Below are 70,521 nucleotides of genomic sequence, written 5' to 3'. Positions count from 1 at the left end.
GCTCTATCTAGACACACAAGATTCACCATCAAAACTGAGAAATGAACATAAAAAAGGAAAGCTCAAGTAAACTACTCAAATAAACAGTTAAACATGGTCTAGACACAGGTTTGTCACTCCATAATTCAGTTTAGAAGCTTTCAAATGATCTTGTATTCATGTTAAGTTTGATTTAAGATGAGTTTACTCATATAATTAATTGTAAAAGACATGACATCCATATCGAAGAAGCTCAAAATAACCCCAGCAATATTTACTATATTCTCCATTTGAATGATTATTGTTTCCCAGTTAATGTGACTATTATGCTCTTCTAATGAAGATAAAACAAGTAGCAATGATGAGCACTCATTAAAAATTAAAAGCAACACTTTAATTGGATACAGGCAACAGTAGACCTCAGCATCTACTTTACAAATCGTATGGTTTATTAATTAGATGAGTTGTAGCTAGATTTAAAAAATAAATAATTTGCACTGAATACTAACTGCTAAAAGTGAATTAAATCCCAAGGAACTATGGATAACAAAAATATCTTTGTACAACATTTTAAACATTGCTACAGAATGAGGAGATCAGGGTGAAGACTGTCAGTCCTTTCCTTCCTAAGCCATCAGTCAAATAAGAGGATTATGTTGTATCATTAGCTCAATAATTTTGTAAAACCAAGTTTTTGGAGATGGCATGCAATTCATCTTTTCATTTATGACATTAGTCTACTAAATACCTGATTAGAGGCTAATAATCTTGCACTGCAGAGATAACACATAGCACCAATTTGGGTGGACAATGGCCCCACATCCCAACTAGAACAATGCATGCTGAATAATTAAAGAAGGAGACAGTTTGCCTTTGTTTTGAGTAAGAAAATGTGAGCACTGTTTTCCATTACAATAAACCTACTATTTATTGTTGTGCAGATGTATTTCACCTGTAAGACACATTGTGAAGACTGTTTAAGATTTAAACTATCTTGAGGTTTAAGACTACCATTGCGGCTAGCTTGGTGGGATGCAATCTTGCTAGATTATTTTGTCCAAAAAATAATACAGTGAACATTAAAAAAGCTAGTGCATCACAGTACTCTAACATTTAGCTCATTATCACATGCCTGGTTTAAGATAATGGTATAAGAGAAAAGGGAAACATCAAAAGATCATTTTAAATCTTATACTTGCAAAATAGAAGGAACTGAAACTTGAATTAGTTACATCTATGTGGGATTATTTTTCTTTGTTATTCTGTATTTTATAGCATACATAGCCAGTGGTAACCCAGAGTGATGACTCTCAATAGGATCTAGTTCTAGTTACTAGTGTCTCAGGTTCAGCTCTCATACACTATTAATTGGTGTATCACATCTCTCTTGTCCAACTCCAGCCTTGAACCAAACCAAACTCTTTTGGCTTACTTTGCTTTTGGGGCCTTTCTGTTTCTGTCAAGTGAATGTTGGTTTTGACTATGTAAAACAACTTGTTTGGAGTCAAATTAAACGTTGGAGTTTCTTCTACGTGCAGAAGCTCTGAAGACCTGAAGATCTGATCTATTTTATGGTATGTAAACTTTTTAAACTGTACTGTTTTTGCATGAAGCTCTGTAGTCACACTGTTTACCTTCTAATCGTGTCATTATGTCCCATAGTCTTTAAAATTTTGACAATATACAGACATGACATACCATGAAATAGTTACATCTGAAAATCAACACTTGTCTCTTTATCAAATAGCTCAATATTTTCAGGCCTGCATTTTACATACAGACAGTTCATATTTAAAAAAAAAAAAAAAAAATTCTCAGTTGTTTTTGAGATAAAATTAGAGTATCTCAGAGCACTATTGAAATAATCTTAAATGCTTTGTGTGTAAATTAGAAATGCTAAAAGATTCCTCTGTAACTACACACTCCTGAAGAAAAGACACAATCACCTTGGTTTATGTAAATAAATACAGAATAAATATGGAAGAACTTTTATCTCTACTTTTATGATAGTTGTGTGTAGTATTTGCTTTCCATTTAAAAAAAAATACAAAATGCTTCTGCCAAAGTTTGCATAAAAGTTTTTTTTCTACATTGCTTTGCTTGGTCTACCTCGTTTTCAAGGTCTTTTCTAATCTTTCTACTGTGCAAATGTAATTGATGCCATTTAGCTACAATCAATTAATGTAAACCTTATTATTACAATGACAGGCTTTTGAAATGCATCCCTGCCTTGTTGATGGAATTAGGTCATCCATTTTAATTATTAAAATCCCCCTTGAGGCCAAATTATCACAAGATACTAGGTTCGTTGTGCAACTATACCCGAGACGGTTGGGTGGAAAAGTAGGTGTAAATTAAATATGGGATAAAAAGTACAGTTCCTCTAATTCAGCGTTAATTAAAAGTGACAAACATTTCAGTTTACTAAGTACAGGTGTATTAATATGTTAATGTGCTAATGAGGGAGGACCTTCTAAAATGTAAAATTTTTAATGCCTTTTTCAGGTAAATAACCTACTAATACAAGATACTGTGTAATATTCTGGGGTGTTTTAGAGACCAAACTCTTAGAAACATAAAAGTTAGAGAAACATTTTTAAGGGTTCTTCAAGGGTTCATTGGATAGTTAATGGTTCTTAGCTTCCAAAAATTATCTTCCTCCTAGGAAGCCTGGTCTGAAAGGATCTGTTGTATCGTTCTACATACAACTTTTAATGGTTACTCCAGAAAGACGACTTACAACTTAGGTTACATCTGCTAAATTTATTCAAAATCATTCAATTGTGTGTTCATAGGACAGCATGGTGGTGTTTACATAAAACGGGTAGCATTGCGAACTCACAGCACCAGGGTCCCTGATTCGATCCTAAGCTTGGGTTACTGTCTGTGCACAGTTCTTCTCCTGTTTACATGAGATTGCTCCTGGTTTCTGGTTTCCTCCCACTGTATATAAAAATACAGATAGGTGGATTGGTTATTGTGTATGTGTGTGAATGGTGCCCTGTGATGGACTGGTGTCCCATCTGGGGTGAATTCTCCTGCCTTGTGACCAGTCTTTCTGGAACTGGCTCTGAACCGACCGCAGCCCTAAAATAGTAATAAAGTTGTTACTGAAGATGAATGAATGAATGAATGAATGTATCTTAATTGTAATGTGTACTTAATATGTACTTTATGTGTACTTCTTCATTGTATCAACTTCCACTTTTCTCCTCTGTGTCTCATAGAGTGGAAAATAATATATTTCTCAAATATGAAGCGTGGAAAGTCCCGTGGCTCTAAGGAGGATGGGAAAGGTAAGAGATAAATGTTTCACTTCATTCCATCAGTCATAAAAGGATGCTTCTTTGGTCTTATTTTCATTTCATGTTACAAATGCAAGTAAACTAAAAAGTTAATATCAAAAAAGTGATTATTACAATAACCCATGGATGACTGTTGGTATTCTAAGATGAGCCAGCCATCCTGGAGACAGAGGACTTGGACAGAAGGTTTGGCAAAGGACCAGACCCTGACACCATTTCCCTAGCCTCTGTCACTGCTGTAACAACTAATGTTTCTAACAAAAGGTGAGCATGCATCTAAACACAAAATATTATACATTGCATTAAGATGGTGAAGTGTAACAAATATGCACATTATTTATTTTAATTTTATTTCAGATCAAAGCCTGACATCAAAATTGAACCTAGTGCTGGAAGACTGATGGATTTCCAAGTATGTTAAATAGCATACATATCTATCAATAATACTTTTCCCAATTACACCAACTGTAGACATAAATTCAATTCACAAGGTGGATTAAATGATTTAAGATTAAAAAACAAATGTATCAGTAAATGTCAACCGAAATTGAATTTCACCATATCCACTGAATTATCTTGAGTAAAACTGAACTGTAGGACTCCTTAAATATTAAATCCTTAATCTTTAAAATCATGCATGAAAATTTCACCTATGTAGGTCAGTGTTACAGTTATTGAGGCCCGACAACTAGTGGGCTTGAACATGGATCCAGTGGTTTGTGTTGAAATTGGCGATGAGAAGAAGTACACTTCAATGAAAGAATCGACCAACTGCCCTTACTACAATGAGGTAATATTGACCACCATGGATATGAACATATTTTTGAGGGACCTTGCTAAATCCCTCACTGTAGGGTTCTACATACAACATTTACAGGTTCCTGTAAAGGTTGTTGACATACTAAAATACTGTATCACACTAATATATTTACGTGCTTTCATTTCAATAGAATAACTCAACATTTTCAATTTACACAATTTTGATGATTGTTTGTGCCCTCACATTTTTTAGTACTTTGTCTTCGAGTTCCATGTTCCTCCCGATGTTATGTTTGACAAGATCCTGAGGGTGTCAGTAAGTTCTCTTTTAAAGCTACACAAGATAATTCTTAATCATCCTTTTTCAGCTATAGAAAGAGCGCCTTTCTTCACCATAATATATATTCTTTATAGGTAATCCACTCTAAAAATCTTCTGCGAAGTGGAACAATGGTTGGTGCCTTCAAGATGGATGTAGGAACAGTTTATTCACAGCCTGGTAACAAGCAAATACCTCTTCCATTCTACCTAAGCTGAATATTTTATTCTACAGTGAGAGTAAAAGCATTTCTCATAGTGTACCTGTTGCAGCTGCACAATCTTTGCAAGAGAAGAGTCGGCTAGAAAGTTAGTAAAAGGTTCCCTCTTTCACAGACCACCAGTTCTACCACAAATGGGCTGTTTTATGTGATCCTGATGACATTACTGCAGGGTGTAAAGGCTATGTCAAATGTGACATTGCTGTAGTTACAAAAGGTGACAACATCAAAACTCCACACAAGGCCAATGAAACTGATGAGGATGACATTGAGGGGTATAAAGAAAATCTACTCTATCATGCAAAAATTGCCTTCATTAGTTAAAACAAAATGATATTTAAGTTATATGTTATTCTTTGTTATAGGAATCTTCTGTTGCCAGAAGGTGTTCCAGCTGACCGTCAATGGGCCAGATTCTATGTGAAAATCTACAGAGCTGAAGGCTTGCCTAAGATGAACACCAGCATTATGGCCAATGTGAAAAAGGCGTTTATTGGTGAGAATAAAGACCTGGTAGACCCATACGTTCAGGTGCTATTTGCTGGACAAAAGGTGAGATTTTTTAGCTGGTTAACATTCATTTGTCAACACTCACACTTTAGTATGGCATTTTAAATATAGCCTCTTTCTTATGATGTGTAGGGAAAAACTTCTATCCAGAAAAGCTGCTATGAACCTATCTGGAATGAGCAGATCATTTTCACTGAACAATTTCCACCACTGTGCAAACGCATAAAGGTTCAAATTCGTGATGCAGACAAAGTGAATGATGTGGCTATTGGAACACATTTCATTGACCTACGAAAGATCTCAAATGATGGCGATAAAGGTCAATATTAGGTCATATTTTGTTGCTATATTTTAATATTGTAGCCTTTTATATAATGTAATATCAGATTTAAATTTATGGATTCATCCTTTCTTACCAGGCTTTCTCCCAACTCTGGGGCCGGCCTGGGTGAACATGTATGGTTCAACGCGGAGTTACACCCTCATGGACGAGTATCAGGATCTGAATGAGGGACTTGGAGAGGGAGTTTCCTTTCGGGCCCGGCTGCTGATCAGCCTGGCTGTGGAGATTCTGGACACATCCTCTCCAGAGATAACAAGCTCTCCTGAGGTCCAAGTGGAAGGAGTACCCAACATTTCGGAGGTAAGTGATCCAAAGATAGGAAAGGTCATTACTGGGCAATTACTGTGATTTATTAATGCTCTTATTTTTAATTAATATTCCACATTATTCATTTAGAACATTCTTTGTTAGTGAGACTATCTTCACCATAGTAGGATAGAGACGCTTTGCTTAAGTGTTAACATTTATATAGATTAAGCATTTAATTACATTTTTACAGTAATAGTATAATTTTTACATATAGTAATAGTATAACTCAAGACAAAACTTTATATCATATGTGCTGCTGCTCTTTAAGTCAAAGGTGGTTGCTTTTGAACCTGAATGAAGATCATATTGGTTGATACTGTCTGGTTTTCAGAAAATTGCTAGAAAGAATTAGGTTTATTTTAAATATATTGCAATATAATTACAATATAATAGAATGTAACTATAATTCTGTGCACACACTAGCTTTATTAAGCCTAGATATGAATAGATGTTTTCATAGGTTTGGGTATGGCATATCCAAATTGTATCTATTTAAGTGTATACTTTTATTATATGTTCAGTTTTCTGTAAAATAGTACAGAAAAATTATGGGAAGTTAAAAAATACCAGAAGAACAGGTATATTTATGTGTTCTGTCTCTGTGTCCCTAAATCTAGAATGCAACTGGAAAAATTGAGGAATTTTTTTTGTTTGGAGCATTTTTAGAAGCAACTATGATTGACAGAAAGATTGGTGACAAACCCATTAACTTTGAAGTTACAATAGGTAACATGAAAAATCAACATTTACCATCCTATATTTATCCAAAGAAGCTGAAGGCCTAACATTAATAAATTGTCAACTTTATACTAGGAAATTATGGTAGTGATGTTGATATCCCTACCAAACCAAGAACAAAGAAATCAAAGAAAGGGGATGGTGATGAAGAGTCCGAACTTATCCAAGCCTCAAGTGATGAAGAGGTGGCTGATGATGGAGAACTGTCATCAGTGTCCACCACTCCACCAATGAAACCAGTTATCACTGACAGGTATGTGAACATCTCTATCGAAGTCAACATTGCAGTTACTGTTATTGTTGGTCATTTTCAATTCATCCCACAGGAACTACTTTCACCTTCCATATTTTGAGAGAAAGCCCTGTATTTATATTAAGAGCTGGTGGCAAGACCAGAGAAGAAGACTATATAATGCCAACATAATAGACCACATTGCAGATAAGTTGGTAGGTGACATATTTTAAATATTCTAATACATTTTTGATGAATAGATGTCCAAAACGGATTCTGATATTGTTTTATTACCTTAAAGGAAGAAGGACTGAATGATGTTCAGGAGATAATTAAAACGGAGAAAGCTTTTCCTGAGCGTAGGCTCAGAGGAGTTCTAGAAGAACTGAGCAATGGCTGCAGGTTTGAAAAGTTTACCCCATACCTTCTAGAGCTGGGTTCCCCAAATCTTGTCCTGGATGGCTGGAGTAGAAAACAGAAATTTCTACTCCAAAGGGAAGTTTGTCTCTACAGAAATTTCTCTCTACAAAGGGCTGATTCAGTGCACTAGGTAAATACTGTACCAGACTTAGAACAGTACATTAGAGCAGGGAAAGCAGCGAACTATGCCAGCCATCCATGACTATTTGGCCAGCCTGGTTTAACAAAACACACTGCATCAAATAAGTTTCTCATTATTCAATGGTGTTATTATATACACTCAAGAACTAAAACAACTTCTCTTTTAGCAACTTTCTAACACTGGCAAACAAGGACCAAAGCCAGACAGGGCTCACAAAATTGGATCGAGAAAAGCTGAAATTATGCATGTGGGAGCTGGTATGGTTCTCAAAGAAGCCACAAAATTCACAAGCTTCAAATATAGTTAAGATGTTGTATGTTGTGATTTTTTTTAATAAACTGTTGAATCATGTATTTAGGAAACTATGGGCCAACAAGCAAAATCGATGCGATCTCAGGTGAAAAAAAAAACTGTCAAGGATAAAGTCAAATTGGCACAAAACTTCCTCCAGAAATTGAGATTCTTGTCTGATGAGGTAATGTTGACAAACTACTACAAATAGTTCCTTGACCTATTTGCCTATGCTATTTGATAGTCTAAAAATGGAAACCAATACAATATGTAAAATTGGATTTATTGCAGCCTCAACACAGTGTTCCAGATGTTTACATATGGATGTTCAGCAATGGAAAACGCATTGCATATGCTAGAGTGCCCTCCAAAGACCTCCTTTTCTCTAATGTGGAGGAGGAGATTGGGAAAGACTGTGCAAAAGTCAAGACCATTTTCTTCAAGGTGAGATTAAATCCAGTAAAGCACTAATTTCCTACATACTCAAAAACTCAGACTAGATTGTGAATGAAACATCCTATTACCCTTTCTAAAATTATTTATTATTTATTTATTATATTCTAAATATTTCTCTATCGATTTCTCTAGCTCCCAGGTAAAAAAAGCTTTGGACCAGCAGGCTGGACTGTCCAAGCCAAGACTGAAATGTACCTCTGGCTGGGTTTAAACAAGCAGCGCAAAGACTTCCTGAGTGGACTACCAAATGGATTTGAGGAGAACAAGGCTGTCAAAGGCCCAGGAATGCACTCATCTCCACCAATCAGCTTGATCTACACTAGTAAACAGAATTTATTTGGCTAACAACATAAATGAAAAGTTAAGTCAGATGTAATTGCATCTATAATCTAACTATTTGAAATTGCTTCTAACAGTGAAGCAAGTCTTCCAGCTGAGAGTACACATGTACCAGGCAAGGAGCCTGTTTGCTGCAGATAGCACAGGTCTTTCAGACCCCTTTGCTAGAGTCTTTTTTTCAACTCACAGCCAGGTCACAGAGGTAAGTGTTTCCTCTTTATAATACAACTTTTTTTTTTTACCTTCAACTTAAACAATTAGCCCATTCACCCAATTCAAATAAAATCATGTGGTTCCCTTCTGTCAGATTGTGAACGAGACCCTCTGCCCCACATGGGATCAACTTCTAGTATTTGATAATGTTGAATTGTATGGTGAGGCTAGTGAGCTGAGGGATGACCCTCCTATTATTGTCATCGAGATCTATGACCAAGACAGTATGGTAAGCAATAAATGCTTTAACATTTTGGTAGCATGCTCTAAAGCAAGTCAGTGCTGACAATGCACATTTTGATCTAATTGTAGGGCAAAGCTGATTTTATGGGAAGGACATTTGCAAAGCCAACAACTAAAATGTCAGATGAGCATTATGGGCCACCAAGATTCCCTCCTCAGCTAGAGTACTACCAGGTGTACCGTGGAAACTGCACCGCTGGTGAAATGCTTGCAGCTTTTGAACTCCTGCAGGTGATAAAACTATAGTGATATATACATATATATACATATATGTATAGTGATATATATATATATATATATATATATATATATATATATATATATATATAATTTTTAAAATTGTATTAATGCAATTGAAGGTAATTCAAATAAAATAAAATTTTCTACAAATATTTTAGATTGGGCCAGGTGGAAAGGCTGATCTCCCCCCCATAGATGGACCCACAGATATGGACCGTGGTCCAATTCTTCCTGTTCCCATTGGTATTAGGCCAGTCCTGAGCAAATACCGCATTGAGGTGAAAAGCTCTCTTCTACATGCAAACCTAAGTGATGCTAAAAATACAGTATATTTCAAAGTCAAAGCATTAATAATGAGTTAGTTTTTCTCCAGGTTTTATTCTGGGGCCTGAGGGACCTGAAGCGAGTAAACCTTTCCCAAGTTGACAGACCACGTGTGGACATAGAATGCGCTGGAAAGGGGATACAGTCAGCTCTCATTCCTAACTACAACAAAAATCCCAATTTTAGCACACTGGTCAAATGGTTTGAAGTGGTGGGTTTCAACTGACATGTGAATTCCAAAACTGTATAAAACTGTTATTTAAAGATGATTGCTTACATGATGGAGAGATGGTACTCCAGTCCTGGAAGCCAGTGTCCTAAAAAAGAAAAAAAAGTTTATTATTTCCTATTCCCAACACACCTGATCCCAACTCATTAGCTAATCAACAAGCCCTCTGTACGTTGGATCAAATGTGTTAGAAGGAGGTCAAACTTGTGCACTTGTCTCTAGCACTAAAGTTGAGGATCCCTCTCTACATCATTCCAATTTATAAATAACATACAATACTACAACCAGAAGAATAACAACATTATGATTTACTAGGACCTGCCAGAGAATGAGCTTCTTCATCCTCCTCTGAATATTCGAGTTGTGGACTGCAGAGCTTTTGGCCGTTATACGCTGGTTGGCTCCCATGCAGTCACCACATTGCGCAAATTCATCTACAGAGCACCAGACAAGAGTGTCAACAGCTGGTCTGCTATGGGTGGGTACACGATCAATGTTTGAATAATTATATTGTAAAATACTTGACTAAAGTGGAGTATACTACAGTCTAGACCATGACCTTTCCCTGTAACAAAAAAAAATAAAAGCAATCTAATCCTATTAAAAGGAAAGCTGGTAAGAAACACTTTCCACTTTGATACAGAGAAATGGCAATCAAAAAATTGGAACAATTAGCATTCTGTTTCACAGAGTATATTAAAGTGTGTGAAAGTACTACATATTTCAAAGTAAAAAAAAAAAAGAAAAGAAGAAATACTCTCTGGCATTCTGTATTTGACCAACAGAGGAAATTGTGATCCACACTGAACCCGAACCTACAGTGAAAAAGATGGAGACAATGGTCAAACTTGACTCAGTATGTACCACAAACATGTACTTTTGCTTTTAATTTTCCCAAACATGCCTTTTCTGAAAGCAGGACGCTTTTACCTTGCAAAATTGCAATAATTTTTGTTTTGCCCCAATAGGCGTCCGATGCAGTTGTTAAGGTTGATATGGTAAGTATGTACCACTTTATATGTGGTAGGTTTCTGGTCTTGCTCAGACAACATGCCTTGCCATATTGTTCTATAAAGACATCCAGACACTGAAAAAAACTTGAAAGAACTTGATTAAAATATTCCCAATGTCAATTGATAATTCCAAGTCTGAACTATAAAAACTTAAAACTTTAAACTGGACTTCAGAGCAATGAAATTGTTCATTTCCTTCTTCTCCAATGGTTTGATCAAGTAAAACGGTCAAGTAAATCGTAAAGCGTTCAGCATAGTCTCCTCTTAATCATAGCCTGATGATGACAAGGAAGGAAAGGGAAAGAAGAAGAAGAAGAAAGGGGAAGAGGTTGAGGAAGAACAGCTAGATGAAAGCATGCTAGATTGGTGGTCCAAATACTTTGCATCAATCGAAACACTCATGGAGGTAAGAGACAAATTTTATACTCTTAAAACAGAATTGTAGAAGATCTAAGTAGTGTCTTTAGAAACATAATTAACATTAATTTATAGTTAGAATGTTAATATAAGTAACATGTTTCTTATTATGAAGAACATAAAAGCACAAGAGGCTGAAAAGGCAGAGGCAGAGGACAGAGAGGACATGGATGCAGATGGGGCAGGTAAAGACAGCAATATGACTCATGCCACAGATAGCCAAAAAAAAATAACTCCAAAATTAACTCTGAAAACTACAGAGAAGTGAGGGGGTAAATGTAGTCATTATGTGACATCATTAATAGATCATACTCTAGGTATGATACTACAGGTTCTGTTATGTGCCTATATAAATTCTCCCATTTGAACTGCTAAAATGTTGTTTTTTATTCTAATGTTAATTTTAATGTAAATTGCTCTTTTAAACACAAATATAAAATGTGTGTAGCATGTTAATTTATAGATGACTAGTTCTACCAGTATTCCAAATACATTTGAATAAAATTGTAGTTAATACTTAAAAATAGCTAAGTACAATGCTCCAATTATAGCCTTTTATTTTCAGAAGTTTGTAATTTGTTTGAGCATGTGCATGCTAGTAAATTGTCTATGTCTCATTGAGGAAAATATATAAAGTATGGCAACTTGCATTAAGAATTCATGTCTTACATGTGTGCACCCCTGGACTCCTTTCCCTTGCTCACCTATGAACAGATATCAAACCTGACTCTAATGTGAAAGGAAACAAGAAGAGAAAAGGAAAAGGCAAGGATAAGAACAAAACAGCACCAGGAGAGGGCTTAGCTGACAGGAAAAGGCCTAAAATTGAGGAACTGAAGGTAAATATTGCTATAAGTTTTTGTTGTTTTGTTTTACTTTATTTTGCTAGACACAAAAAATGAGACCACAGAAAGATTATTTTGGTGACAGTGATGAGTAATTTGCTCTCATGTTTATCATTAAATAGTTGTGGACAGTATATTTGGGGGTTTTTTCCAACAGGTATTCAACAGAGAGCTAGAGAGTGAATTTGATCACTTTGAAGACTGGCTCCACACTTTTAATCTTTATCGAGGAAAGAGTGGTGATGATGATGATGAAAATGTAATGGATGAGGACAGACTTGTTGGCAAATTCAAAGTAAGCCCCTCAATCAAATAATAGGAAATAATCTTTGCTGCATTTCTACTAAATCGATCTAACTGTCAGGAGTTTGGTTTTTGTGTTTTGTTTTCTTATTGCAGGGCTCCTTGTGTATGTACAAAGTGTCAGATGAGCTGTATAGAGAAATGGGAATTGATCCCAACATGGGCACTTTCCAGAACATTCCACACAATGACCCAATCAATGTTTTAGTTCGAGTCTATGTCATAAGGGTATGTACAGCCAGATATAAGAGTACATATGTATGTTAAGATGTCTTAATGTATATGTGAAATCCTAACTGATACTAAATTTGTCACAGGCTACTGATCTGCACCCTGCAGATATAAACGGGAAAGCAGATCCATACGTTTCAATTAAACTGGGAAAGTCAGAGGTCAAAGACAAAGAAAACTACATCTCTAAACAACTTAATCCTATCTTTGGAAAGTATGTTTATAGGAAGTTAATGCTGATAGAGAAGAAACAAGCTTCTTAAAAAAAAAAAAAATTCATTAATAAGTGTTTGTACATATGGCTAGATTTAAAAAAAATATGCTGGAAAATATGCTATTAACTAAAATCCATTTCCCTAATTCTCCTAGATCATTTGACATTGATGCTACATTCCCTATGGATTCCACCCTCACTGTGTCCATCTATGACTGGGATTTGGTTGGCACTGATGACTTGATTGGGGAGACAAAAATTGATTTGGAGAACCGTTATTACAGCAAGCACAGGGCTACATGTGGTATTGCTTCAAGCTATGCAATGTATGTGCTTTTCTGACAGGAAATATATATATATATGAATTAATTTGCAGTCTAGCCTAGCATTGTACATGTTACAGGGATAATATTTAGTCAGTCATCCAACAAAACTCTATGGTTGTGTATTTTTTTCTTGTCTCATTTTATCCATTTGTGTTTGACAGCCATGGTTACAATGTTTGGAGAGACCCAATGAAGCCAACACAAATCCTAGCAAAACTTTGCAAGGATGGCAAATTAGATCCACCCCAGTATGGCCCTGGAGGAAGAGTGAAGGTGGCAAACAGAGTTTATACAGGCCCAACTGAAATTATGGATGAAAATGGTATGCACCTATTTTACAAAATAATCAGATTTTAAGGTAAGGTTGTCTGCCTTCATGTAACATGAAATTTCCTATATTCAAATACATATATTTGATTCTATTTTAACCCTTAATAACCGCTAGGGGTGATGAATATCACCTAGATACTTTGAGTATACACACATGTGTGCTGAGACCTTCACATGCAGTCTTTCAGCACATGCATGCTGTGAGACAGTGATGTATGACATAGTTTTTGCCTAAATACGACTCTTGTACTGCCATCTTTCCCTTTCTTCTTCTTAGCTCATAGACATCAAACCTAATGTATACATTATAGAGCTGTGTAACATATTGTGACTACAGTGAGAGGTACAAGTACCCTGTTCTCCAACTCTCACAATAGGTGCCTACAAGCTCCTATCATCTCATTATAATCTCTTTTGTTTCATTTGCATACTTTAGTTGGGGTGAGTCTAATTTGCATGCTTTTGGGTTTCCTCATAACCTTGCAAGCCTTGCCACTAACCAAGCAGCCTGCAAGTTGGCTTTAAATTGTTCTGTATGGCTTAGATTTTCCACATCACCTGCCATCTAGTGACCTGTGGGTTCAGAGGTATAACCTCGTCATATCACTTCCTTCACTAGTGAGATTAAGTTAACTGGAATCCACTAACATTCACCCTGGAACCCTGGTTGCCCTCATCTCAGCAAGAGGTGCTTGAGGTCTAGCTTCCTGGGGACACAAGGCCTTTCTCCCAAAAATGGCCTGCTTGAGAGCAATGCTCTATCAGGGAGTCAACACAGACTCTCCTTTTACTGGCTAGGTAGTATTGTGGTGGTACAGGGGCACATAGTGTGTGTTGAGCCTTGGTTTGAGATCAGAACATATCAACCAGCTGGAACTGAGGGCAGTCTTTGCCAAGCACTGGTCCCTTATAAACAACACTGTGGCAAACAGATACATTCACCAGGGAAGCACAAGAGCTGATGGTTGATTCAACTTAAGGTGTTTGTACCCATGGTTAGCGCAATGACAGGCACTCAAGACAGCGCATACACCCAGGAAAGTGGGATCTGCACTCAGAAGTGGTGTTCCAGATATGGGAACAGTTTGGCAAAAACCTCTCCTGATCCCAGATCTACTCATTGTTGACTGTGATTCTCCCTGTGAAAGAATGACTGGCTTCAACTTCTACTATATGACCAAGTCTCCATCTATGCTAAAGGTGTATAGAAGCCATTACAGTGCATAAACATAAATATAGTACAACATTTCTAAATTCCAATCAGTCCTATGGTGGTTTTTCATTACATTGTGGCATATGTTATCCAGGTGAAATTCACAGCCATAGGCAGGGTGGGAGATGAAATAGAAGGCTAGTTACATACATAACTGTGGTTCTATAAACACAAGGTATCCTCCAGGGATTTTTTGTCATTTGGGAACCAGTGCCGATCCAACAGGGGCTTGGTGAGGAGGTTTCAGGGAAAGACATCACTTTGTGACTTTGTTGGCAGCTATCCAGTATGCATAAAACAGTGCATAACAGGTGTTTTATCCAATTCTGTGTAAACAGAGACAGCATAAACAAAGGAAATAAATCATTTCAGGATATTGACTTTGTGGTCTTATATCTAGACATCTAGAAATGTAAAAGTGGGCAACACATCAACCATATGACTAGTCGTAGATGTAATCAGGTTCAATTGAGCAGAAGTAATACCTGACGCAGCCGTTGAAAATAAGAACAATCGCTAAACCAGTCAATTAGAAAATTTGCTCTGCATCCAGTTGCGATGCCCATTCATCAAACTGTGAAATGATGAAATCTCAAACCAAGTGAGTCAAAGTGTCTTCTTACATGTTAATCATGGTTCTTAGGTCCCAATTAAGACAAACATGTGAAAATACTATTTACTGTTGCATAATGAGAATCATTTCTGACAGGGCTCAAAAAACAGACAGATGAGCACCTTGCTCTAGCAGTTCTTAATCACTGGGAGGACATTCCACGAGTGGGCTGCAAACTTATCCATGAGCATGTAGAAACAAGACCTCTCCTAAACCCTGATAAACCCGGGATTGAGCAGGTCAGTGGTCTATCTCTGAAAATCTAACTCAGTGATAATTACAATGCCTGAAATTGTGTAACTAAACTACAACAATGGTTCTGTAAATAAATCGCATCAGAATATTAACACTTGGTTGACTTAACCTAATTCTCAAAGTAAATTGTCATTAAGTCTTAATCAAACCATTCTATTTGACCTATTTTTTGTGTAGGGGAGAATTGAAATGTGGGTGGACATGTTCCCAAAAGACATGCCTGCACCTGGACCCCCTCTTGATATTTCACCACGCAAAGCAAAGAAGTAGGGTCCTTTCATAAACACTATTTTGGCTCATATAATCCACATGTAAAAGTTATAAATGAATGTCAGCTGATACATGACTGAAACTTTTAAGTGTTATTTTCTTAATGGCAGGTTTGAACTCAGGGTAATCATCTGGAATACAGATGAGGTTGTCCTGGAAGACGATGATATATTCACAGGGGAAAAGTCCAGTGATATTTTTGTGAGAGGGTAAAATGCCTTTGTTGTTAATTATGATCACCACATAACATGACTGTTTTTGCTAGTTATGTCCATGTCAAGTTCAACTTTTTTTGTGCTTCTCAGATGGCTTAAAGGACAACAAGAAGACAAACAAGACACAGATGTCCATTACCACTCCCTAACAGGGGAAGGAAATTTCAACTGGCGCTTCATTTACCCCTTTGACTATTTAATGGCTGAAGAGAAAATTGTCATCTCAAAGAAGGAATCCATGTTTTCCTGGGACGAGACCGAGTACAAGATCCCTGCCCGTCTGAACCTGCAAGTTTGGGATGCAGACCATTTCTCTGCAGATGACTTCCTGGGTGAGATATTCAATTGCTTTGTAAATTCACTTTCTGACTAATGTATGCACATTTTTAAGACTCAATGTCATGTCTTTACATGAGTACTTTGGTTCTCATTCAGGTGCAATTGAACTAGACCTAAACAGATTTCCTCGTGGTGCAAAAACTGCAAAACAGTGCACCCTCGACATGATTCTTAATGAACAAGACATGCCAATGGTCAACATCTTCAAGCAGAAAAGAATCAAGGGCTGGTGGCCATTTATAGCCAGGGATGAAAATGATGAGATGGAAATCACGGTACATGAAGACAACACAATTCATAAACTACAACTATCACTCATTAAATGTAAACAGCACATACTTGATGACTTTATCCATCTTTTAGGGGAAAGTAGAGGCAGAGCTCCACCTCCTGACAAGCGAAGAAGCTGAAAAAAGTCCTGTTGGTGAAGGACGGAATGAGCCAGAGCCTCTAGAGAAACCCAAGTAAGAGCTGATAAAACTATCAAAAATGCAGACTTCTGTCTCTTTTTTATGATTAATACAACAATACAGCAATTAATGTTATTGAGAAAGGATGAGGATGAGGTTTTCTTGTATAGAGGATTTCATGTGTATTTTGACTGTTATAGGAAATCAGAAACCAGTACATGGCATCTCAAAGTGGTTTTGTGTTACTTTTCTGGGAAATAGAATAGCACAGAACAAAGACATGTTGTAGCTGATTAACATAAACATTTTAAACCTTTCTAACTACAAGAACTCCACTGCACAGGGACAACATTTTCTCAGTCTATGCACAGTACATGAAGCCTTATAAAACATAAAGCATACGCTCTAGACACATATGTCTTCTACATTTAAGATCCGCTGCCTGAGTACAGGCCAGTACAGGGCCTGAACTGTAGGAGGTGTTTCTCTTTCTGCGAGGACTCCCAAAATAAACATTTGTGATTAAATTTGTGCTCTAAATGCATGGAAACACTATTCACAGACACAGAAGGAAATTCCCCTCAATAAGCAAAAAATTGGTGTAAGTAAAAGATCACGGTAAACAATTATACAAATATTACTTTTAAATAGACATAAAAATAGAAAATGTAATCTTTTTAACACGGGAAACGGATACAAGTTACTTCAGAGACACTTAAGAAATGATCGTTTCTGCATCCAAAGTCCGGATTTGTTCCAACTTCCTTTGTATGGTAAGTAGTGCTCTAAGAATAATGGTTATAGTGTAACTATAACCATTGTATGAAAATTGACATTTTGCTGATTTTATGTCCCATATCAAATATGCCACAAATGCTTTGAATATTTTCTCTTAAATATCTGCTATCATTAATGTAACATAGTATACTATTGCTGTGAACATATTGCATTAATCAGTTTTATTATACTCTAGATACATGTAGATGAGTTTGATGCCAAAACTGTACTATCAAAAAAATTACCTAAATTAAAAGTTAACAAGCATTCATGCAAATAGAGGAAAAGGACCATGCCAAATATGACCTATATTGCTAAATAGCACTTGCGTTATACTACCACATTTTACTAAAACAATTGATTTTTTCACTGTGTTTCTTTTCTTAAGTATGTTTCCTAACAGTCCTTAACATTTGCTGATTAACCTTTTTGTTTTACAGTCGCCCTGACACAACGTTCCTGTGGTTCATCAGTCCACTCAAAGCAATCCGATATCTCGTCTGCAACAACTACAAATGGTTGATCATCAAAATAGTGGTGGCTTTGCTGTTGTTAGCAATGCTGGGCTTATTCCTTTACAGCATGCCTGGGTATATGGTGAAAAAGCTACTTGGTGCCTAAATGGCCGTTCTATTATTTATAACAACTAATTTTACACTGGCATCATCTTAGATGCAGTAGCTTCAGTCTTTTTAAGAAGCAGTGATATACAAACTCTCTTTGAAATAACAAAAGCATGTTTGCATACTGTTTGATCAAAACCATATTTCCACGCTTCAGTAATAGTAACAAAATTGACATTTATTACATTTATGTGATTGCATTTAAGAGATTTTCTTTGCTTTGGCATAGGTTTCGCTAATAAGATGAGGAAAATGGTAAAATACTTTTATATGTATGGTATGTGTATTTGAGAATTGGTGTCCCCAAGACATGTATCTCTAGTGCAATGTTTAGTAAGTGTTTTTGGCAAATGTATGCAGTGACTATCTCAAAAGATTTCAGATACTGAGGAAGATTTAAAAGCAACTCAAAGAAGCACTTTAAAAGACTACTCTATCATCATAAAGTAAACATGCTGATATTAAAAAATAATACATATAAACTGTTAAGGGACATACTACTTAAACTCAAATTAAGTTGCGCTTTCCATATTTAAAGTTTTCAAGTGTTTTAATGCTCAAAATTCTAGGTCTAGGTCAAGGGCTGTATGGAAAGTGGGTGCAACATACAGGACAGGACTTTAATTTACATATAAACAAATATAGCTTGAATTATCATATAATTCTTAGAATAGTGCATGGTTTGAAGGGAATGTGAGAGGTAATCAGTTTCACATTTTCTCCTTGTAACAGCTGTAAGAAATCACAGGTCTGCATTATAGCCCAGGTTTTACAGAAAACATGTAAAATGATAAGAATTGATGTTTTGTTAAATTGTTAGACACAAACAACAGCAGGCCATCAGTGTGACTGCAAATTATATTATCTTTGTGGAATAATAGTAAATACACAGTTTCTTAGCTATTACTTGTTTGCACCATTTGGGTAATGACTCCACATTAGCACCCCATCTTGATTGTTTATAGTTCAATTAAATTTGTATTTCCTCAATGTAAGGTAATACTGTGCTTTGTGTGACCAACATAAATAAATAAACTCTACCCATGTACTGATTTCTGGACCTTTTCTTCAAAGACCAAATGTTTGTCTTACAGAAACAAGCACTTATTTTTGCAGCAGTCCATTCTGCAATATTAGAGTGAACCACATGTTAACATATGCTAATCTTATCTGTAATTATACACTGATATATGAATCTAACCAGGCCAGGTCAAGCTTTGCATGGGCTACAAAGCGCATGCCCTACAAAGTAAAATGATAGTAGAGACATTGGTCATGGAATACTCTGAACAATACATAATTCATAACAATTCACAACACCTTATGATTAGCTTTACTTGCAGACTATACGCAACTTTACATTGTATCCAAAGTATCCAAGTGCACTTAACCATGTTTAGGAAAATGCGACAGTCCCTAGGTAGTCATGTGCTGAATGGAGTCTGGTGTAGCTATTGGAAATCACTATTGACGTCAAATGCATTGACATGCATATTTGTCCTTCAAAACATCCAGTTACTACGAATAGGCCAACAAGCACATGGATTTTAACCAACCTATAGAGCTTGCTTTTATATTATACTCTATTCCAGACCTTAGGTGTGACAAAAGGAAAACATTATCTACTGGTTATACCTAAACTGCAATAGTGGCCCTGCCTCAGCTGTGGGCTCAGGATGGGCTATATTGCTTCAGGAGTTCAGAAAGATATGCCTAAAAGATTTAGAACTTTAAACATCATTTAAACAGCATTAAAACAGGCAAGACTTTGCAGTCAATGCAGAACATAACAGGCAGCCAATTAAGCTTGAATAAGACTGGGGTAGCATTCTCTGACTTTCCTGGTAACAGTGTGGATTGTAACATGCTGGTACAGTCCAGAGATCCAATCTTTAGATAAACTACTATCAAAGGTAATATAACGGTCCATAACTGTAGTTTTTGGTTTTACAAAATAGTCATCAAGCTCTAAAGTGAGCAATCTTACTGCAGGGAGACACCATACCAAATATCAGTATTTCTGTTTTAACAGATTTTTATAGAAGGTCAGTTCAGCAATTCTGCTAAATCTGGCTGAATGAATGAATATAATTGTGTATCATTAGGGCAGAACCCAAGACTGCGTTGGTGAATATGTGTTGCACACCGAGGACCATATACACGCTGCTGCAATTTAAGTAGAAATTAGAAAGAAAGGTTTATGAACAAACGTTAGGTTGGCTTGTCAAAACAAATTAACCGGCCACATGCAGTAAATTAAGAAAAGAGAATGATTATAGACCATTTGAGTTTTTGTTTGCTATCAGTTTGAAAAGCAGGTATGTGGTGTGGGTCAAGAGATTTTTTGCTAACATTATTACAGCTTGCTTATTAAAGAACTAGCAAAATAAAAGTGCTATAAGAGACACTATATAAAACAGTTAAGCTTCTCAAAATGGTTCATGATTACTCATAATTTTAGTCAAAATTTGTTACAAACATAACGCTCATGTTGCTCTTTTGTCTCAACAGCCGTCCAGACACTACATTCCTGTGGTTCATTACTCCACTAAAAGCAATCCGCTATTTTATCTGCAATCAGTACAAGTGGCTTGTGATCAAAATTGTCCTAGCTCTGCTCCTGCTCGCCATTGTGGCCCTGTTCCTCTACAGTATGCCTGGTTACATGGCCAAGAAACTTCTTGGAGTCTAAGCAAGGAAAATAACAAGCTTTATTTTTGTTTTATCTCTAAAACCCATCTAGTGAAATGCTGTGCTGAATATAATTATTTTGGAAGCATAAAACATATAAATGTTGCAGTAAGTATGTGTTGTGTTTTCTTTAAGTTTGACAATAAAACTTTGGCCTGTCTAATGCTATTTTGAGCTGATTTTTTTTTTTTCTTTAGGTGTTGGCTGCTGAGTGGATTTAGCAGAATTCTTTACATTATGTTGTTGTAATGTATATTGAAATATGCCTTATGGTATGTGCACACTCAATGCTGATTCACCATCCAATATTCCTTCCACTTTTTAACTAATGTATATTACTTGCGTTCCATAACTGGATCAAAATTCAGTTGGTACCTATGATTTTCATTTTTACAAATCACTTAACCTACCGTATTAATGATTCACTTATTCACCTGTTCAGATAAGTGTTTTTGAACAGTCAAATTTATTCTTCAAAAAATAGTGGCCATACTTTCAAGAGCATTAATTCCTGTGAAATGTGCTTTCTTTATATGTAAAGTCATCATTTGAGGCATAATTACAAAAGAATAAATATTTTGATAAAACCTGTTCATGTATTGTGAAATACCTGGTTAGGGTTAGGGTTAGGGATAATGCATACCTGATGCATTATCATTGGGGACTCTATCTATTAACAAGTTGGTAATTTAAACCACTTTAAACCACTTGCATCAGTATCTCACACATACCCCCTTGCTTTATACTCATAAGACGAATATTTACTGTATACTTTACTGATGTACATCTTCATTAGGCTGATAAACAATTCTTTTCCTATATAATTTTGAATTTGTCTTAATGATATTCCTCTCATGTTCTTTCTTAACCTTTGTCCATAACCATGGCTGTAGTCCTGATTTCATACTTCAATAAATCCCAGTATTGATCATGTTTTCATTGCACATGCCTGTTTCCAGTATTGATAAATGTATATATTTACAGAAATAACACCTATATATATATATATATATATATATATATATATATATATATATATATAGGTGTTATTTCTGTAAATATATTTTACATTTTAAAATCATGAACTTGTGGATTTCAAATATATATATATATATATATATATATATATATATATATATATATATATATATATATATATATATATATATATATATATATTTGAAATCCACAAGTTCATGATTTTAAAATGCTCATTTGTTAACATCATTGAAGACAAACACGTCTCTTTCTCCAGAAGGACCTCTGGCAGAGTGCACATGCAAACCAATGACTGTCTATATGAGGAGACAACATGGCCATTCATTCCCATTGTGCGGTTCTGAAGCCTTTTTTTGGGTCGAAATGGGAGTCACCATTTTGTGAAAATTGGTGTACAGATGGCCAAGTGGACAGTGGATTTGTTTAAAAAGGAGTGACTGGCTAAACTTTACAGGCAATAGTAAATTATTATGAAATTTAGCTAGTGTTAACTGCCTTGGTTTATGCCCTCACTTCGTTAACTCATGTCAGTTTGCAAGATATAATATCATCAGTACTACGAGCTGGCTTAGACATCAAATCGAGCAACATACTAGACATACTGCAAAGAACTCCCCAGTGAGGGTGTTACAACAGTTTAAAGCAGACCAAGTCATGGCTTTGCTACTGAACTGTCAAGAGCTTTAAATGCATGTGCGTTTATAAGGCTAAATTGTCGTGTACAAAACTGTCAATCACCTCATCAAACATGCTCTTGTATGTATCACCAAATAACTCTTATAAAACATATTTATCGTAAGGAAAAAATATTGGGGCAGATATCAAGGTCAACTAAGCACAGACCACTTCCTCAAAATGATTTGTGAGATGTAACTTAAAATGGAAGTTTGCCACCTCTCTCACTGAATATAATAGGAATGGGTGGGGTTAATGACTGTACTGCAGCCAGACACTAGATGCCCTCAGAGGCATTTTGGCTTCACTTTTGAACTGTGCTACGAGATCCACGCATATATATACAGTCAAATGGACAAAGGTTTCAGAAACTCGGATGGTGCGAGTTTGATATCTGACCAAAAATGGTTCCTTCGAGCCGGATTCGAACCAGCGACCTAAGGATCTCTATGAGTAATCCACTACAGTCCTCCGCTCTACCAACTGAGCTATCGAAGGCCACGAGAGCATCTTGACACCAATTTCTTTTAAACATAACCACATACTTCTACACTACATATATTGCTTCTACATGTTAGCGACGCGCTATTGAAGTTTTGAGCTTATAAGATTTCTTTCTGAATGTGTCGGGAGTAAAATGCTCCGAGACTCTGAAGCACTAAATAGAGAAGTAGACCTGGCTGCAGCCTACAGAACTTGACAGGGCCACATGTAAAAATTGGCGTTTTTAAGCGCACAATCAACTCCATCTAGACTGAAATACAGTTGAATCCCACCTTGTAGAATCGACTCCAACGCTTTGGTATAAACTCCCAATACCTGGAATCGGCTCTTTTGGGGAATCGACTCCCAGCCCGACCTCTCCTCGCTTGTACTATCTACCATGTATTTTAAACGCCCCATAAACGCTCAATCACTCATTCCAGTTCACTAAACGACTTATCGGGAAGTATAGAAACTGATAAATTACCTAATACGACTGAGAACAGAAAAAAAAACTTACTCTGGCACTTACACATCTACTCTGCGCACTTGGCTTCTTCTGGAACTCAATTAACGGATCTTGTATAGTAGCACTACTTGTATTGTTCTCTGCTTGATATATCGCTTTGTTTGTATTTTCTCATTTGTAAGTCGCTTTGGATAAAAGCGTCTGCTAAATGAATAAATGTAAATGTAAATGAGAACAGTTACACACAAACATATATAACTAGGGCAATTAAGACTGGGGCAACCAGGGGTAAAATTATAGGGTACTTTTCTGCCCTAATCTTAATTGGCATCATGTTTCAGATCTAGTCTGAAAGGGATAGATTAATCCCAATGCTTCTCCAACTCTGGTTACACCACGGTATAAAACAGTACCTTTTACTAACATTTTACTTGCTGAAATGTTGTTGTGACGTTTTTGTAGGGTTCCTGCATTTAGACATTTCATTGTAGTTAGAGGGGCTCTCAGTGTTTTAATCCCCGCCTGTCTGTCCTGTGGATATGGATATAACTTTTTGCATAGCTAACTAGACAGATGTAGATCACAACCAAAAAGAAAAGTTACAGGTAACAAAACTCAAACTCACTACACATATGCTCTTTCCAGACGACAGTAAACTACATAATTCAGTAAATTCAGTCTTTTAGAAGGACACCCTGCTCAAAAAACAACAGAACCCCTCATAGAATTTGTAATGGTTTTAATGGTCATAATAGGAATTGTATTGGTTTTAATGGAAACTGTAATGGCCCCTGTGGGTCTCTAGTGGTAATCTGTTGTATTCTATTGGTGGCATGTTTTGCTTGAATTTTCTCATTTGTAAGTCGCTTGCTTAAAAGTGTCTGCTAAATGAATAAATGTAAATGTAAATGTTATGTCTAGTGGATACCATTAAGGACCAATAATGGTAATGGTTTTAATGGTTAGCTGATGGCTTGTAATGGTATTTGTAGTGGATACAATTACAATTTCTGTGATGGTTTCTATTGTTTTTCACCAGGGCAGTGATGTCTCCTTCTTTAATCACTCAAATATTAAAAATATAACAGCAGAGATAACAGGTCTCTAGTGCATCCTTAGCAAGACTCTCCCACATACGGTCAAATATCCAATACAACCCTTAACCAATTGTTAATAAAATCAGTACTAACCGTTGGATGTACATTTTAGCACACACAGACAGGTGTGTTATATAAAATATTTTATTGTGGCACATGTAAACACACACTTGCATCATAAGACATCATAAGAGTGTTTTAGTCAGAATAGTGGGTAATGTCAGGATGGATAGTAGTGCTCACTACCTACAAATGCTTCTCTGAAAACACACTCTAGTCCACATTTTTTATTTACGGACAGTTTGATTAAGCAACATAAAATGTCTTAATTGGGTCTTAAGGAATTCACAATTAAGAACTTGTTCACAAAGTTTGTAATACAGTGCACTGCAACCTATTTAGTGTTTTGCAAAGGTCAGTGCTGTGTTGTCAAAAAAACAAAAAAAAGTCTGTACCATTCATCATTTCCTGTTTTAACGGCCAGTATTTTAAAACATGGTATAAATTTTACTTCATGTAGTCATGGGCATTTCAAGGCAGTTCAGTACATCCATTCTATATAGCCTACCCTGCACGGCAATCTATATAGACAAGTCATGCTTTGTACATTTGTCTCAAAAATACACTAGTGTATATAATTCTTTGGGCATTTAAGTAAGATGTTGCACATGCAGAGATATAGAAAACTGCGACAATCTTGTGGTGGATTTTTCTACATCCATGGAGCCATAACAGAAGTTTCTCTCTGTACCTAAAATTCAGCATGAATATAAAAAACAGTAACATGAATGTTATGATTGTTCTTTAGTTAACATTAAGATGCATACAGTACAGCTTACTTTGTTTAATTCGGGGAAAAGCTCCAGAATTACTACATCAAGCAGGATGTATGTCAGCTGCAAGGAGATGTGACAAAATTCCTGAATTATCATTTGTACAGTGGATTTCACAATGAAGGCAATAATTTATTAGCACTTACCTGCTTGTTAAGAACTGGCTGCTGAAGTCCATCAAAGAGGAGCTTTATCCCTTCATATTTTGCTTCCTCTCCAATACACTTTCCAAGCAAATCTAACACCAAAGCACCAATTTCACTTCATTATTTAAATATTATTAAGACCTCAAATCTGAGAAATAATGGCCCCTTTTCATGCAAACTGTATAGACATTTGAGCTTAATTTATTATACTGTCAGATGGTATCCAAATGAGTGTCAATTTGAGTGCAATTGACGAATCTGCTTCAGTGCCAAGCTCCTGTCCTCTACTCCCTTATTTACACATCAGACACATATGACACCTTGATTAACACTCATATACAGCACATGTAATTTCCTAATCAAACGATCTACCTTCTTAGCACAAGGTTCGGAGTGATTATCAATGTTAATTTCTATCGTTATTGTTTTTATACTATGTACTATCTAATCATTATTATTGTTATTATATTATTTACTAAAACTAATTTTGATGATTATTATTAACATTAAATTTGAACTATAAAATTCAGCATTTTTATAGTTGCCAAAAAAACACAAATTTACATATTCCAACCAGATGTAAGTTTGTTCAGACAGATATACCAAAGATGAAACTGATGATTAACAAATCGTCAGAGGAATTTGTGTACATTTGTTTTACATGCATAGCTATCACAAATTGAAATGCGCCTCATGCTGTATGTTCGTCAGCAATAAAGGTGTTACTAATTACTAATCTACTATAATACTGGAGTAAAGCACATGATGGACTAACAATCATGTCCTTCATTAGCTGAATAAAATTTGCATACATAAACATAATCTGTCAATTAAAACCATTCCAACGGAAAAAAAAAATAGTTATTGAAAGGGGATATGTGCAGTAATTTTAAAACCAACAGCTGCTCAACCTGGAATGTAATTCCTCATTTCGTCGAATGTTTTTCTGGCTCTTTTTTGCTTGTCTTCTAAAGAGCGTGGTTCACTGTTCTCACAGAATACAGCATCTAGGGAAGAGTACATACTGTCAAATGATAATAATATTAAAATATACATTGTAAGTGTCTGGACTTAGAAAAAACAACAACGACGTCAAGTTAAATTAATGACTAAACCCATTATAAACTCTAATTATACTAGTAAGTTTATTATGATCATTTGTTATTTAATAACAGATGACAGACCCACTTTTTGGGTGTAGTATTCGTTACCTCTGAGCAGAGTGATAAGTGAAACCACACGATGCTCTTGAAACACCTGGTCTAGTTTGTTCTGCAGATAGTAGTCAGTATATGCCTCCAGTGTGTTTTTAAACAGGATGCGCCCACCCATTAAGAGATGATGTAACCAATCAGGTATATGAAATACCACTCGTCCTGCCAAAATTTTGGGACCAAAAATAACTTTAGTTGTAGTAACATAAAAATGCTTCATAATTCTAAATTCAATTATTTATCATTCTCAATGCTCAATGTATAGAGTTATTATAACTACTATGGATGATAAAATAATGACATATAGTTCGAATAGGACTCAGGATGTGACTCAGGATGTGGAGACTTACCTAGAAACATTAAGTAATCATAAACTCCTTCTACGGTGATCATCTCCATAAAGTAATTCTGGTTGTGCCTCTTCTCTGTGACCTCTGAGCGATTTGCATTGTTTTTGTATAGTTCATTAAAAAGCTAAAGGATACCAAAGTGTATTCAAAGTCAAAGATACAGTTTCAGATTCAAACACTATTCTAACAGAAACAAAGCAAATATCAAACTAGAGTTTGATATTTGATATTTACTAATTCCAGTAAAACTGAAAAAGCTTGCCTTTTTGTTGTTTTCCGACGTGGGGCTGAGGATTGTGAGTTCAGGCCGGTTGGGTTTGGGTTTCGGCGATTCACATGAGTTGAAGAAAGCCTGGATAAATGGTTCTAGGTGCTGGCCTTTCTGTAGAAAAGTAAATATGCTAAATAAATCATTGGAATTATATCAAAGTAGTATCATCTAGTGCATTAGTTGCATCTAAGAAAAAACAACTAACCTCTTTGATTAGTTTGCTAGGTACAGATTTAATTATCTTCCCTGTAAGAGGAAAATATTAATAAAGTGTTAATAAAGAGTCTGTGTTCTACTCATAACTATAATTATGCACACTAAGTACCAAGATTGACATCAGGTAACATCTTGTCATGAAACTGCGACTCCACGCTGTGAGGGGAGAGAAAGTCTGCCAGCAGCTGGCTATTGCTCAACTCAGGGTGTTGCAGGAGTTTCTAAATAAACACACCCAGCATACGTATGTCAGTGATTACATACAGGGTATGTTGCTCTAACTGAAACAACAGTTTTTCTATCATTAATACCTGTAGGTATTCCTGAAATTCCTCACGCTTGGATGTTAAAAACTCATAGTTTTTAGGTCCAATTATCCGCTTGGATGGAAGTTGTGCATCAGGGAATGAGCCTGTTTCAAGGTAAAAAATATATATATACATACAGTGCTGTGAAAAGGTATTTGCCCCATCCTGATTTTTCTGGTTTTGTGTACATCTCATAGTAAATAGTTTTAGATCTTCAAAGAAATACAACATAAAACGAAGGCAACCTGAGTAAACATATAATACAGTTTTAATTTTTTTAATGAAGCAAAAAAAAAGTTATCTAACACCTATCATCCATGTGAAAAACTAATTGCCCCCTTCACCTTAAAATCTGGTTGTACCACCTTTAGCAGCAATACCTGCAACTGAACGCTTCCAATAAATAGAGATCAGTCTTTCACTTAGGTCTAGGACTAAGACTTACTCCTATGCTTTGGATCATTATCTTGCCTCTTCCCTCAATTACTGCAAGTTGCCCAGGCCCTGAAGCAGCAAAGCATACCACACCATCACACTTCCACCACCATGCTTGACCGTAGGTATGATGTTCTTTTTGTGGAATGCTGTGTCTTGTTTAAGCCAGATGTAACAGGACCCTTTCTTGCAAACAGTTCCACTTTCGACTCATAAATCCACAGAACATTCTCCCAGAGGTTTGAGAATCATCAAGGTGTGTTTTGGCAAAATTCAGATGAGCCTTAATGTTCTTCTGGGTTAGCAGCGGTTTTCACCTCGCCGCTGTTCCATGGGTGCCATTTTTTACCCAGTGTCTTCCTGATAGTGGAGTCATGAACAGTGACCTTTATTTATGCAAGAGAGGTCTATATGTCCTTTGATATTGTCCTTGGCTCTTTTGTGACTCGCTGGAGGAGTTGTTACTGTGCTCTTGGAGGAATTTTGAAAGGTCGGCCACTTCTGGGAAGGTTCACAACCGTGCCGAATTTTTCCATTTGGAGATAATGGTTCTCACTGTGGTCCTTTCAAGTCCCAGAGCCTTTGAAATAGCTTTGTAACCCTTCCCAGACGGAAGATGTATTTCAATCACCTTCTTCCTCATCATTTCTGGAATTTCTTTCAACTTTGGCATAGTCTATTATTGGGTACGGCCTTTTATCCAACTTCAAGCTGTTGAAAAAGTTCTATTTAAGTGGTGATTTGATTGAACAGGGTTTGCAGTAATCAGGCGTGGTTGCATCTAGTCCAGCTGAACCCCATTATGAATGCAGTTTCATAGATTTGGTGTATTAGTAACTACGGGGGCAAATACATTTTGGATAACTTTTTTTGCTTCAATAAATAACTATCATTTAAAAACTGTATTTTGTGTTTATTCAGGTTGCCTTTGTTTTGTCTTAGATTTTGTTTTAATTTCTGAAACAATTTAGTATGAGATACACACAAAAAAAGAAGAAATCAGGATGGGGCAAATACTTTTTCACAGCACTGTATATAACTGCAAGCATTAAAATAAATTTCACCTACTGCTTATAAATCAGATTGTACATACCATGAAACTCGGTAAGTTTTGACTCAAGAACATAAAATTCCAGGTATCTTCGGTAAACAGACCAATGTTCTGTCTCATGACCCACTAAAAAGCAAGTGAAAGAAATTATACTTTCTATTTTCACTGTTACACAGAACAATCAATTTATCTTTAATTAGATAACAGTTAAACAACTTAAATAGTTGAAAAAAACTTAAAGATTGTTGTGACTGACGCATTCCAGGCTCTACCTGCTCTCCTGTCATTTCTCTCCACATCTATGCAATACACAGGAATCCTCTCCTTCTTCACCTCATCATCAAATAAGTCCACATAGGGGATAGTGATGCTCCAGGCTGTCAGGTTACGAGGTGTACTTGGAGTACTGATAGCCTCCACGGGCAAGTCATCCTCCATAACCATGATGGCCTCCTCAACCTGAGATGTCAAATAGTGGGGAATCAGTAGAAACCATTTTTAATATGTCTTAGATAATATTTACTCTAATTCATATATAACAGGGATAACATCAATTACACAAGCAGTTAAGATCACGAATGACATCAACATAAACATTAATCACACTGTTTATAATGGATAGATTAGCATATACAGCTGGGATAAAAGTCACAACAAAACTAGAATTTAACTATTCAACACTATTTATATATACACAGGAAAATTAATTTCCAATAGGAGATCCATGTATGATGTTTTAGGATAACATGTTACTATATAGCACCCCAAATTTTTTTTTATTCTTACTAGATGTACAGCATAGTCTACATTTATGCAGGGCCAACTGGTGAGAAACATCCTATTTTTAAACTTGTCCATTACATGAGCCAAGGATGAGCTAGAGCTTGGCTAGTGTAACTACATTTGACAAACACTCTGAGTTCACAGAATGAGAAAGAGAGCCAAGCCAATTTTGAGGTTCAAATGTCAGAGGTGGTGCTGAAGGGAAACACAGGTAAATAATCAAACAGTAATTGTTACTTAAAAACATGGTCTTAAGGCAGAGCTCACATACCATATCATCCTCTCCCTCTGCTAATCCATAAGAGGGCAGCATGGCCCCTTCCATGGTGGTACTCTTGAAAACCCCCTTAATCTTACTGCCGATGCGGCTGATGCCAAATGATTCTCCTCGCTTTGATGTGTTCCTGAAAATAATACATATCCACATAATCAAAAAAACCTACCTGGAGTCCTTGGTAAAGATGTTTAAGATGGGCACAGCACATGCAATTGTCATGCATTTGTAAGGGGAAGGAAACATTTTCAAATAAACAATGAATTGCTTAAAGCAGACATTTCTAACAAAAACAGACTCAATTCAAGTCATTTCATTCAGCTCAAATCATCCATCAGTTGGCAACAACACATGGACAGCAATATACCACATGGTTTTCAAATGTATTTAACATTGACAAGAGCGCTCATCCACCCACCCACCCCCCCCTACACACACACGTACACAGACGCGCACGCAAACACACACACATGCTCATTTGTGTTTTGAATATAAAATATTAGGAGTCTTGTGTAGTGAAGGACAAGTCCCTCACTTAGAATAAACAACATGGAGGGGAAAGGATCAGCACTTTATTCCAAAACCAGTTTAGATTTCTGTTAGAAACAATATATTACACTGTGTTATATCTACATCTAGATAAAACAACAGTTACAATAAAATATATTGTTGCTCTCAGTATGGTCAACATACTGAGATTCCACACACACAAACACATGGGCCAGAGGGTTATCAAAAGAATCCATGCATACAGGGCTACAGGACTTGCAATGGATCCTGACTTACTTAAGCGCAACGGTGCGCCAGGCATTAGAGCAAGATGGGTGGGTAATGGATGAAAAATTAGGGGAGACAGATGCAGATGAGATGGACGGAGACTCTAGGTTCATGGTATAGTCCCACTCAGAAAAGCTAGAGCCCGTGGATGAATGGAGGGTCAAAGGATGGACACAGATACAAAGTGTAGTCCGTGGTATGAGAGAGAGAGACAAACAAAATTAGCTAAGGGGATCAAGGTAGTTATGTAAGTTGTTGCAGTAGTTGTGTAAGTTGTTGCAGTAGGTTTTAAGACTTTTTCACAACAATAGCATATAGCAGTTCATAGCTCCACAGACTGACTCCTATATTTTCTTATCTCAAGGCATGTGAAGGCCAAAGTTACCAGATTCTGTGTGACTGGTGTACAGAGCAGACATCAGGCAAATTTAATATAAATAAGCAATTTAGTGTCGGCTTAAAAAAGTATCTCAATTTATAAGAAGTCATCATGCTAGACCCAGACTAAATGAAAGAATTCTGAGCTTCTATAGGCACGTTATACAAAGCCACAACAGTGTTGTAGCTTTCACAGAGACATCTGCAGCTGACAAAGTAAGCAGTTTTTCCCTGCATTCCAGCATGTATATCACGTGCAGCATTATGTGGAGAACGGAGAGCTAGGTTGAGCATGAAGCCGACAGCGTACTCACCGGATGTCATCCAAACTCACGCTATTTCTGAAATAATGGGCAAAAGGAATTACAACTGTCCTCTGCAAACACTAAACCTCATAATACAAAGCACCAAATAACACATATGGATATAAAAGAAAGAAAATAACATTTAAGGAACGTGTTATATGTTGAATAAATGAGCAAAACATTTAACAAACAATAGAATATGATAAAACTGACTAAAATAAAGTGAGTGGGTAAATATAAGAAGAGAAGTTCCATTTTCCTGAACAACAAGTATTTAATAGTCAGCCTGTACAATCCGGTGGATGCTAAGAAGCTTGGAAGGCAGTGTTCAATAGAAATAAATAGCAAACCTTGTCTTGATAAGCAAGCCTACATATCTGTGTGAGACTTATCTGGCAAAGCAATCCTGAATTTTTAGTGATGCACACAAATGAAAGTTCATGGCCAAGGCCAAGGCTGAATTACCATTGCAAATACTTTCAGTGAAAAAAATGAAAAATTAAACACAAATTCTTGGGCATGGAGTGAAATCTTTCACAACATGAAATCAATATACACTGGGCCCTAAAACTTTATCTAAACTGTTCATCAGGCAACATGCTGTGTTGTGGCTAGTGTTGTTTCTATTTTGACATGAACATTGGTAGATTTGCAACAGATTACCACTTTGAGCATGCAAGCACTTATATACACTATACTACTTGCTTGATAAAGTATTCTGCATCATTATTTATTTGGTCAAAAACCAAATGTGCTTTTGGCCCTACTTTCAATTAATATCTGTTCTACAATTTGGAGACCACCCACCTGCCAAGTCTGGAGCTCCTAGTTGGGGATTCTGCCCCCCTCAACAGCTGCCTAAAATACTGAAACATAGTATTTGTGTAAGTTCTCCATTTTATCAAGACTTAGTAAGCAAATCTTAGTATAGTGGAAACTGTGTGTGTGTGTGTTTTATGTGCTCTCTATCAAGTCTTTCATACTTTTCGAATCTTTTTCAAATCTTTCAAATCGTTTTCATACTGCCTGCACAGTTCATTGCTTTGTACATACAGCTGCAAATATCTGCACTTTATTCCAAATATAGTCATACTGTTACTTTTACATCCCTTATATTATTTTTTTACATTTTTTGTTTTCTACTTGTATAACAGTAAATCTTTAGGTAAATTCTATTTTATGTAGTAATAAGCATTACACAGTCCCTCCGGGATTTCGCTATTTTGCAATCACAGAAATTAACGCAAAAATCAAGCAAACACCACAATATTTGGAGGAGCTTGCAATTTTTCGAAATTAAAAAAGATTTTCCACAGATTTGGGCCAAGACGCGTCATGTGACATCATCACGGCTCTCATTCAGCCAAAGCCCTCTTCGATTCATGTGTGTTGAACATGAGTACAGCTAAAAGGTTTAATTTACAAACAAACATCACTGCAAAAGATTGTACATAACAATTTTGCCAATTCAAGTAGTTTTCCACAAAAAAAGCACAAAAATTGTTTTTAAAAAGCAGCAGCAAAACCAAGAGTTTTGGTTGCAACAATCACAAAAAAATTCTGCAAAATCCTGTATGGACTGATTTCACTGCATGTCGTACTGTGTATGGTTGTGGGTGTGACAAATCAAAATAAATAAAATTGTTTGAATTTATAGTAGCCCGCCTCCAGTCCCATAGTTTGGTGATTCCCCTAATTGAAAACACTAAACCTGGTGATCAGTTGGAGAACTGTACTCCAAACCTGGACTAGAGCAGTCATGTGTTAGAAAATGATCCCACAAGGATGTAGTGTGCATAGAAGTAGCATTACCTCATCACTATGGCAGAACATTGGAGTAAAAACATTCTCCAACAAGGAAAGAACATGTTCATAGGCTTCAAACAGACAGCGCATAGTCTGCAGTTTTACGACGTCAGCATATGCGCCCTCTGCAACTGTAGGGGTAGAGAAACAATAAAGCATATGATGAAATCAAAGCCAACGTATTGCCATTCATGCACACTTATCTTTTATCAGTTAAACATGACTGAATTGAAAGGATAAGATCTGGGGAATGCCTGCTTTTAACAATTACCCTAAAACAACAACCCAGCAACTTACTGTTCCTGATCTCCTCAACAATGAATGGGTCAAAGCGAATTTTGTCAATGCTCTCATCAAGGCAGTATGTTTCATATATCTTTTTCACCTCCTCGTGTAGCATCAGTTTTTCAGCATCAGAAAGTTCTGGACGAAGGATCTTATCATTAAACTCTTCTGAAATATGGAGAGAAAAAAACACTGAGCTTAGAGGCATTTTTAATGACTTGAAACAAACTCTTGGGTGAAGCAACCAAGTACTCCCAGTATTACTGAGAGATTGCAAATCCTGGCTGAGTCTGCAACTGGCCCTGCTCTCTGAGTGGGAATGATGCCATTCCTTTCTTCCATGTCAGTCTGAATAACAGTTGACAATCATAGGCATGTGTTACTCCAGTGTACAGAATAAGTCCACACTCTCCTCCAAGCTCACTGTTTAGCTGCCCTAGGGAACGACTAGACCCCAAAATGAAAAGATGTACACAATACACTTTTTACTTGTGCCAATGGCTGAGGTTGTAAACCTTACCAACAGTGAGGCAAAACTGCAGCACATGAACAGCCCCTTCTTGCTTGAGGAAGTTCATGAAGCGAAACAGCAGGTCTTGCTGCTCCCGAATCTCCTTAAGTTCTAGCTTTAACACCTGATTTGAAGATTAATACTATTAATACCAAACAACAACAAACAGATGACATTTTTTCCAGTTAGGAATCTTAATCTTGTTCTTACATATCATAGGTTATATTATGCATGAATTCTGAGGAATGTTTTAAGTCAATGATGCAGAGATAAATAAATGCATCACAGAATCAGGTGAGAACAGTTAAGACTCACTGAAGACTTATTGTTGCGTATGTCTGCATACTTCTGCAGAAATGGGACAAATGCAGAGGCCGGTTCAGTGGCAGCTTCAGGCTGCAATGAGATATCCACCATCAAAACATATACACAGATATACAGCAAACATTTATTCAGCAGACTATAAACATATTTCTTTAATATTGCATTTAATTTTAATTGGAAAGTTCACTATATTCACTATCTTAATCACTTGGTACCCATCCTGACACTTACAAACTTCTACTCCTGCCGTACCCAAGGCCTACAAACTACTCCTTCCTTCCTGAGTTTACAAGCTTCTACTCCAGCTTTTAGGGTCTCAATCTTCAAATCCGTCTGTTCTGTGACCTATCACCTTCAAATCCTGTTGTCCTGAAGGCTACAAGCCCCTGCTATCTCTACACAGACTGACTACTGACTATGATAAATCTGTCACTATTACCGCCAATACAATAATAATGAGTGACTGGTATAGTTACCACTAGATATTAACTTGCACTTTATATAAACTTTATATATGTAAAGTTATATAACTTTACACTCAAGATTACTTCATCCTTAGCACCATGCTACAGTTTTTCTTTGTCACTTGTAGCTCTTGGCCTCCTTATTGAGAATTATGGCAGTGTTTAAAAAAATGGTCAGGAGGTTGCTGCTACAAAAATAAAACTATAATTGTGTCTCAAGTAACATATTATACACTATGCACTCTACTGTCTAGTGTATGAAGTTTAGAAGAGTAGAATCTACTCAAATGGAAAGTTTTTTTTTTTTTACAAACTGGAAGTATAAGCTGTTTCCCAGTTAATGGAAAATGATGGCAAACACACGCAATGCGACACTGCCAGCATTAGCAGAATACCCAGAATCAATGTGAATAAATTTATTCACTTTTCTGTTTATTCAATGTTTCCATTTATGCCCAATATTACTTTTTTTTTCAAATTCTGAGCAAATCTGAGCCAGCGTCAGTGCATGGTAGCCCCTACCCTTTTCTACTACGTAAGCAAAGCTGCAACCATTGAGTGAATTAAGTGTTTTTTGGTTGAATAAGTGCATCATCCAGGTACCTGAAGTATACTTCTTCTAGTTGGAATTTTCAGTGTGAACCCACTACTCACACTATTTATACTACAAAATGCCATATGAATAGGGCATACGTATACGATTTGGGACGCACCTTATATTCTATTAATCTCAGTTTGCTTTATCTTTGTCAATTAAGCTGTGTAACTGTTCTGTAAAACACATAGCAAATTTGCTTTTAAATATTGTTGTGCATGTGAATTTTGTATTAAATTAATTTCTAAATATTTGCTGCACTGTTTCACTGCTTTAAGGTGTTTTCTTTTCTGACATTTGGTCCGGAAAAAAACATTATTATTCAAGATCACAGACAGCAACAACATAACTATTTAAGACTTACTGGAGAGTTGTCAATGAAAATATGCAGCAACTGGTTCACAGTATCCTAAAAGAGAAAAATATATGAATTATATATGCACAAAAAACAACCATCTTAGAAACAGGTTTCTTTCACACGGACACTCACAGGATCAGCCAAGTAATCCATGGAAGGAAGGAATACAGAGCCAGCAAGAACCTCTCTTATCAGAAGAGTAAGAGATCTGGAAAATACACAGGCATGCAACAGAAGAAGAAAAAGAAAAAGCAGAGAAATGTTGCTAACACTCAATGACAGAGCTTCCTTACCTGCAGTCAGTAGCTTTTGGAGGCAAAATATATAGGAAAAGTATCTCAGTAAGCTTGCGTAGGTAGAGCAGCTCATCCCTCCTGCTGCGCAAGGCCACATGCAGATCAGGGCCATACTCCTCTAACGCAGCCTGCTGCAGATGCTCCGAGTTCTTCACTAAAGCACACACAGAACAGAGACAAAGTTAACTCCAGAGTTAAGTACAATATCTTTCAAACATGAGAAAGTTTTTTAATGCTTTAAAAAAAAAAACTTTTATTTTCTGCAAAACACTGGGTTCAAAACCTTTTTCTGTAATGTCTAGCAAAGTTGAAGACATAGGAATCTTGGGCCACTCGTCCATGCAGAAAATTTCAAACCCACTTACAGAATGTTCTTAGGTTTGTTCATACGGTCTACCTTCATCAACTCAGAAAACCCATAATGTTGTAATATGGTTGAAATCAAGAGACAATCTGGAGCCATGGTCACTGCAAAGCACTGATTTTGTATTTCCCATAAATGTTTCTGGATTGATGTTGGTGTAGGTGTGGTGTTAGTGTCGCTGTAAGATTGATCTATGGCCAAGTCTTATTTTCCAGTTAGAAGAAAGTAAATTTTTGGCTAAAATATCCTGATGATGCCATCTTGCCATCTATTGCCCCCTTGTGGAGCCCTAACACATAATCATGCATGATTAAATACCTTTTTGTCTTGCTTTGGCAATTATTTCAATGTGTTTCATGGCAACTTTAAGTAGTTTGAGTGTTATGAGAGATGGAATATCAACCTGTGAAGCAAAAGAGAAGTTCACATTAGCAATGCAAAGAAAAGACACCTTTGATGTGATAACAATGATGGGCTAACTATCAAACAGCAAAATCAGACGCTAACTAAAAAATAAAAATTATGAAATAGCACATTACTCTCTGTGCTCGGCGAACCAGCACCGCAGCTACAAAGCGCAAGGTCACTCTGAGATCATCCACAAATGCCTCATCATCTGTAATATCCCTACCAACAAGGATTCATTTTAATTGCCATGTCTTAATATACAAAGACCTGAATGGATGCAATCAACATACCTGTACCATGGGTACACAAAGTTTTCAAGGACGAGCTCAAGAATCTGAGGACAGATAACATTCTGCACTAACCATTCAAAGCTCTAAAGAAATTTGTCTTAAACTGAGGTGATATGAAGTTCTCAAACCTCTGAAAGAGACGCATCCACCTTGGAGTGAACTTTTAGATCCAACCATGGCCGATAGTTTTCTAGAAGCAATGTTGGTCTAACATAAGAAACAACAAAAATCAATAATTTTAGTAACTTAATATGGGTTAATCTTAGATGAGGATGAAACTCTAGCAGTTAAAATTACCTGTGTCTTGTGCATTTAATTTTCCCACAGACGGCACAGCTGTGGGCGAAAGGAAACAGCTCTTGCTGCTCAGGCTGTTAACACAAAAAAAGTCGACTGAAATTCTGAAAGATGTGTATTAAAGTAATGTGAGGGGAAATAAGCATTCAGAGATTTCGTTATTTAATAGACTTCCACTGCATATAACTACTTCAAATTTAGAAACATAATTTCTTTTGACTTCCATCGATCCATCCATCCCTTTTCTATACTGCTTATCCTTCAGGGTCGTGGGGAACCTGAAGCCTATCCCAAGGAACATCAGGCACAAGGTGGGGTACACCCTGGACGGGGTGCCAATCCATCGCAGGGCACGATCACATACACAGACACACACACTATGGACACTTTGGACATGCCAATCAGCTTACCATGCAGGTTTTTGGACTGGGGGAGGAAACTGGAGTACCCAGAGAAAACCCCTGCAGCACGGGGAAAACGTGCAAACTCCACACATACAGGGCAGTGACGAGAATCGAACCCCCAACCCTGGCAGTGTGAAGCAAACGTGCTAACCACTAAGCCACTTTTGACTTTGTATTTCTAAATATTAGGAATGTAATATAAGGATGCACAAATTATTTGGATTGCACAAATAATGTATCCTAAATTAATACGATTACAGATACAAACAAAAGAGGGTTTCTTTTTTCTTCTTCTCCAGACTAGGTGTTCAATGGGATCCCACAGGACAAAATGAAAAAAGTCATACAAGGTTTTTATTTGTATGTTTAGCTTTAAAGAAAATTTCAAGGAATCCTTGTAAAAACGGTGGCGAGGTTTCCACCCCAACTACAACTTAAAAACGACAAAAAAAAGAGACTTTAAACTATCCCAAATTATTCGGGAATAGGAAAATGCAGACATATGTCTTCTTTATCTCTTGGGAAACAAGTTAACAGTGGTGCGAATACACAGCCATTATATACCAAACCTGGCAACCCTGCTCACATGACCCAGTTCAATAACATGGGCATGTTCAGAGGTGCTATTCTTTGCCAGTGGTTTGCTCCAGTAACCTGACTGAAACACTGCCATACTAATCCCCAAAATAAATCCATATTTCTCCCATATTTCTATACACACAAAATAAATATGCTTTCATATATTGAGCCCCTGCTCCAAATAGCTCAAACAGACTGCACTCTGTGCATACGGCAGCATATCTCTGCTGGGATCTGCAAAAAATTATCATTTCTAAGATAATTTTTAAACTTTCTAACTTGTACATTTAATTCACATTTTTCATTATTCTTAAATGATTGTTGTCCAACATTATTAAAATCAAATGGGCATTAGAAATAAATTGACCTGCAGCAGCATTACAAGTGCATCCCAGCTTTATAATAGAGTCTGAGAGCATGTCGAGTGAACTTTCTGGAATGGATCAAAAACTGAAGTAAATGAGACCAGATATTATTTGATGGCCATTGTTGTCAATTTTAAATAACAGTTTCTTGACTTGGGAAAGACTGTATCTTTGAAACTTAGTTTGCTTACTCAGTCACATGATCTGTAAATAGCTCTTTGTTATTATAATTTGCGAATTAAAAATGGCTTATTTTTCCAGCAGTCCTGGGGGGGTTTTTAGTTGTTGTTTATTTATTTATTTATTTAAAGTGTTTTTATTCCAACAAATAGTGATAGAGTTAACGTTACAAAAAAACCTTTTGGAACAGACCACGGACACTCCGGTTTAAATCTGAATATGAAAACTTATACAAATGTTCTTATGCAAATTGTACCCGATAGCATTATAAATTATATTGCCATTAGTTATCAATCATGATGGTGGTGAAGGAGCTTCCTAAGGTTCTTAGGGAAATTATTAAACAACACTTGAGTAGGGAAAAAACTACAATGCCATACCAAAGACCTTAAGCATCAATATTAACAAAAGTACTAATGTTGAAAATGTATACATTTTGTTTAAAAAAAAAAACCCTTATATTTTAATGATTATAAATACATACTTTTTGTTCATATTTATAAATACAAAGTCAAAAGACATTGTGTGTGTAAATTTGAAGAGGATTATTGGCACTGGAGTAGTGCAAATGAAGGCATACATTAAATAAATAAAAAATACATAAATAAAAAGTGTCTGAATACTTACTTCCTCACTGTATAGTGGACAAATTACTTTTTTTAAGTGTACCTTTTTCTTAGGTTTAATTGTTATGAGGACATTGGGAAGCAGCGTCTCAGGCCCCAAGGAGCAATAAAAGGTAACCACTCCCGCTAAGAATGACCAAAAAATTACAATAATGTGAAGATACCTGAAACACAGACAGAACACGTGTTAATGCCTATGTGCCATACACTTAATAGAGGTACCAAACTATACTTTTCCTTGTCGCTGGACTGGTATCAAGGGTACATCTTTGGCCCTTTTAGTATGCATATTTTACCTGATATGCGCATGTGACATACCTTTAATTAGCTTGTAGTATAAAGCTTTAAAAAGGTACATGAGTGGCCCTTAAGGTCCAAGTGACATGCCTTCAATTCTTTTTTTTTTTTTAAATAACATAAAATATTTACATTTCCAGGTGAAAATAAATGCTTCCTAAGTACAAAAGATGTACCCATGAATGATAAAACTCAAGCGACATGTATAGTTATGTAGCGTTATATCCGAGTGTGTTGACAGTACTGCCCTGCTGAAAATAAGAACTATAGAAACCCTCACAGAATTTGTAATGTTTATAATGAAAAATGTAATGGTCTCTGTGAATTTCTACTGTAAAACGTGTGTCTTCTATTGGTGGCATGTTATGTCTAATGGATACCATTAAGGACCAATAATGGTAACTTTTTTTTAATGGTTAGCTGATTATTTGTAATGGTATTTGTAGTGGAAACCATTAGAATTCCTGTGAGGGTTTATATTGTATTGTATTTTCTTCTCTTCAGCAGGGTGATGTGAATGGCGTATAACGCATTTATTAAACCTAAATCCAACTATTACCTATTCAGTAAGACAGTAGACAGAAGCAGGAGTACAAGAAGAAAGCAGAAGACAGGATATTGGCGGCCCACCTCTCTCCACAGCTCCAGCCTCCGCCTCACCTTCCGTAAATACACTCGGAGTAAAGACATTAGACAGAGCTGCGAGGTGAAAATAAGGTAAAGGAGCCGTGCGTTCATTTCTCAAGTTTCTCACAATAATAATGGCATGAAGACGAAGCCTATTGACAGCTGCGTTCATGAAACTCAACTACGCGACTATCAATGTACTTACCACAAGGAAGGCTATTCTAACACTATCTACAGCCTGAGCTAGTTGTTTGTTTTGACAGACGGACAGCGCCGCTACATTACTCTTCACGAAACAGACCAGCGGAAATAACGAGCTCGTCAAGCGCAGTCATACATTAACCTTTATACTGCATCATTTCTTCCATATCAATTGTTCCAGTTGTGCTCGCTCCTGATATGCTTTGTAACGGTCCCACACGTTGTTCGTTTAGGGTTTGGTCCCAGAGAGTTGCGTCATATCCGGGTGGAGGCGCGCCTGTGAACACGTGTTCTTCCTCAGCACTGGAGCAGTTCGGCAGTGAAGCACATGGCACGACTCCTTCGTTTTAAGGAACGCCGAAGTAACTTCGGAAAGCATATGAAATTAAATATAAATATTGATAATGTCTGCATATATTCCATCAGGAGCAGCATGACCATCCAGCGTAAAATACAAAACATCCACATCTCTAAGATTTAAACACTTAAGGCCATAACAGTAAAGTTTTAAGACACAGATAGAAATCAAAAACTTTATTACAAAAATAAGTTACACTCACCTCATTTTACAGTATAAAACAATTTATTTGCGGGAATGCAAAAACGTTGTTGGCCACCAACAATAGTTTAAAACTGCTAACATGTCAAAAGGTTGATACAGCTTCATCAAGAGGGAGTTAACTGTGTACAAAACCGGTTGAATGGTTCAGTCAACTGTTTGCTATATAATGGAATATAAACCAAAGCTGCAGCATCCCTTTTTCCACCGAATGATCCCAATCCTTCCCATTGAACACAGCCAGCCACAAAGAAAGTGAACAGGGCCTAGTTTTCTTGTCTGGTCTTGGGTGGAAATGTGATCATTCTTGCAAAATGATGCATGATTCAGTAAAACAAAAAGGCATGATACATAATCTTAAGAGGACTGTTTTCTAAAAACGTATTTCAATTCTTAGAAAAAGGGACACTGCAGGGCTTACCAAAAGCAGTTGACGCCTTTGTGATGTTCAAGCCTTTACAAAAGTAACATTTTATTCCAAAACTATCATACAATCATACAACCAGTAACTACATAATCTGAAGAAGCAAGGAAGCTAATTCAGTTCAAAATACGATAAAAGCAGGGCTTGTTCAGGCTCATCATATGAGATTATTTTGCATGCCCAGTTTGACTGTTTGCAGTGTCAGAGCAGCAGCAAAATGATTATATTACATTAAGTACATCTTTTGAGCAGCTGCTCTAATGCATATTTCATAGAAAACAAGCCCTGCTTTCATCAATATAAGTTTCCCTATTTACAGTACAGGCAGGGTAGTTCAATCCTCTGTACTGAGGTAGTTAACCAACCCTTTAAAGACAAGTTCTGAAAAGAACCACTTTCCTGGAATGCCTGACTTATCCATGCAAGGTGGTTACACCAAAAACCTGCAGATGTCATGTCCTTTTCATCCAAATAATTAATTTAGATAAACATGGATATTCCGACAATAAAATTGCAATTAGCACAAAAATATACATCAAGCTCCACTGAGCCACTTCAAACTCAGAGACTTTAAAAGTGCAAAAACAAAAAAAGAACAATGTTTAGTATCCTTTAGGAAGTCTGAACCTCAATTTTTTTTTTTTTAAACTGGCATACTTTGTAATATTTGGAGCATGTTACAGGGGGGTAGGATGTGACAAAATTTAAATGCATGACTTATATGAATACAACAAGTCCAAGAGTACAAGTGAACAGAATTTCCACTGGTTTTCAAAGGTGGCAGTATGGGAGATCTGCTTCTGTAAGGCTGTAACATCATTGGGGCATTGCTTCGACCTTACCATCATCTTCACTGGCAGCTTATGGTGTAACCCCAAATGTAGCAAGTCAGTCTTCACCGTCACTGGTCAGGACCAGCCTCGACCCCTTTTCCCTGCTGAGAAAAATAACCACTTTAACTAGAAATATCAAAAATGTGACTAAAAAAAAAAAAAAAAAATCAAAATATAAAGAGACACCTGATAAATCTATAAATGCATGGCATGTGTGAGGCACTTCTGCATTTAAATATCTTTCACATATCAGTGGAATTTTTCAAGCCCATTTTGTGCAGAACATTTAGAAATAAAGTAGTGAAACATTATAGTAATGTGTCATTGTATATCATTTAAGCAAAGCAAATAAAATTGCCTGTGCAAAACCACCTAGTCATTACAAAGTATTACTGTTGCTTAGCTCTGTATATTCAAAGCAGATTTTCCAGAAAGAGAGAAGCATGCAAACCTTTGGTCCATTTCTTCCACAAGGTGCCTTTTATGTGTTAGCAATTTGAAAGAAGAAAATAGTAAACAATAAATGACCGGTATTAATGAGGGGCAATTAGTTATAGAATGGCCTTTCTTGTCCTGACTCTCTCACTCACACATACGTACCACGCGGCCTCTTTGTTGAGTTCCTCCTCTGGAGCCACGCACCACTCTGCTGGATCCTGGGCCTCCACGCTGAGAGAAACCTCCTCTTCCTCGAGTTGAAGTTGCACCTCGAATCCGGGACAGAGTGGATCCACGAGCTCCTCGACCCCCTCGTCCTCTACCTTGAACTTGAAAGTCTTCGTAGCCGTAGAACGGATCTTCATAGCCACCTCGATAATTGTGATAGTCATAGCCATAGTATTCATAATAGTCATCATAGCCATAGTAGTCATGGGGATAAGAGAAACCTCCCCTGCCTCCTCGTCCTCTTCCTCTTGTGGGCGGTGGCATATGTGGTGGGCCATAATAATAATAATCATCATACCTGGAGGCCCAGCAATGCCTTGTTGAAAACACAAGTAATGGAATTGGAGCAACACGCACAATACAACTTACAAACAAGCAATCTGCATAATGTTACTTACATCACAGTATGAATAAGTGAACTTACATTTGAGTTTTCGCTGCTTGTCTCTGAGCCTTCCGCTCTTTCCTCTTCTGATCGGGTGGTTTTGCAAAGACGATTTCAATTTGTTCACCTTCCAAATCTTTCCCATTCATTTCAGCTAAAGCCTGTTGAAAAACGGACAGTTAAACAAATCAGCTAATATTTCCTTCAAACATGACAAGTGAGATAACGAAAGGAAACCAATATGGTACCTTAACAGCACCATCTCTGTCCTCAAAGTGAATAAAGGCATAATCTTTAAGCTTCTTCACCCTCTCAAGCTTGCCAAACTGGCTGAATGTCTTTTCTAAGAGCTCTTCTGATACAGTGCTTGCAAGGTTTCTTACAAACAGTACTTTAACCTAAAAAGGGACAGGATAAAATTATTTTTCCCACCAGAAGAAATTTCACAAGGGTAAGAAAAGTTGCCCTCAGGACATATTCTGTTTGTTTACCTTCGCCATAACCTCTGGGTCAGGGTCCTCAATGGGATCGGCCCATTCCACAGTCACTACATTTCCCCACACTTTCACCTTGCCACTCATCAACCTGCGCCGTGCTTGTGCTGCTGTTTTGTGATCCTCATACTCCAAAAAGCAGAAACCTCTATTTTTTTTCTTGTCATCAGGCTGATGGTATAAAATTACATCATTCAGGCCCTCTGAAAGAAAAAAGAAATTTATCAAGTATGGATCCAGCTTTCATTCAGTCTACATATATTGATACAGCTCATACTGACAATCTGCCCTTGAGCTACAGAAATAACCACAAACTAGAAGGTTAACAGCCTTGCAGTTATTTACCTACCTGTAACTTTAGCAAATTCCTCCACAATCTGCTCCTTGGTTTTGCTCTTGGGGATGGAGCCAACAAACAGTCTATTATTGGCCACAGAGATACAAACACCAATGTGTTTGCCAGGGCGGATCTCGCTGTTGTTACACTGAAAAAGGTGAAAACTTTCAGGTCATTCTTTTAGGGCTGACGGATAACTTCCTTGAAACATTGCACTGTTGGGAATACAAACTCAGCCTTCTGAAAGTGTGCCACCTGGGGTGGGAGTATTTATAATCTATAATGATAGCATGCTGTCTACTTACCAATTTCTTAATCTCAAAAAAAAAACCCAAAAACAATAAAGTCTGTTTTTAAAGCAATGTCTTCATTTTGGAACAAATGTTACTGGCCAATCCTATTGGATATCAAAATGTTGCATATTGTTACCAGTGATACTAATTCACTTACCAGTTTAACAGCATCCTGAGCAGCCTCTTTAGTGCAAAAAGTGACAAAGGCATAGCCTCTGTTCAGGCCACTGAGGGGATCCATCATCAGACGCAGGTCCCATATGGGCCCAGCTTTTTCAAACAGGGGGACCAGCTCATCTTCAAAGAGATCCCTTGGAATTTTTCCTACAAAAATCTAAAGACAAGAATGAGACCCTTACTTATACAAGTGTAAAACCTGGAATATGCTGTATAAATTTTTTATTATTCATTCAATGAAAGTTTCCCCTTTTAGAAATAAATCTGAAACAGTTGCATCTCAATTATTTGATAATTTGTTCACTCCAGCAGGAAACAATATACCTCTGACAATGAAAACTGCAGGCAATTTGTTGCAGTTTACTGCTGGGTAAATGTGCAGAAAACCTTACAAGACTTGTTTGGGTGTCACTGATCTGATCTTACCTCTGTCCCAACTGTGGGTTGTGCACCCGAGTGGGTTGACTCAGGAGGAGGCCCGCCATATTTCCTCTGACCTGTTGTTACATCAAGTGTGTAACCAGTCCTCTCAAGCAAAGCCTGGCAAATTAGAAAAATGAACACACATCTCTGCCATACAAAAGGGGTTTTTATAAAATGATAAAGTAAAATAATACTTACTTTGATTTTTGCCTCATCTGGTCCTTTATTAGAATCTGACACTTTGGTCCCCTGCTTCTCCCTTTGCCTGTATGTCTTCATAACTCCACAGAGAAAGGCACTTTTGTTCTATGGACAAAGTAGAAGAGAAAAGAAAAAAACAAAACATCTACAACGGTGTACATACATTTTATATACTTACATGGGAGTGACAATGACAAGCCTTGACATTTATCACTCTTTTCAATCATAGTGTACAAATAAAAGCCCAGCACTTTCACGGTGTGTGTAATCAAAGTGTTAACTAGAACACAAACTGACCTATCCCCATAGTGGCTGACTGACCCAGCTTCATAAACTGTATAATGTGCACCCCTACTACAGTGGCTTTCCAGGGCTGACTACAGTCATCCTACAGTCAAACAGCTTTGTGCTTTATAACTCTATGCTCTACATCTTAACCACTGCATAATTCAGCATTCCCATAGCTAGCTTTAGCACCAACCACTGTTCTGATATAATAAACAATGGAGAAATATTACTTGTTTAACAGCCTTTTGGTTTGTTTTGAGAGTCACATAGCTGTGAAACAGAATAACAGGTATAAAAATAATAATTAATAATAAAACCTTACATTTATATAGCACTTTTCTAGACACTCAAAGCGCTTTTACATCGTATGGGGGAAATCTCCTGAACCAGTGTGTAGCATCCACCAGGATGATGCAACGGCAGCCATAGTGTGCCAGAACGCTCACTATGGGTGTAGAGGAGTGTGATGTAGCCAATTCAGAGAAGGAGATTATTAGGGGGTCATGATAGATAAAAGCCAATGGGGGAATTTTTGATTTTTAATGACCACAGAGTCAGGACCTCAATTTGACAGTTATTTTTATCACCTTAATGTCTGGGCTCTTCAATACAAACCTACCTGAACATGTGAGAGGTCACTGTCTTTAAATTGGAGGAGGACTTGCAGAGCACCTTCTTCGTTAAATTCCTTTAGAGCTTCAATTGCACGATCATCAAGATCACTGTGAGAAACCAGACCTGAGCAAGAGACGAAAACAAAACAAAAAAAAAATAATGCAATAAAGATCAACTGCCGGTTCATTCTTTTATCCCACTCCGCACAGTGCTATTCAAATGTCGCTGGTGTCACAGTGCAAATATACAGGACTAATCACAACAGATGTCATGGTGTAATTTGAGACCGCCATCCAGAAACCCTCTGCATATCAAGCTTGCTCACAGTGATTTATGAGGACCGGTCACCTGTCTTAACCACTGCCAGCTGCTCCATTGTTCCTGCATATGTCCATCTGGCAACACACTTGCCCTGACACTGTATGAGGAGACCTCCTCAGGAGTGCTTAATACTCAGCTTTAAGGGTCTACACATGAAATTTTCTGAAACTGCCACCCAGGATACTCTGTTTCCTTCAAACTGCTAAGGGAGGCACAGAGAAAAAAAAAAAAATCACTGGCCAATTTTCTTTTAAGCAAAAAAAGTTTATTTATTTATTTTTTTACAAGCACCTTATGACTGCAGTACCCATTTTGGAAGGAAACCACAAAAAGTTGCTTTGGTTTTCCAATTCCCACAATCATATTTTAAAAGCACATGCAACTGGATTGAAACCTGAAATGGGTGCAAATATGCTGAAAGTTCAAGGGGCCTTACCTGCTATGTAAATTTCATCTAGTTTGACAGCAACTTTTCTAGGTAACCCAGCGTCTAATAATGTCTGGAAGTGTTCTGAATGGGTAACTGCAGCCGAAGTCTCCATTGGTTCTTCAGTACCGTTTCCATTTATATGCTCAGTGGCCATGTCTCCGAAATCTGCGCAGATGCAATGAGCCAAATTAATTCAAACTGGGCAGAGGTCAAGGAACCTGTTGCCTGACCCTGTGTTCATGTTGTCGCATCCCCAACACAAAGTGCACAGCACTAATTGAGGGACAATACATCTGGGCCACAATTTATTTTTTTTACTGCTTAAACACATCAGCAGGCACATCATCATCAAACCAATTTTAACGCATACTTCCTACACCCACGTTTGAGGTTTGCAAGAATAATCTCATCATTTGCCAATTAACAGAAACCGCATGCAAATGTATGCGCACAACCACAAATCTAACAAGTAGCTCTGAACTTGAACTTCCAGTCTAGGTGTGCTTTTCCACGTGTTCTTTTGGGGGCTAATTTGCGATCATCTAATGCTTCCTAGCAAGCATGTGACCACGCAGATCACAAGTTATCGAGTCCATTTCTTGCGTGAAGCATAAGCTCACCAGTTTATATTCAAATCCGCTAAAGACTTGACATCTCAACGCCCAGTAATAGTATGCATTAGTAACCATGTCGTTTCGGTTAACATTTTTTTTTGACTTAACAATAGATCACTGGATTGAAAGTTAACATCGATTATCTGATTTACAGCAAAAGTTACCTGGGAACACCTCATGGTCTGAATGAAGATCGCTTTGTTTCATTTTAACCGAGGAGTTTCTGCAGCTTCAAATGAGGCGGTCAAACTGCAATGTGGCGCGCTAATGACGGGAGCAGATTTAGCTAAGCAGGAGGCTAGCTAGCTTTAGGCCAGAACACAAGAGCAACGTGGACACCTACAACTCCCAACAGCTACCATGCGTTATTTGACAGCTACTGTGAACCACGCTGTCAAGCCACTCGTATCTTAACTGACACAGAAGCGGTTTATAACTAGCAGCCACAATAACGTGCATTGTTCACAGCGATAAAGAAAAACTCTTTCACAACTTTGCGTGCTTGTTGTTAGCCAGCTTGCTATGTGGCTAAGTGGTTAGTTAGCTAGCGTGATAACTTGGCCGGGAAATAACGTTTATCCGTTTTGTTTGTTAGCAAGCTCTTATGAAACGCCATTAATTTCCCCACAAACAACAAAATGAGTCACATGTAACAAGACTAACTATACTAATGATTATACGTCAAACCGAGGCCTATGTGAGTTAAGCTAGCTATATTAGCCATATACAAGTCAACGTGCCGCCACACATGGGAGTCCATTTTCAAAAAGCCGGTCTGAGACGTCCCGACCAGTTTCTAGCTACTTTTGTTTGAAAACAAAAGATCAGATCACATTTTTATGCCATACAATTCTCTGCCAAGCTTAAGACGTTTATCGTACCTGTCGATTAATATTTGTTGTGTGTGGATGACTCCGGAGGGAAAACGGGAGAAAATGAAAAAATGTGACCAAAACCCCTGCCGTTAGTCCGGCTCCGCTCTTGCACTTAGCTAGGACGATGCAAAATGGCGGCCAGTATCACGCCGCGAGATTTTTTTTTCTAAAGCACGGGGTTTCTCACTCACCCATTCAAGGGAGCGCTCATGGCGCGTTTGTAAGGCCACGGCTGCCCATAAACGCAAAATAAGCATTCTCTGGCAACAGCCAAACAAAACCTTAACCAGCAGAGAGCAGGATTGTGTCTCAGGATTTAAGGAGGAAGTTTTTCCGGTTTCGGTCGTGTTATTCAGATACACAGCACAGTTTAGTGTTCTCATTACTCCCACACAAGGATTCTCAGCTACTGTCTGCCCAGAAACTCCTGCCACGTGACACCTTACTCCAAGCACGCCTAACCCAGCTGTCTGATTATTTAATAATTATTTCATATATTGATCCGTTGGAAGAGGGGGTGTTTTGATGAGAGAAAACCTCGAACTGTGAAGGGCAAAAAATTCAGTAGATGGGGAAAACAATCAAAGTTGTCTTTAGGACATAGTGGCCAGTTATGAAAATCCACCACATGGCTGCCACCGTTTAAGTGACCTTCCCAATTACCACCCCAAGTCGAAAACCCTGGATATTCCAGTGTCACAATCACTAAGGCAATTGAGCAACTAGCTTAAATATATACATAATTTTTCTGAAACTGCCACCCCGGATACTCTGTTTCCTTCCAAATGCAGGGAGGCACAGAGAAAAAAAGACTGTCCAATTCAAAATTCTTTCATGCATTTAAAAAAAAATAAAAATTTTAAGTACCTCATGATTGCAGTACCCATTTTGGAAGGAAACCACAAAAAGTTGCTTTGGTTTTCAAATTCCCACAATCACAAACTATTTTAAAAGCACATGCAGCTGGATTGAAACCTGAAATGGGTACAAGTATGCTGAAAGTTTAAGGGGCCTTACATGCTATGTAAATTTCATCTAGTTGGACTGCAACTTTTCTAGGTAACCCAGCATCTAACAAACAAACACATGTTTGGGGGACATAGTAGTTTAGTGGTTAGCACACTTATCTCACACCTCCAGAGATGATGGTTCAATTCCCGCCTCCACAGCGTGTGCGTGGACTCTGCATGCTCTCCCCCGTGCCTCGGGGGCTTCCTCCAGGTACTCCGCGCACCCCCACCCTCCCAACACATGCGTTGTAGCTGATTGGCATTTCCATATTGTCCGTATAGTGTGTGAATGGGCGTCTGCAATTGTACCCTGCAATTGATTGGCACCCTGTCCAAGGTGTCCCTCTCCGCATGCCTATATATTTATATATATATTTTTTTTAATTGAAAGTCTTACTATATAATAAAAGTATGTAATAGAAGAAGGGACAGACAGATGTATTGATAAAGAGTACATTCTGCCCTGAAACATTTACTCAATACAGCCATCATGTGGACAAAATTGTTCATCACTATCATACCTTACGGAACATGATCATGGTTTTCACAGGCTCTTCTCTTCTTTTTCAGCAGAAATAGACCTTACAAATTGTTCTGGAAACTTTCATCTTAATATGGATTCAATGCCAAGATCCATACCAGATGTTCTGTTTACCTACTAATATCCTCTATATGTCACAATATTCATATGCATCTAGCTATGGTGGTCAACTTCATGTATATACTGTATTTTATAAGAAGCCATGTATAGTGTATATATAGTAAAGTGTACTTAGTCTTTGTATTGTCCTCTATGTTGTGTTTTCCTGATATTCCTTGATATTTCATCCCGTTCTACAATATACACTTGGCAGCCACTTTAATTGGAAACATGTATGTCTTTTAATTCATACCAGTGAAAACAGACACACTAAATCTGGAGAGCTGAAGACTGGAAAAAGGCCAGGTGATGTTTTTCCTATCTTCAACTGTCCATTTTTGGTGAGTCTGTGCCCATTGTAGCCCCAGATTCCTGTTCTTGGCTGACAGAGGTGGAATCAGATGTGGTCTGCTGCTGTTGTAGCCCATCTGCCGTAGTTTTTGTTCAGAGATCAGTAATTTCTGAAATACTCAAACGAGCCTGTCTGACACCAACAACCATGTTGCGGTCAAAGTCACTAAAATCACAATTTTTCCACATTCTGATGTTTGATGTGAACGTTACATAAAGCTGCTGCCAAAAGAGTGGCTGATACAGTTGTACAGGTGTTCCTATTAAAGTGGACAGTGAGTGTATGTGTATATGGTTTGAGTATTAATAAAAATTCACTTAACTTTTTGTATTTGTGTTGAACCGAAAAGGTTCACCCATGAATTTTAACGATTTCTAATGGAAAGAGTGAATTAACTTATTTTCAATTTGGTCGCATTAATAAAAAACAAAAGGAACATTTTTGTTGACTGAGATAGCATTTGCATGAATGGGAAGTTAAATAAATCTTTTAATCATAGACAAGGTGTTCCATCTGCTCCACACAATGTATTAGGTTACATCCGTCTAAGGCCAGACTCTGGTTTCCAACACAACCAAGGATATATGGATTAGCAACAACAGAAAGATCAAAAGATAGTAGTGCAAGCAAATATTCGCTTTTGATTTGTAATACTGTGAGATAAATAGTTGAATAGAGGTGGATGCTACCGTTAACTGTAGAAATTACAAGGGAAAAGAAACTTGAAAAATAAATCACAGCAACTGTAACTTCTGCAACAGTCTTGTTGAAAACCAGTTAATGTGTTTTTATACAGCAGTAGAAAAATGGTTGTTCAAATCTCAGATCAAACATTTCCAGTGTTCTACCATTGTGTGTAATGAGGCCTAGTAAAAATGTATACAGCGCTCATGGTACCAATTTTATTAGCCTGTACAGTTAAAGAATTACCACATATAATGTCGCAGAAGAAAGGAGCACTCAGTACTATAGTGTGGAATGGATCAAGAACAGTGGCTTGGATACACTGCTGCATTCTACTAGATTATGTGGTCTTTAATAATGTTTAGTGTAATCCATACCTGTATTATCAAACCCAGGTATTGTTTACAACAGTGCATGTTAAATTTTTCCTTTCATTCATTTAATGGACTATAAGGTCAGATAAAGGCTGGTGAGTCATACCAAGAATTAACTGAGGCGAGAACTTCTGGAGTTTTATTCAGTAGGTGTGGTTAGACGAGACTATAAAACCCATGAGATGCACTGATGCCCGACGAACTGGTGAGTTTTTGGTGTGAAGAAGAGAAGGTAGTATTTCTAAATGATTAACACTCATTGGAATTTTATAATGATGAATAGCTAATTGTGACTGCATTAAATAGAAGTCATTTGTAATGCATATATTTTGTTTTGCAGACTGTCTGTAGTTAGGATGATTCTGATTCTTAAATACACTGGAGCAACAATCATTTTACTGTCTGTCCTAATTGAAATTGGACAACTTTTTCCAAACAATGACTGTAAGTTAATTCCTTTATTTTGCGGCACAATAATGAATCTAAAACAATATCAGAGCAAACAGAGGTTCAGTAACTGATCAACTACTATGCATAAGAATCCATTTATCTTGATAACTACTATTGTTTCTGCTTATTGTCTGAAAAGTTGGCTGTGAAGAGTGCAAACTCAAGGAGAACAATATTTTCTCAAAACCCGGAGCTCCTGTGTATCAGTGCATGGGATGCTGCTTTTCCAGAGCCTACCCGACTCCTTTGCGGTCCAAGAAAACTATGCTGGTCCCAAAGAATATCACATCTGAAGCCACGTGTTGTGTTGCCAAAGAGGTTAAAAGGGTAAGATAATTCAAATCAGAACATAATACTTGATAAAAACATTTGTTATAAAATGTTACAGGTTTCACTGATATTCTCCTTTTTCCCACAGGTTATTGTTAATGATGTAAAGCTAATGAATCACACAGACTGCCATTGCAGCACTTGTTACTATCATAAATTTTAGATATCATGACTTTAAAACAAACATGTTTGACTAGTGTGTTAAAGAAATCCCTTGAACTCAAGTTACACAGCAAGAAAAAAATTACACCTTTGCTCATATGTATGCTAAATTTTCTGTGCTTAACGTTTGTTACTAAACTGTAATGCTCATCTTATTTTTTAGATAACTAAAACAAACTGCTAAGTGTAATTTGTCAAATGTGCCTTTAAAATAAAGCATATGCTGCAACTATGTATGTATCAATCAATCTATCTATCTATCTATCTCTTTATTATTTATTCTAGTCATCCATATTATAATTTTATCTTTTAAAATGATTATATATAGTATTATACAAAGTACCTAACAAACACATACTAAAAAGAAAATTAAACTATTGTAGAGAAGTAGAATTTTAAGGCACTCATTAGCCAGTAAATCACACACTAGTTAAAGAGATAAAAACAGGCAAATTGGTTCCAGTTTTGGGGCAGTAGTGTGTCAGTGATTAAGGCTTCGGGCTACAGATCAGAAGACCCTGAGTTAATCCCTGGCAATGCCAAACTGCCCCTGATGGACCCTTGCACAAGGCCCTTAATCCTCTCGGATCAAGAGGTGCTGTATCATGACAGACCTTGCACACTGACCACAGCTTCCTAACAAAACAGGGACATGCGAAGAAAAGGATTTCACTATACTGTACATGATAAAGTCTAAGGCTGACTTATTTTTCTTATGTTACACTAAAACAACTTTTACATGCTGCATGGTCTTATTGACACTTTATACAACAACTGACAGAAAAAAAGCATATTTTGAAAATATAATTTCCTTAAGTCCATGAAGTCATAAGGTCTGTCACACCTAAAAGAGTACAAGCGCTCACGTAAAAAAAAACAAAACGAAAAAAGAGGCGTCGAGCACGCAGTGCGCGCGCGCGACGCGGATCGCGAGAGCAGGCCCTAGCGGGCGGGAGCGCGCGGCGCAGATCGCGAGAGCAGGCCCTAGCGGGCGCGCGCAGCCGTGATTGTTGTGAAGATGGCGGAGGAGGAGGCTGAGAAAGAATACAACAGGAGAGAAGAAACCGTGGCCCTGAGAAAACGGTTCCAGGAATTAACTACGGTGTTACGAGACAGCGCAGACTCGGCGTTAGACGCCTCCGCTAACTTCTGCCACGAATTTTGCCAGGTTTGGGCTTTCCTGTGATTTTGCCAGCTCGGTTTTGAGGCAGATTGGTGGTGGAGTTGCACGTCTCCATCATCGCAGAGAACGGGTTAGCTTGGATGGCTAATTCCGTTAGCGCTGTCCTGCAGACTGTCGGTCCGTTGACCGGCTAGGTGAAAATACACAGCAGTCGAACACTCCACAGCGTGCTTTTTTAGTTAAATCTCGAAAAGATCACATTTATACAAAGTGGTTGTTTTAATAGAGGTATAGGGTTACACATTGTTGTATTTTTGTTGCAAAAGTAGCAGGTATGTTGTAGTCTGCCAAGCCCCCCTCCCTCTCCGTCTCCCCCCCTCTGATAGCTGCTCGGCTAAGTGGCTAGCTGGCTAGCTTTTTGTGGCACCTTAACGCTTAATTGCATTGATAATAAGGGAGGGTCTCGACCTAAAATGCGGTCATCCACACAAGCATCTGTACTACGATGCTAATGCTAAACGTTTCGATGTTATTTGTGAGATCAGTAAACACAATTTGCAATCAAATGAAATGAAATCAGTTCATAAATGCTACTTCTGCAGTTTCAAGAGCTGCCACAGAGCCCGTGCATGAAATTAATGGCAAACGTTGTAGTTGCATGTTTTTCTTCCTCTCCATTTTATTCCTTCGATTTGATGTATGTTTTTTCCCCACCTAGACATAACTAGATAGAAATAAATAGATAGAAATGCTGTGTGTGTGTTAAGGGATGCAATGAGCAGATGGTTAAAATTAAGATGGCAGTAGCTAACTAGCTGATCAATGCTGACTTGCAGTGGTGAAAACAGATTTTTATTGGAATTGGGTCGAGCTGGTCAGAGAATTGGGGCTGGGCAATATGGAGGCAAAGACCTAGTGTTACAAGCAAGCAAACACATACATACGTCTGAGTGAGTAAGCTTAAAGGATATTACAGGAATTTATTTTATATACACGTATAGACTGGGACACTGAAAAATCCATGATTTGATAATTTGACAACTCCTAGAGCCCCACCCCAGCCCTGTTTAAAAAAAAAAAAAAAAAAAAAGGTAATTAAATAAATAAATTATTGAATAAACTCTGCAGTTTAGTAGTCCCCTGAGTGTCGACCTCCCCCTTCTCTCAGAGGATCATATCCAGTTTTTTTTTTTGTTTGTTTTAAACAACATCCATGATGATAGCTGTGGAATGCATTAAGTAGCAAACTTTTGGAGGTATTCTCAAATTTAAAATGTTAGGATTTTCTCTAACATTTACCTGGCTTTATTTCAGGGTAAACGTTTAACTTTCAGCTGACTGTCTAGTTAATAAATGTAGTGGGATACTGGTAAACCTACTATGTTAAGATGTTAAGACGTTTCTTTTTTGAAAATAAATCTGAGCTCCATTTTTGTCCAGTGTGAAATCTCTGATCGGTTTCCTTCTTCAATTCCCATGAAATTTGTTTGCAAATACTATCATCTTCCGAGTGATTAGGACACAAGCTAGCAGAGAAGGTAACATGGTACACATTATTTCTTAACAGTAAGATTGGAAAAATGATTTATGATTTCATTTGCATCATAGCCAATAATTTTGAAAGATGGCTGTTAGTGAATGGTTTTTCTAGTTTAACAGTCTGGCTAAACTATTTAACTGATCACTTTAACCCCTACACGAGACCATATGTTTGGGTTAATTTTCTTTTGTGGAAGGTCGGTGACATTAAGTGCCACAGGTTTCAGATATTAAGTTGAATTCCCACAAAATTCTATTTAAAAAAATGAAAATAAAGTCTATGAATGAATCTTTAAAATAAATCTCTGCATGTAATTTGCTTGTAACATTTTGCTGGAGTTACAAGTGTTGCATTTTGCTTACATCACATTTTCAAACAGGACAGCGTAAAAAGGCATATAGCACTGTAATGACAATTGAATGGCAAAACCATTCAGTTAAGGGAACGATCAAGCTTCAGTACTGCAATGCAAAAATACAATTTTGTCTGAGTCGAAAAAAGAAGGTTACATTTCTGTAAAAAATACTTTTAACATTTAAAGGACATGCACAATTAAAAAAAAAAAAAACTTTTTATAATGTAACCTTATCAGTGTATCACAAAGTAACAGTTTACGGTGATTTCAGGTTTTCTCATCAAAATGTATTATTATAAGCATTTATACAGTGTGGTCTGTAAGCGGTTGGTCAGTGACCCAATTTTTATTTTTGTTTTGGCTCTGTACTCCAGCACAATGGCTTTGAGCTAAGATAGTGACCGAGGGTAACATTTAAAATATCATTTGTAATTTGTCGAGTGAAACTATTGGGAACACACTGTTGTTTTTTTATACATGGACCTAAAGACAGTAGTGTCCGTTTAGTTTTTTTGTTTTTTTTTTGTGCAAATTATAGCTTTTTTCAGCATGCTTTATATAAAACACATTTCCGTGTTATCAAATGACTGTGTATGTGTGCAAGGAATCAATTCTTTGACCTGCACATGTTCTCAGTGCTAAATACATTAGGATTATATGTAGTTATTACATCATTAACAAATCACATGGCACATCTGCCTTTTTCTCTGTTGATCTGTTTTTGTGATGATGCCAAGCAAACTCAACAGAACAGATACTTCCAAATAAAGTGATTAATTCAGTATCTGGACAGTGAAGTGTGGTAGTCTATTCCCCTTTAAAAACAAACTAAAGCAAACAAATTCCCATGAAAATATTTCCATGGACAGTCTATCTCAAAACCCTTTTCATTAGCCATTTTAGAAATCTGCGATATTGGTTTGTGTGAAAAGTGCATATGAAATAAAACGGAAGAAATACGCAAATTACAGACTTTCCAGCAACTTGACTGATACTGTACCAGGTTCTGACAAACTGAAGATTGCTATTTATGGGATGCTACAATAGAGTACATTTCCTCCCCTGTGTTAACAGATACTTGTGGAACATGGAGGCCAATGGAAGTCAGAGGAAGATCCATTGCCTTTGCTGGAGATGTACACAGTGGCTATACTGTGCTTTGCCGAGGCCACCCCCTTTCTTTTTCCAGAATGTGAACATGTCACGGTTGTCCTTGAGAAGTTAGCTTTGTGAGTAGAAGTAACCTAAATACGATGGGTGTGTTACTGTAGATGACATTAGTAAATACAATCGTTTCAATTGAAAAATGAATGTATTTTAGGAGTTGTCTGGATTTTCTGCTCTCACTCTCTGAGAATGTACCGAGTGCCCTGTGGGAGGAATTTCAGTCTTCTGTCAAGGTTAGAAAATATTTATTTGCTTCACTTGACATTTATTATTATTTTATAGCCGAGGTAATCCACGTCATTGCTCTGTAGAAAAAGATGCTAAATGGGGCAAAGCATTAAATGATTTTTTTTAATTCACTTTATAACTTTTTGAATTGTAAAGAAATTTTAAAGTAACTATGAAAAACATGGAGTGAATAATTAAATAAAGGCAGCTGTGCTTTACTCGAGTTTTGTAGATTTTTTTTGTGGTAGTGATATGAAACATAATTTTCATTAGTTACACTTGCAAATTCTTATTACATGGCAAGAATTTACTAAAGGATGCAAATATTCTCACCTCTCTATCATCGTTCTCACAGGTGGCTCATGGTATTCTTCAGGGCAGTGGGAATCTGCAGCTTAGTACACTGCTGGCTCTAGCTAATGAAACTGGGATTTGGACCAACACCACTCTGTGTCACATTCTATCAAACAACATGCCTGATGTTGAAAAAGGTAAAATGCATTCTGGTGTACTTTGTATTGTTATATTGACTTTGTGGAAGAATGAGTGGTTCTGTTAGCAGTTAGGGGCTTATTTATTTATCTATCTATCTATCTATCTATCTATCTATCTATCTATTTATTTATTTATTTATTACATGTTCACCTTATATTTACGTACTTTGTAATTTGTTCAACAGTTCATGAGCTCCTAGCTCAGGAGGGACCTACATTGCTTGATATGCGTATAAAGCACCTTATCAAACAGAAGTGTGTGGAAAAAGCTGCAGTGCTTGCAAAAACATGCGCAGAGTTTCCCGAATTTGGTGGAAAGAAGAATTTCAAGCAGAATTACCTTGTATGCCTGTGTGAGACAGTGTCCCAACAAGAACTCATGCAAGAGGTGAGTATTAAAAAAAAAAAAAAAAATTAAATGCCTAATATGGATTTTTTTTAAGCTGGGGAACAAATTTAGTAATTGTTTGCTTAATTCCAAATTACTTTGAAAAGTAATGAATTCTCACATACATGTAGAACATTGGAAAGTTTTTTGTTCTTTACATAGAATTCGTATATGTGAAGTAAATGTAGATATGCGCACACAGTCAAATATGAATTAATTCAAATGTAAATGTAGAACTGAAAGAAGTTTTTGTAGGTATCACACATTAAGCATTTCCAAAAAATGCAGTTGTTTTTAAGTCATGTAATGTTTTCCAACTTTCTGTTTCAGATAAAGGAGATTGATTGCAAAGATGCTTTGGATATGATTTGTAACTTAGAGTCTGAGGAAAATGAAAAAGGTGCCCTGAGCCTTTGCACTGCTTTTTTCAAGCGCCAGCTTCTCCAAGGGGATGTTTATTGTGCCTGGTATGGCCCTTTTTAAGTTTTAATAAATGTTTTCTGCCTGTGGATAGCATGTTGTATGCAACCATTCTGTGTGTGAAGGATATTTATGGGTCTTCCTATTCCAACACCCTATTATTAATAGTGTGAAGAACTTTTCAGTGATTCATTAGCTAAATTATTTAAAATTACTTATATTTTACATATAATATTTGAAGTCAGGTTTGAGAGGATTTCTGTGTTACTAAATCATTGAAAGGTATATTTATTGTCTCTTATTTGTAAAATAAGAGAAAAGAAAATTGCATTGACTGTGGATATTTTGCATGTGCCTCTTCACAAATACCTGACTGAACACTACTTAATGATATATTGTGACTAACATGCATTCATTTTTGTGTTTCTTTGATAATTGACTTTGACTGTATTTCAAGAAGACAAGTTGAGTTCAATTGTTTTAATTTAATTTGCAGGGAACTGACACTGTTTTGGAGTAAGCTTCTGATACGTCTTGAATCAGCACAGGCCTTTATGGATCAATGTAGACTGTTAGCACAACTCTCTGGCAGTGTTTACCATATTCTTCTCCTCATCAAAGTTATCCAAGCAGAGGTAAGCTTTCATTTGTGCTAATACACTAAATCAAGAATATTCACTTGGATGTAATATCACACATCAAAGTAATATTATATATTTGTTTTTTAACATTTTTTATATAGGTTCAGAACGAAGGACTTCCAGTATGCATTGAAATGTGCATTCAAGCTCTAAAAATAGGAGTGAGTGACAGTGAAGACTGCAACACAACTATCTGCAAAACTATCTCCTGCTTGTTACCCTTAGACTTGGAAGTGAAGCGGGCCTGCCAGTTAACCGAGTTTCTTGTTAAGCCCACTGTGGATTCCTACTATGCGGTTGAAACCCTCTTCAATGAACCTGACCAGAAACTTGAGGAGGAGAGTCTCCCGATTCCAAATTCACTACGCTGTGATTTGTTATTGGCCTTGAAGACACAGTGGCCTTTTGACCCCGAGTTCTGGGACTGGAAAACTCTGAAGCGCCATTGCCTTGGTCTGATGGGGGAGGAAGCATCTATCGTGTCCTCCATTGACAAATTGAATGACAGTGAGGAAAACGAAGGGCTACTGGATGCTGATGATAATGATTTCAAACATCTGGACTTTACCCTTAGTCCAACAAGTGAGGCTAGTTGTGTTGAAGCTGAGAGAAAGAAAAAAAGGGAAATGAAAAAATTGAGAGAAAAGGGATTCGTGTCTGCAAGATTCCGCAACTGGCAAGCTTATATGCAGTATTGTGTATTGTGCGATAAGGAGTTCCTTGGCCACAGGATAGTGAAGCATGCACTGAAGCATGTCCAAGATGGTATTTTCCGTTGTCCAATATGTACGAAGACATTTGAGACAAGAGCAGTTCTTGAGCCTCATGTAGCATCACACGTGAAAGAGTCGTGCAAAGAACGCCTTGCTGCTATGAACGCTAAAGACAAAAAATTGAGTTCTGCCGAACCCTTGTTGACTGATGGTAAACAAGAATACAGCCAGTCGGCTGTAAAGCTTGGCCAGAATGTGTGCCCTACTGTTGTAGGAACTTCAAACACTAATTCTAGCACTGCTGGAAACGTTAAACCTAAACTATCCTCTCCAAAGCGAGGGAACCCCGTACGTGATGTTGAAAACACTGAAGATTGTTCTTGTCCTGTTACAAGCTGTCAGAAGGTATTCAAGTACTTCAGAAATTTGGTCGCACATGTTAAAGCTCACAAAAATGAAGAGGAGGCTACACATTTTCTTGAAGTACAAAGCCAGAAAGCAATTTGCCAGTATTGCCGTCGTCAGTTCGTTAATATGACTCATTTAAATGATCACTTGCAGATGCATTGTGGCGAAAAACCGTATTTCTGCATTCAGCTGGGATGCAAATGCAGCTTTAACTCGCATGCTGAACTTCTCATGCACAGAAAGGTGCATTCAGAATTCCAGGCACAGTGTATGTTTCCAAACTGTGGGAGAGTGTTCAGTGAAGCTTACTTACTCTATGATCATGAAGCACAGCACTACATCACATTCACTTGCAAAAGTGATAATTGTGGCAAGATATTTTATTCTCTGTCTCAGCTGAATTTACATCAGAAAGAACACACGAAGTCAGAGTTTGCTGAAGTTGAGGGCCCAAGTCTTGAAAGTGAGACGGAGACCCAGAGTCCTTTGAACGTAATGCAGGCGTCAAACCAAGTTGCTGATGTTCCACAAGATTCTAGTCCACAGAACATGAAACAAACTGTTGAGAACATGCTAAACTCTACTCACAGCTCTGTAGAGGGGCCTGATTGCTCTTTATCTTACACAAGTGAATCATCAGTCACACGTGACCAGTCACCAGCTAGGGACCCTTCTGTTGCACAGACTAATGAGGCAACTAAGACTCTAAACACAGCTTGTGTGACGCAGCCTGGCGTTGACTCTCCAAAGCAGATTAATCTTCGATCATGCTATGTGAAACTGATGCCTATTCCAATCAAGTATGATAATTCTGTTTTCTTGAATGCTCTTAAGAGCTCTGACGCTATGACTCAGTCAATTTTGAAAGATAAGAAGCTATTTTGCATTACTTGTAAACAGCTCGCAACTGCTCCGAAGACGCCTGATTTACAAAATGGAACATCAACAAATGCATATGCACAGCCATGGACACAGGACAATCTGGAAAATGGAGAAGATAATCTCACTCACATCTGTCCGTTTGAGACATGCACGAGGAAATATAGCACTTCAAAAAGTTTGTCAAGACATGTTAAAAATGTGCATATCGAAGCTTTTGAGGAGTGGAAACTGTCAAGGAAGTACAAGAGGATTGCAGAAATTGCTGCAAGAAAATCTTGCTCTGACAATAAACTCTCAAGTGTTCAGACTTCCAAAAAAAGAATAAAATCTTCTACAAGACCTATACCCCACCAGTATCCAGAAAACCAGCAGGTGAAGCTTCAGCCAGACTGTACAACTGCAGACCCTATTCCACATCTCTCTGCTCCTATAAACGCACAAACATTTGGTGCCAAATTTTGCCCTCAATTTGAAGGTGCGCCAAATGAAACTCCACTAAACGAAACTCCGTTACTGCAATCACAGATGGCTCAGTCCTGGACGTCCGCTTCATTTGATGGATACAATTCTGATTACTCTCTGCAGAATCACTTCCCTCCAATGATCATGCCTGATGGCTTACAGCAGTCTTATCCATTATACCTATCCCACACTGATCTATTGTCAGAAAGAGACCTGGATTATGCTCCTTCCATATCTGATGATGGCAACACACTATCAACAGGAAACATGGATTCACACTCAAGTGTAATGAATGAAGCTTCTAAATATGTCTCAAGCTCTTTAAGGGTGTTGCATGCTCTTAACGGTGATCAGACATGTGAGATATCACAAATGGCATCAAGTGAAGAACTTGGATACATGCCAGTCAGACAAAACCATAACAGTGGTGTTCCATCTGATGACAGTGATTTGCAATCTGTGTCAGAACAAAATTTCAATCCATATTTTTCGTCTTATCCAGCAGAGACATGTTCCACGTCAGTAGAACCTCTGTTAAAGCCAGAAAAAGAATACACAGTTAGTGATGCTAATCCACTGTTCACGTCAGAAGGTAAAAGTCAACCCCATTTTGTATCGCGTATTTGCAAAGAAGAACCTGAATGTTTTTCTGTTTCAAATGCCAGTATTACAGCGATGGAAAATGAACAGAATAATGATTTACTCACACAAGAAATGTCACCAGTGACGAGTGAAGATGTTTCTTGTGGTGATAAGAGTGTGACAAGTCCTGGTGAAATCATGAAAATGAAGAAAATTAGATCATCAAAGAGGACTAAGTGGCCTGCAATAATAAAGGATGGAAAAGTAATTTGCTGCAGGTGCTACAGGGAGTTTACCAGCACCAAGTCTCTTGGAGGACACTTATCTAAGCGCTCTCAGTGCAAACCATTAGATGAAGTTGATCTAACTGCTGATTTGCCTACATCGTTTCTGGATTTTCTGAACGATCCAGATATTTCAACGCTCCCAATATCTCTTCAAAGAAATGACATGCATGGCCAAGATCCCCAGTCAGTCCTACATCAGCAGTCAGATTCAAATGTCCTTAACAGTAGCAGCTTTACAGACATCCATAGCCCAAATTACAGTCTTCAAAATGGCCATCTGTCATCTGGAGACACATCTGAAAGTCCTTTCATAGCCCCTCATAATCAGAGTGGAAGTTCATCTAGTGTGCCATCTTTGAAAATTCTTGATTTGCCTGAAACTGAAACTGAAAGGAACTGTAAAGCTGAAATAACTTCTACACCTTCTGTAGAAGATGGCAACATTTTAGAAATTGAACGGGCATTACAACGCCTAGATTTAGTAGATGGACTCACCCAAGACACCTTAAAAGTTGGAACACCTGCCTTGCAAAATGTTATGGCTGTCCCTAAAACAACAACAACTAAGAGCTGTAATAAACCGAAAAGTCAGATAGAAAGTCATGATCTGAAGAACGTTCTCAAACCGTTCAGGTGTACTGAAGATGGCTGTGTCTATGGTGCAATGACAAAGGAAGCTTTATTTAAACACCTAGTCCGCGTACATGAATTCACTGAAGAAAAGGTAAATGAACTAAAGAGAAACCCAGACAGATTATCACCGTACATTTGTCACTTGTGCTCAAAGACATTTACCAGAACCACAGGCCTTAAAATCCACTATAAAAATGTACATCGTTTGTCAAGGGAGGATATATCTAAATTAAAAATTGGCAGGCAAGGCAGAAAGACAAAAGCATCTAACTCTGCATCAAAAGATGCAACTAAGAACCTGAGCAGCCCTCAGACAAAACACTTTCCATCTGTGCAGTCAAATGTAACTTTCGGCATGTCAGGTACTAATATAAAGAGTGAACCAGCAGACTTTGCAGGAAAAAAGCAATGTGTTAATCAAGTTGCCCTAATAAATAGTGTGATTAGTCCAGCTGCAGATATGGTACAGAAAAATCCTATTTTAATATCAGAAAAGGATTTAAAACCACTGCAAGATCCTTGTCATACTGCAGATAACCCGAGTATGCAGGGTTCAACAATAGATGTTAATCAGGAACCAGTAGCTGGAAACTCTGTTCCTCTTGACCAACACTGTGTTTTGGAGCAAGCTGCCAATGTCTCATCCACACATGTTGGAGAAAGCATGACTGAACAAATTGACAAGTCAAAAAAGGCAAAACCTAAGGAGAGGTCTGAACACCTTAAAAAAGAGAAACCACACAAAAAGCTTGTGGCAAAACTTGAGTCTGTTGATGCAAATGATGAGGTTAGTTTGTACAGGCCATACCGATGTGTCCACGAAGGATGTGTAGCAGCTTTTTCTATACAGCAAAATCTTATCTTGCATTACAAGGCGATGCATCAATCAGAGATCTTAGACGAAGCAAATGAAAACGTCAGTGGTGATCATGGTGATGGCTCTGCTCGTGTCCATGAATTCAAATGTCAAGTGAAGGAATGTTCAAAGGTTGTCTCCAAAGTTACAAGTTTACTCAAGCATTATCTTTTGCTTCACAGATGCACATTAGAAAAAGCTAGTGCTTTGCTATCAGGTATTGAGGTAGGGAAATTTCAGTGTGATCAGTCAAAATGCTCTGCATATTTCACATGCCATCTGAAATACATTGATCACATTAAGAATGACCACAAAGCAATAAGAGTTTCTCCGGATGGAGACTTTGAAAGTGTTGACCTCACATTCAAGTGTGAATATGAGGGTTGTGACAGGGTCTATACCACAAAGTCAAATCTTCTACGACATTTCATGAAAAAACATCAAACAACGTTTGAAACCATTAAACAGAAACAAAAAAAGTCTGAGGCAGAAACTGAATCAGCAAAAACACTTGGTGCAAAGCCTAATGATGGGAAGGAGAATATTTCAAGTAACAAGATCAAACTGAAAAAGAAAAATTCAAAGAAAAAGGAGGAAAAAGCCCGTAACCACTGGACAAGCTTTGGAAAACCCTCTTTGAAGTCCATGGATGAGGCGTCTGCCATGTGCACGGGGCAGTTTCCTCTACAGTACCCATGTATGATTAAGGGCTGTGACTCAGTCTCAAGTACAGAGCGGAATATAGTTAAGCATTACACCACTCACGGTCTCACAGAACGCTACATTGAGAATCAGAGGAGCCATTTCATATTCTGTAAGAAGAACTCCCGATTAAGGAACAAAGAAGGGAGTAAATCAGATGAAATTTCATCAGACGCGACTGAAGTTGGAAAGGCTGATTCTGAAGCAAATACTGATCCTGCCCAAAAGGCGGATCCTCAGCAAAAGCTGGATCCTACAGAAACAGTTGATCCCACCCAAACGACTGAACCCTCACAAAAGGCAGATCCTCAGCAAAATGCTGAACCAACACAAATGGCTGATCCGTCACAAAAGGCAGATCCTCAGCAAAATACGGAACCTACACAAATGACTGATCCTCAAAAGGCTGATCCTGTGAACTCCATGGTTAAATCCCAGGATCTAGAGCCTAAAAAAGGAGCTCCTCCTAAAACTGAACAACTGGCTTTTGTGAACTCTACATCCGAACCAGTACCAGTTAAACGCAAAAGAGGGCGGCCGCGAAAGTCCGAACAGACACTAAAAGTCAATCCAGAACGGAGACGAGGTCTTAGATTCAGCACTACAGATAGCAACCATGTCCCAAAAGTTTCAGGATCTACATCAAATTCTGCTGCCCATCACCAGGAGCAGACAGAGAGTGGAGTTGCACAAAAGCTTTTCAGTCCTTTAGGGTTGAAGGCATCAATACTTAAGTTATTTGAAGAGCCTCCATCTACAAATACTTTCAAGAGGAAATCAACTGAAAGTGATTGGACAGACAAGCCATTAAAACGAAAACAAAAAAATCTAACTGCTAATAGTATCTATAAACACTCAATGTTTCTGAAGAAAAGTGAGGACCAAAATATGGTTCATTTCAGAAATCCTCTCAAGCTAGAGTCGGTCAATAATGTTAAGATTGTTATGGATGGAAGTTTTTCCAATGGTGCTGATCTTTTGCTGAAACAACTTCAGGACATGCGGCCTACGGTCATCCTGAAAAAGTGGCTGTGCAGTTGATGACTGTCTTTGAGACTGATGTCTCTGTCTCTTTTCAGAGCTTTGCACTCAGGATTAGATAATGTTACATGCTGCAGACAGGTACATCAGCTAACAGTTGTCTGAGGTTTTTCAAGCATTTCATTTGATTTGGGAAGACTGAAAAAGACAGATTCTTATACAAAATATTGATTTTACATTTTGAGATACCATTATGTACATTAGGGTTTAAATGTTATGTAGAAACATATTTGTATTTATGAAGTCCTTTCTCTTTTAAAGCTTAGCATTTGCTAAATGTAATATTTTACACACATGCTGAAAAAATGTTTTGATATATCCCTATGGGACTTGTTTCTTTTTTAAGTATATATTTATTTTTTACTTCACTGTAGTGTATAGTAATGTATATGTCTTCCACACAATATTCAATAAAAGTAACCTGAATGCTTTCTGTACACAACAGTTGTTATTTATTTTTAAAAGATGCATGACCACAGCTAACTTTTATTGCAGTTACTTATTGGTATTATTTTGCTACAAGCCCACTTAAAGTATTATAAGTTTAGGCTTTTATATTTCTTTGGTGGCTGTAGTTGCATGTACTCAAGTTTAATTTCCCCCATTTTTATTTGTTTGAACTAACAAGTCCATGATGATAATTTAAGCAAATATTTGAAGTATTTCAGTCTTCTGTATAAGCACATGCAGCCCTTCGTTATATATGTTAGTGACCATATTACCCACTCTTCACTTAAAAATAATCAAATAGGCAAACATTCAGCTACAGTTAACACAGGGGCACTGCACCATCACCTGGCACCATTACACACACATCCATAATTTATTTTAGTCAATCCATCTATAGTGCATGTTTTTGGGAGGTGGGAAGGATCTGGAGAACCAGGAGGAAACTTGTGGACATGGGGAAGAACATGTGAATCACAGACAATAACCCAAACACAGGATCTCACTGGTGACCCTGGAGCTGTGAGTTGTCCATACTACCTTCTGCAGCAGATTCTGAGAAAACAACCTAATTATTTTGAGTTCATAAAAATAACCTAAGCCTGAAAGTCATTCATGATTAAAATGAAATGTTCATTTAGGATATGGGTGTGGTATGTGCATACTCTTAGTACCACAAAACTACCATAAAAGAAAGACAGTTCTTACACGGCACGTTTTGTGTGATTAGCACATACATCGTAAGAGCACATAAATCTTGCACATTCCATTTGTTATTTCAAGAAAACAAAGATTCATAATGTCAATGTGACTTCGTGATTCGCATATTTGCCTTGAACCTCTGGGTTTGGGCGTTTGAATCCTGCCTCCTGCCTGTTTGCTTAGAGATTGCATGTTCTCCCTGTGCTTTGGGGGTTTCCTCTGGGTTCTCTGGTTTCCTCCCCCAGTTCAAAGACATACGTTGTAGGTTGATTGGCATTTCCAAATTGTTGGTAGTATGTGAATGGGTGTGAACGTCATTGTGCCCTGTGATCGGTTGGCACCCCGTCCAGGATGTCCCTTATTAGGCTCTCATGGATTAAAGTTCTCTGTGGTTATGACAGATCTCCATCAATTGGATTTCAGAGAAGCCATGTATCAGATTAGTGCAGATCCAAAGGAGTAATGTCAAAAAAGTGCTAGCTCGCCACCAATCAGAAGCTAGTCACAAGGCTGCTGTTTGTGCTCTCAGGTGTGTCGCTAGGGCTAATCATTCGACTCGAGCCCCAAATGATTTTAGTTTAGCCCTGAATGTTTGTTTTTTTTTTTGCCTGAAACTGCCCAGGAGTTTAGTGGAAATGTGATAGAAATTAAGTAAATGTTAGTTGTGTAAACTTAGTACTTATCCAACTGTATCCAAACTGCGATTACAATGAGCAAGATTATTGTAAATATAGATAGATAGAAAAGAAAAATATGGATAAATGTAGACAATTTAAATCATGATTAAAATCACCATTAAAAGGACCTGTCTGTGATATATGATAGAGGAGGGGTCAGAAACAAGATGGGACTGAATCAGGTAAGAAGAATTGAGAGATAGGCAAGAGAGGTGTGTAATGCCTCGTCAACACCCCATATTAAATTTTTTATATTCTTTGTCTCAGTACTGTGCCACTGTCCTTGTATTGCAACTTTACCTTCTCATCTAGTCCTTGAGAGTAAATGAATATGGCTTATAAATATGAATATATATGAATATGAACATATATAATTATGATAAAGTTACATAGAATTACTTTGTGTTACTTTTTGTTTATTAATAAACTAGATCTAGTGCATAAAAATGGTTCTTGCAAAACATGTTATCCCTGGGGAGAATACTTAAATAACTTAAAACAAAACATTCTTTGGTGTTATAAGATAAATAAAAACATATGCACTGACAAGTTATTTAGATGGTTTATTATTTCCATGACTAAAAAGTGTGTTAAGCATTGCAAAAACTATCAGTTTTATTTCATAGATTGAAAACAGCTTTGAAATTTTGCCAACTGTAATAGAAAAGCTGTTAGAAAACACATTAAACCGCTATTGGTCTCGTGTATTTAAATAAAGTGTCGGTTAACGCAGAGGTTCCCAAACTTTTCCAGGGCAAAGCCCCCCAAATGGCATTAACATTTGACCGAGGCCCTCCTTTTGCAAGATGTCTTTAAAACACATTAAAAATACAGACTTCTGAATATATACCCCTTTTTTTTAAATTAATAATTACATCTTACATCTTTACAGTACATTAGGAATTGATTGTGTGTGTGTGGTTGTCTGAGAGTGAGAATGTATTTTTCACACCAAATTGTTGAGCCCCCCCGGGCGCCCCCTGGTGGCCCCCAAGGGGACCGCAGCCCCCACTTTGAAAACCACTGCGTTAAAGGAACATGACAGCCTGAAAAAATGTTTTCAGACAGAAGATTTATTTATTTTTGCTTTAATCCCTGGGCTCCCCTGCGACCCCTCCATACTGTGTAGGATAAGCAAATGAATGGTCTATCTCAGAAACAATGTTGATATAATCTTGAAAATTACACAAAGGAGAAATATGCTGCATATCCTCCCTAAGAGGCTGAATCTCCCCTTTAAAGCACACAGCCAAACAATATAAACTTTAAAACAAACAGCCATTGAAGCAGCTGAATATCCCCAAGGCGCACAGCCAATCATAAGGCTATATGCCACCCTCGTGCAAGTATTGTAGTGCTGTGTCATTCATTTTGAACGGATCTTTAATATGACTCGGGAACAACGAGTTGTCTCATTTTTGTGTTGACCATGCACGCGCAGCAACATCCCCATCACGTGATGAACGACTGACTCGAAACCGAAGACGCGAGAGGTGAACTAATCAGTTGTGTTTCTGGGGAACAGACTTGACAAATGTGACATGACAAAAGAAAGAAGGACTCGGATCGGGAAGTGAGGTGAACTAATAGACTACATAGCCTGAAGACTAAGCTAAGCTATTCATGAATCATTTCTGTTTCTCATAATTCGGCCTTGGTTGCATTAGCCTATAGTTTATACTCCAAATGTGATCAGCGTTTGTGTAAGTACTAGATTTGTTGAGAAATTTAACATGTAAACATTTTAATTATAATCCGCTGAAATGAACGAAATGACTAGAAAAAAGATTCACCCATTTTGCTGAACGAGATTCAAAGATCCGAGTCAGTAAAATGATCCGAACTTCCCGTCACTAAAGTATAGGTCACTGCAGAACATAAGTGGGCGTTTCCCAATCAGTGGGCATCTTCAGATCAGATAGGTCAGTGGTTTTCAAAGTGGGGGCCGCGGGCCCCTTGGGGGCCGCCAGGGGGCTACCGGGGGGCCTTAACAATTTGATCGGAGCCACCAAGCCCAGTCCCTCCCACTAGTATGTTTTCTCTTTCTCACTCTCAGACCATCACACACAATCAATTCCTAATTTAATGTAATATAAAGATGTAAGATGTAATTATTAATAATAATAAAAAAAAAAATGGGGATATATTCGGAAGTCTGTATTTTTAATGTGTTTTAAAGATATCTTGCAAAAGGGGGGGCTCGGTCAAATGTTAATGCCATTTGGTGGGCCTTGCCCTGGAAAAGTTTGGGAACCCCTGAGATAGGTGTTCTTCAACCATCCAATCAACTACGGTGATGGTTAGGGTTATTTTAAGAGAATGGTGTTTCTGTAGAACAACAAAAAAGGCGTTTTCCAACTATTGAGCGTTTTCAAACCAGGATATGCGTTTTTCAACCGCTTTACCTCATTTCTTTAAATAACCCAGAACCAACCTTAAAGGTTCTGGTATACTTCGGTTTTTTTCACGCATACGCTAGTGCAGTGGTTTTCAAAGTGGGGGCTGTGGCCCCTTGGGGGCCACCAGGGGGCGCCCGGGGAGCCTCAACAATTTGGTGTGCCCATCCCTAACACTAGTATGTTTTCTCTTTCTCACTCTCAGACAACCACACACACAATCAATTCCTAATGTAATGTAAAGATGTAGGATGTAATTATTAATAATAAAAAAAGGGGGGATATATTCAGAGGTCTGTATTTTTTAATGTGTTTTAAAGACATCTTGCAAATGTCAATGCCATTTGGGGGGCCTTGCCCTGGAAAAGTTTGGGAACCCCTGCACTAGCATGTGCGCACAGTC

The 70,521-nt window shown here is 37.5% G+C and overlaps 5 protein-coding genes and 1 non-coding gene across 15 annotated transcripts; 3 read left to right on the top strand and 3 right to left on the bottom strand.

The window, feature by feature from the left end:
* Positions 1-2,846: 2,846 nt before the first annotated feature.
* Positions 2,847-18,095, top strand: LOC128612966 (otoferlin). Its single transcript, XM_053633460.1, has 41 exons — positions 2,847-3,275; positions 3,431-3,548; positions 3,642-3,696; positions 3,943-4,074; positions 4,297-4,359; positions 4,458-4,542; positions 4,698-4,857; positions 4,948-5,134; positions 5,225-5,411; positions 5,512-5,735; positions 6,362-6,470; positions 6,558-6,735; positions 6,809-6,929; positions 7,016-7,116; positions 7,443-7,533; positions 7,635-7,751; positions 7,859-8,011; positions 8,156-8,345; positions 8,440-8,564; positions 8,670-8,804; positions 8,888-9,049; positions 9,217-9,336; positions 9,432-9,593; positions 9,927-10,089; positions 10,397-10,467; positions 10,580-10,609; positions 10,899-11,030; positions 11,157-11,226; positions 11,756-11,880; positions 12,044-12,181; positions 12,286-12,417; positions 12,507-12,634; positions 12,790-12,960; positions 13,122-13,282; positions 15,213-15,355; positions 15,549-15,637; positions 15,752-15,850; positions 15,947-16,188; positions 16,292-16,470; positions 16,559-16,659; positions 17,823-18,095. Exons 1-41 carry the CDS (start codon positions 3,116-3,118, stop codon positions 18,001-18,003), a joined length of 5,490 nt encoding a protein of 1,829 aa, XP_053489435.1. The 5' UTR covers positions 2,847-3,115; the 3' UTR covers positions 18,004-18,095.
* Positions 18,096-22,779: 4,684 nt separating this feature from the next.
* trnay-gua (transfer RNA tyrosine (anticodon GUA)) lies at positions 22,780-22,868 on the bottom strand. The gene is given in 2 exon segments: positions 22,780-22,815; positions 22,832-22,868. It is a non-coding gene; the product is annotated as a tRNA-Tyr (tRNA).
* Positions 22,869-23,871: 1,003 nt separating this feature from the next.
* Positions 23,872-41,427, bottom strand: LOC128612434 (sorting nexin-14). 5 transcript variants are annotated; one of them, XM_053632601.1, is made up of 31 exons: positions 41,042-41,146; positions 40,769-40,908; positions 39,914-40,076; positions 37,759-37,832; positions 37,590-37,668; positions 37,462-37,505; positions 37,303-37,390; positions 37,082-37,166; positions 36,397-36,553; positions 36,236-36,311; positions 36,110-36,154; positions 34,678-34,758; positions 34,372-34,486; positions 33,864-34,019; positions 33,573-33,697; positions 32,568-32,626; positions 31,770-31,796; positions 31,087-31,212; positions 30,298-30,430; positions 29,516-29,702; positions 29,286-29,369; positions 27,761-27,861; positions 27,559-27,670; positions 27,439-27,479; positions 27,225-27,344; positions 26,963-27,086; positions 26,610-26,774; positions 26,310-26,405; positions 25,399-25,490; positions 25,259-25,315; positions 23,872-25,170 (listed from the first exon to the last, which is right to left on the bottom strand). In XM_053632601.1, exons 2-31 carry the CDS (start codon positions 40,897-40,899, stop codon positions 25,132-25,134), a joined length of 2,982 nt encoding a protein of 993 aa, XP_053488576.1. In that variant the 5' UTR covers positions 40,900-40,908; positions 41,042-41,146; the 3' UTR covers positions 23,872-25,131. The 5 variants fall into 5 exon arrangements, with proteins under 5 accessions (XP_053488576.1, XP_053488571.1, XP_053488572.1 ...); XM_053632596.1 differs by lacking the exon at positions 31,087-31,212 and having other exon boundaries at positions 40,769-41,427; XM_053632598.1 differs by lacking the exon at positions 31,087-31,212 and having other exon boundaries at positions 23,873-25,170; positions 39,956-40,076; positions 40,769-41,427.
* Positions 41,428-41,556: 129 nt separating this feature from the next.
* On the bottom strand, positions 41,557-49,169 carry syncripl (synaptotagmin binding, cytoplasmic RNA interacting protein, like). 6 transcript variants are annotated; one of them, XM_053632605.1, is made up of 12 exons: positions 48,979-49,169; positions 47,490-47,648; positions 46,737-46,855; positions 45,827-45,934; positions 45,632-45,745; positions 45,186-45,362; positions 44,748-44,883; positions 44,396-44,601; positions 44,153-44,302; positions 43,944-44,065; positions 43,454-43,817; positions 41,557-42,954 (listed from the first exon to the last, which is right to left on the bottom strand). In XM_053632605.1, the coding sequence occupies exons 2-12, from the start codon at positions 47,635-47,637 to the stop codon at positions 42,922-42,924; spliced, it is 1,677 nt and encodes a 558-aa protein (XP_053488580.1). In that variant the 5' UTR covers positions 47,638-47,648; positions 48,979-49,169; the 3' UTR covers positions 41,557-42,921. The 6 variants fall into 6 exon arrangements, with proteins under 6 accessions (XP_053488580.1, XP_053488579.1, XP_053488578.1 ...); XM_053632604.1 differs by having other exon boundaries at positions 41,557-42,957; positions 48,979-49,166; XM_053632603.1 differs by having other exon boundaries at positions 43,454-43,835; positions 48,979-49,162.
* A 3,059-nt stretch (positions 49,170-52,228) lies between these two features.
* On the top strand, positions 52,229-53,099 carry cga (glycoprotein hormones, alpha polypeptide). Its single transcript, XM_053633105.1, has 4 exons — positions 52,229-52,264; positions 52,373-52,476; positions 52,622-52,809; positions 52,901-53,099. The coding sequence occupies exons 2-4, from the start codon at positions 52,389-52,391 to the stop codon at positions 52,973-52,975; spliced, it is 351 nt and encodes a 116-aa protein (XP_053489080.1). The 5' UTR covers positions 52,229-52,264; positions 52,373-52,388; the 3' UTR covers positions 52,976-53,099.
* An 874-nt stretch (positions 53,100-53,973) lies between these two features.
* On the top strand, positions 53,974-66,939 carry znf292a (zinc finger protein 292a). The gene is made up of 8 exons (XM_053633103.1): positions 53,974-54,142; positions 57,067-57,221; positions 57,314-57,392; positions 57,743-57,878; positions 58,067-58,269; positions 58,600-58,736; positions 59,186-59,324; positions 59,432-66,939. The coding sequence occupies exons 1-8, from the start codon at positions 53,993-53,995 to the stop codon at positions 65,894-65,896; spliced, it is 7,464 nt and encodes a 2,487-aa protein (XP_053489078.1). The 5' UTR covers positions 53,974-53,992; the 3' UTR covers positions 65,897-66,939.
* Positions 66,940-70,521: the final 3,582 nt, after the last annotated feature.

Source organism: Ictalurus furcatus, chromosome 9 (genome assembly GCF_023375685.1).
Source record: "Ictalurus furcatus strain D&B chromosome 9, Billie_1.0, whole genome shotgun sequence".
Taxonomy (NCBI): Eukaryota; Metazoa; Chordata; class Actinopteri; order Siluriformes; family Ictaluridae; genus Ictalurus; species Ictalurus furcatus.
The sequence above is the reverse complement of the archived record's forward strand: the minus strand, read 5'-3'. Positions and strand labels throughout refer to the sequence as shown.

What these genes read in the sequence shown, in the direction of transcription:
- LOC128612966 (XM_053633460.1), top strand. Translation starts at nt 3,116, where the DNA reads ATGTATCTTAATTGTAATGTGTACTTAATATGTACTTTATGTGTACTT. An exon ending in TCTATGACCAAGACAGTATG is followed by an intron (nt 8,805 to 8,887) that starts GTAAGCAATAAA and finishes ATCTAATTGTAG; the next exon opens with GGCAAAGCTGATTTTATGGG. An exon ending in CATGGATGCAGATGGGGCAG is followed by an intron (nt 11,227 to 11,755) that starts GTAAAGACAGCA and finishes ACCTATGAACAG; the next exon opens with ATATCAAACCTGACTCTAAT.
- LOC128612434 (XM_053632601.1), bottom strand. Translation starts at nt 40,899, where the DNA reads ATGTCTTTACTCCGAGTGTATTTACGGAAGGTGAGGCGGAGGCTGGAG. An exon ending in GTCCACTATACAGTGAGGAA is followed by an intron (nt 37,833 to 39,913) that starts GTAAGTATTCAG and finishes TTGTGTTAACAG; the next exon opens with CCTGAGCAGCAAGAGCTGTT. An exon ending in TGATTACTTAATGTTTCTAG is followed by an intron (nt 26,775 to 26,962) that starts GTAAGTCTCCAC and finishes AAATTTTGGCAG; the next exon opens with GACGAGTGGTATTTCATATA.
- syncripl (XM_053632602.1), bottom strand. Translation starts at nt 47,637, where the DNA reads ATGGCCACTGAGCATATAAATGGAAACGGTACTGAAGAACCAATGGAG. An exon ending in GTGACCTCTCACATGTTCAG is followed by an intron (nt 45,935 to 46,736) that starts GTAGGTTTGTAT and finishes CTTTGTCCATAG; the next exon opens with AACAAAAGTGCCTTTCTCTG. An exon ending in CAAGCAGCGAAAACTCAAAT is followed by an intron (nt 43,836 to 43,943) that starts GTAAGTTCACTT and finishes GTTTTCAACAAG; the next exon opens with GCATTGCTGGGCCTCCAGGT.
- cga (XM_053633105.1), top strand. Translation starts at nt 52,389, where the DNA reads ATGATTCTGATTCTTAAATACACTGGAGCAACAATCATTTTACTGTCT. An exon ending in ACTTTTTCCAAACAATGACT is followed by an intron (nt 52,477 to 52,621) that starts GTAAGTTAATTC and finishes TTGTCTGAAAAG; the next exon opens with TTGGCTGTGAAGAGTGCAAA. An exon ending in TTGCCAAAGAGGTTAAAAGG is followed by an intron (nt 52,810 to 52,900) that starts GTAAGATAATTC and finishes TTTTTCCCACAG; the next exon opens with GTTATTGTTAATGATGTAAA.
- znf292a (XM_053633103.1), top strand. Translation starts at nt 53,993, where the DNA reads ATGGCGGAGGAGGAGGCTGAGAAAGAATACAACAGGAGAGAAGAAACC. An exon ending in AATTTCAGTCTTCTGTCAAG is followed by an intron (nt 57,393 to 57,742) that starts GTTAGAAAATAT and finishes TCGTTCTCACAG; the next exon opens with GTGGCTCATGGTATTCTTCA. An exon ending in CATGCCTGATGTTGAAAAAG is followed by an intron (nt 57,879 to 58,066) that starts GTAAAATGCATT and finishes TTTGTTCAACAG; the next exon opens with TTCATGAGCTCCTAGCTCAG.